Here is a 72089-nt window from a genome sequence, read left to right as displayed (position 1 = left end):
TAACACCTATATCAAAGTGGGCCATACCACACACAAGTTGAGAGGGTTACCCTCCCTTAAATATTCATAATTATTTGTTGGTGGTTCATAAATCCAGCCCATCACTATGTGTGTCCCACTTGGTTGAGGGGTCAGACCAAGTTTCAGATACATCCAAATTTTAGGTAGACCTAACACATGATTTTACATGCTCGAGCTTCGAGTTGTACGAATGGTTCAAGGAGATCAAAGTTACATGGGTCCTACAGTGATGTATTTATTATACCTACACCGTTCATCTATTTTTAGAGATCATTTTAGAAAATTATCCAAAAATGAATCATAACCAAAGATTATCTAGACCTTACCTCAATTAGCGGTGAGGATAATGATTTCACTGTTAAACCATTCATAGGGCCCACCATAATGTTTATTTTCCATTCAATTTGTTCATAAGGTCACAAAGACCTGAATTAAGGGGAAATACAAATTTCATATTGGTCCAAAACTTCTGACCCAAAAAGGGTTCCAATGGTAGATGTTTAATCCTTGCTGTTTTTGTAGTGTGGCCCACTTGATAATTAGATCTATCTTATTTTTCTTCTCAAACCTTAAGACAAGCTCACTAAATGGATGGATGGTTTAGATACAACATATGCCGCATGATCAGACCCATAAAAATTACTGATTTATTTAGCTTCATAAATTTTATATTATATTTTATTTTTTTGATGGTGTGGGCCACTTGAGTTCTGTGTATGGCTGAAATTTGGGGGTGGCCCATTTTTAAACGGGACCCATCAAATGCATAGGACTGATGTTCGGCACACATCATGGTGGGGCCCACCTCTTTCCACCGTCAGCAGAGACGCTGGCAGCAGTGCTGTTTTGTTTTTTTTTTATTTTTTTTCTTTGTTTTTCATATATGGGGCCCACAACAGGACGATCCAGCCCATCTGTTGTGTGTGTCCCACGTGGTGGAGCGTTCAATCTAAATTTCAAGTGCATAAAAATTTCAATTGGGCCCCAGCAAGTACTTTTATATGTTTTAGCATGTCTTCACATGATTTTTGATGGTGTGGCCTACCAGAGAACTGGATTGGCTTCATTTTTTGGCTCAACGCCTAAAATGATCTGAAAAATTGAATGGACGACGTGGATTTAATACATACATTATGGGTGGGGCCCATTATGGACCCACACCTCTTCCTTTCTTTTTCTTTCAAACGGCGGCAGGCGTCTGGACGCCTGCCTTCTTTTTTTCTTTTTTTTTTCCTGTGGTGTGTATGCACGTGTGCATGTGTGAGTGTATGGCTAACCAAATTGCCATACTTGAACAGTTTGGATGGCTACAAAATTCTGGTGGGGCTCACTATCAATGGGTCCCACATAAAGCCTATAATAAGTTATTATTATTTATTATTATTATTATTTTCATGCATCCATGCCATTAATCACATCATTATCATCATATCATCACAAGTATTAATTATTTTTTTAATATGTACTCTCTTATGTATCCATACCATTGATCACATCATTATTCTCAAATCATTTCCACTAATAATCATACAAATAATTAAAAAAAACAAACAAACCAAGAGTGGAGTGGGTGTACTCACCTTGATGAATTAGATGGATGGTTGAGATAGAATTGATGGTTGAGATAGATGGAAGGGATGGGATTGATGGAGTTGGTGGTCCACCAAGATCACTCCTCTCTCTCTCTCTCTTATGGAAAATGGTGAAATGCTAAGGGATGGAGGGGTATTTATAAAGAAATGGATAAAATTTTAGTTAAGCTAATGTGATTAATATTAGCTTAGGCTAGGATTATGGTACTTAATTCATGCTTTGTAATTAATGTTGGATTAAAGGAGTATGGGATGGCATGGTGTGATGATGTCATGCATGAGGTGTGGCATGGAAGAGAGTTGACTTTTCATGCACATGAGAGATGAGAGGTATGGGTGTGTGACATCACACACATGGGTAGAGATTCTCTCACCCATGTGTGGCATGTACATGTATGTATCACATGTGTTGTGCACATGTGTGGAATGAAATACACGGTGCCATGCGCACATGATACACTTATTATTCTTCACGACGTATCTAACTAACGGAGTATCATACCGACGCATGGGTGGTACCTCCATGATCCCGGCGATGGGGCGGTCGAAATGAGATTGGTTTCGGGGTCTTGGGGTTCCTGTTAGTTGAGTATGTACTATGAACGATCAATCCAAGTCTAGCTAAGGGCATCGATCATCATGCACATATGCATGGAAAACGGTATGGAATGGATGTAGTTTTTACAATAAATGGATATGCAATTCCTGCTCAATAAGTCCACATATCAGTACGGTTGCTCTCTGGAAAAATCACTGGGGTCTATTTCACTCCACACTGACTGCCTCCTCCCTAGCTGCACAGCCCAGTGAGTGAAAGAGACCTCACTATCCGCCTAGCTAGCAGTCTGCCAATACTTACTTAGCTCGTCGATAGTAGACTATTTACGAGCTGGTCATACTCAGCCTAGCTTATAGCCCCCCTCACTCGGGTGGATAAGGCTACACCCCCTTCCAACCGACCATGACACAGTGAGAGACATGACCTCATGGTATAGGCACCGACGCTCATATTTCACTCGATCTAGACGTTGGAGCATCTCTTGGTACCAAGGAAGTTTTAGGATTTTCACCCAAGGACATCCTACGTGCCCTCAGTGCTAGAACCAAGCATTTTCAGTGTCCCATCTGGCCATCCACGATGTGTCTGTGGAGGCCACGGTCCTGATGTCGCTAGGGTGTACAATATCAAGTCACATATATGCGAGATGCATGAGTCACACTATCCGGTCATGCAGCAATTCTGCGCGTACGGCGCGATAATGTGGCACTCCATCTCATAAGGAGTCTCGTAAATAGCCTTCCCAATAGCGTATGCTATGATCAAACATTCCTCATATCAAGCATACATATGATGCGTATGGGCATGAATCATGGAGCTATACTAAGCATGTTTATGGTGATGAACTATCCTTCCAACGAGGATGGGCCTAAACGACCAACACATAACAAGTATGGGCCTATCAATGGGCCCTAGGGAGAGTTATAATGCGGACATTTAACCAACATTAATCTTACAATGTGGACGTCAAACCAACATTGCTCCCAAGGCATGGCCTGCCATAAAACATCATTGTATATACCACGGTAAAATTACACATAGCAATGGTCCTATATACATCTCATTGGGCCTCGACCCATGGGCCTCAGATACATCAAATGGGCCACATCAATGGGCCTTATGTATATTACAATGGGCCATATCCCATGGGTCTTTGAATACATCACAATGGGCCTTAACCCACAGACCCTAATACATCACAATGAGCCTCAACCCATGGGCCCTAAATACACTACATCGGGCCTCATCAAATGGGTCGTATCAACGGGCCAAATTAAATGGGCTGAAACAAATGGGCTTCATGTATATCAATCAGGCCCACCCTTATGTATTTTTGAGATCCAACCTATTTATAAGTTAACATAGAGGTAGATGAAGTAAGAGCAAAAACATCAACTTGATCGGAACTACCGTGGCCCTTGAGAAGTTTTGAACGGGCGATATCACTGTCCCTACTATTTTCAATGGTGGGGTATGCTTGAACTATAGATCTAACTCATCATTTTACCCATGCCGTAAAATAACATTTCAAAATGGTTGGATGGTTTGGATACAACATATGCATCATGGTGGGTCCCATAGGGATGGACAACATGGATAAATCACATGCCTCATGGTGGGGTCCCCTGGTTGTCCAGCAGTCCAGCTAAAGTGGCTGGACGACATGGATAAAATACATAGGCAAGGTGGGGTTCCACCGTCCAGGGGTGGACGGTGTAAATAAAACACATACATCAATGTAGGCTCCACCGTCCACAGCCGTGGATGGTGTGAATAAAACACATAATTCATGGTGGGTTCCACGTGGGGCCCACCACAATGTTTATTTACAATCCAACCCATTAATAGGGTCACACGGGCCTGGATGAAAAGGAGAAACAAATTTCATATTAATCCAAGACTTCTATAGTACCCAAACAGGGTTTCAATGGCCGATGTTCAATCTCTCTATTTCCTATGATGTGGGCCACCTGAGCCACGTATATGGTTGATTTTTGGTGGGGGCCACTGCCCCGAGGGGGCCCACAAAATGGATGGTGTGGCTGTTCAACACACATCACGGTGGGGCCCACGTATTGGACCCATCTAGCTACTGTCCACGTGCAGCAGGCGCTGCCTGCGCACCTCTGGCGGCAGCAGCGACTTGTTGCATATTAAATTTTTTTTAAAAGACCTGTTTTTCTGAGGTTTTTCTTAGGTGGGGCCCATATCAACAAAATCCACCCCACCCATTGGTTTTTACAGTTCAATACAGAACAAACGAGCCCAATATTGGGCATGTTTCGGGGTACAGAAACGGCAGGGTGGTTTTCAGCTGTAAAGAAACTATTTTCTACTATGGCCCACTAAAAAATCGGATTAGTCCCATTTGTCGGTTCAATGCCTAAAATGATTCACTGAATGGGATGGACGACATGGATTTAATACATATATCAAGGTGGGGCTTGCATGAGCGGCCCACCTAAAACCTTTTTTTTCCTTTTACTGTTGCCGTTAGTACGCCCACTATCAGCTCACAATTCACTTGTTCCCAACGTCTAGCATCCCAGGACGCTGGACGTTTGCATATAACACATATGTTTAAGGTGGGCCCCACCCACATACATGCTATCAGGGTGGGCCACCAAATGGTTGGATGGTGTACATGAGACCCACATCAAGGTGAGGTCCCATTGATGAATGGTTTGGACGTCTCACAACACATTAAGTGGGCCACACAATCATATCATCACACACAAAACAAATAAAAAAGAGAGGGAGAGAGAGAGAGACACACACACGTGTGATGGAGGGACCCGACATTATGGGCTCTCCCTTGCATTTAATCATACATCCAGTGGGTCCCAATACATGTGGGCCCACCAAATCAAAGATCAACAGTGGAGATTCCTTCTCCACCAAAATGGAAGGTCTAGATGACCTCTATCCATACAAAGAAAATAAACATCATGATGGGGACCATAGAGAATGGCCTTATCATGGAATGATTATGAGAATCAAGGTGGGCCATCGGCCACACCTAGGGTCTAAAGTGAGATCCATACCATCAATCGACAGGCCTCACTTGGCCCATCATCAAAACATGAAAAATCTAGCCTATAAAGCACCCACCGTTCGATCTTTTTGGTCCGATGGAAAGCCGAGCTCCTTGTGCTTCACTTTAACGGAAGATGATGAGGTTGAATGGCTAGGATGAAGGATTTGGAATGGAAAAGTGGGCCACACACATGCACTTTCTCTCCTTGAAAAAGTTGGACGTGAGCTCATCTGGGTGCTTGGAAAATGTGAAGAGAAAGAGAGGGAGAGAGGGTGGTTGTAAGAGAAGTGATGGGTGATGGAGTGATGGATGTAAGGTGATAGTGTACTTGACATGTATGGGTGTGTAAGAGAGAAGTTGAGAAAGAGTTGACTTTGAGGTTGCTTGACTTGAGGAGAAAGAAAGCTTTGATTGATTGATTGAGTGATTGATTGATGGGAAATGTTATAGAGATTTTCTTGGGATTGCAACATGTGGTATTTTCTTTGAAATAAATGCCGGCCCACATCTCCCTGCTAGGGTATCAGATCAGTATGCAAGATGCAGCATTGGAACCACGACGACGATGCTGTCGCAATGATACAAGTCTTGGATTAAACTGACTCAGATTTATGAGTTACGACTTAGGGTCGCGTGCAAACATCGATTATACGTTGCAAGTTACAGGAATTTGACGGGAAGGATTGCGGGAGTTGACGGAACAGTACAGACTAGGATACGGGTCTTACAATAACCGCATGCAATGGACTCGGCAGCATCATTTCAACAAAGTGATGTTAAGAACTCTGTAGGTTCATTGCAGAGAAATTAATGACGATCTCCAAGAGACCAAGCGAATCTACCCTAGAAGGTGCTCAAATTACTATTAGACTCTTCTGAACTTCATCAATTTTCAGACTATTTCTTCTCAAGCTCGATCGCGTGAGAGAAATGAACAAAAGAGAGGCTGATCACAAAGTCAATGTCATCGGTTGTTGTATCGACCAAGTCTTGCACTTTCTCTATCGAGTTCTGTAAAGCGGAGAGTCTTAGAAGGTTCAAAGGCAAACAGTTGAACTCATTAGAGAACATGATGCCAAGGAATTCGATGAGATGAAGGTTGCTTATACCCAAGTCATATTCTGGTCGAGCCCTTACTTTTCTCTTTTGGTTCTCTTTTTCTTTTACATAAATAAAGATATAATTAGCCTGTCAACTATATTTTTCTAGTCTTGGCCTTATAATATAATATTTATATTTCTATTTACTTCCATCTTTTGACCGATTTCGATCTTTGCTCATTATTTATGATTATTGTAACCATTTCTTGGACTGATCTTTCCATATCTCCCATAGACTAAGATGATATACTTTTACAAATCGACTATTTATTAAATTTTTTGTTATCTTTCCATTTAAATCCCAAAAGATATAAGATCCTCTATTAACAACCTTTACTACTGTAAATAGTTCATCTCATATAGGCAACCATTTACGAAATCCAACATTTTTAGTTCTGAGTGGCAATATCACATTCCAAACTATATTGCCTTCACTAAAAACCTTCTTTTTCACCTTTTTAATGTACACTCAAGTGACTCTGATTGTATTTTTCATAATGGAATATAAGGCCCCTAGTCGAATTTCATTTAAGTCCTCAAGTTCAACCATCATAGCCTCTATGAACTCAGTCGGGGTCAAGTTAGCCTGATAAGCTACCCATGATGATGACACAGTAACCTCCAATGATAACACATCATCATGTCCATGTACCAGTTTGAATGGACTGGCTCTTGTGCTTATTCAAAACAAGTTGTTGAAATTGCAGTATTGATCGCTTTAGTTGAAGTGGGAATATGCCAAGATGTCCTAGAGGGGGGTGAATAGGACTTTTAGGTATTTTATGATAATTTAAAACCTATCAACCCCATCCTGAATAAATATGCAAGTATCAGGATTTCTTCAAAATAACTCTAATGGCTTCCAAGCCAAATAGAGGATCCAATCACAAAACTTATTCAAAAGATGCACAATATAGTTTATGATAGATGTGACTGTATGTGAGATGTGATTCTACTCAGTTCCAAATAATCATGTATGTAAGAGATATGAGAACATTCAGAGAAATCACATTAGCAGTAGAGGTAAATGGCAATCTCAAACATAATTATTTTCATAGTGGTTCGACTACTTGTCTACTCCACTTCCGGTGGACGCACTCAACCCTTGAGTGTACCGGATCTCACTAACAGAGGTTTCAAATCAGGTTCACCTCAAACCAGTACAACTTACTCTAGGCTGACTCTAACATGTCTCTATGATATAAGTTTATGCCCCACACAAGAGCGAGGGTCAACACACTACACCCAACTTTTAGGCCACACAGGCTAAGGATCCACTCAAGGAACCTACTAGTTTATACTCCCATGAGCAAGGGTCAACACACAGCACCCAGGTTTTAGACCATATAGGTTAAGGACTTACATAAGGACCTAAGTTTATGCTCTCCACAGAGCAAGGGTCAACACAAAGCACTCCCACGTACACTCCAGTCGGAGGCCTCCTATGAGGGCTTGAAAGGGGTGAGACGTACCTTTGACCCAATCCTACAAAAGAAATGATCACAAGGGTTCTCTTGGACTCTAATGACTTATAGATAAGTAGATGAGCCCCATTGTAGCACATTGATGAAGATCTCCTCCTTTGATGATGAAGAATCTTTAGCTCCCTTGAACCGCAACTCAGATGATGTACCAATGAAAGGCTTCGGGTTGGGTCAAGGTTATGATGGAATCCTACTCTATTAGATGTTTTCTTATAAAGGAGATAGAGTGATTCCAATCATCTATGTATTCAAGGTATCACAGCTTAATGATTTGCCATTAAGACGGTAGTTGTAGGATCTTTGAATGTGGAAGTTCATTCCCCAATCCACTCTATTGAATATCAATAATGAGGGTGGATTGGAGGATGAACTTCCATGAGAGAAAAGGCTTAGGGTATATAATTTGGGTTAAAATACTTAAAAACACTCTCTATTTTCTTTACTAACAACCAAGGACAAGCTCTCATTAAATAGGCAAAAGGTTCCAATGGATATAAAATGGTCATATTTTTTACAGAGTTCGATATCATCGAGAAGGTTCGATATCATCGAGCGTATACTCTCGATAGCATCAACTGACCACTCGATGATACGAACTCAAACTGTTAAACGCTTTTGAAACTTTTTGCCAACTGGTCAAGGAGATCGAACATGCTTCGATGTCATTGGATTTCGAACTCCAATTTCATCGACATGAGGTTCGATTCCTCGACATTTGAAAATGAGAAAGTAGACGCCTTTGAAACTTATCAGGTATGAGATATGATCAAGCATCACTCGATATCATCAGAATTTGAATATCGATGATACCGATGACAGTGTCGATTCATCGATAATTCCAAGGAATTTTCCTATATGCTTGCTAGACAGTTTATGTCCTATTTCGATGAATCGACCATGCCTCGATATGATCGATATTTGAATATCGATTTTATCGAGTGACCCTTGATACATTACAATTTTAACCTGAAAGCTTGCTGGATAGATTTGTGTCCCAATCCGATATCATGGAAGATCTATCGATATCATCGAGATTTGAATTTCGAGGATTTTGAGGATCTCTTCGATATATTGAGCATTACCTGATTTTCCTTAGTAGTATTTTGGACACAACAGACCAGATGTCGATTTTATCGAGTCGACTCGATGGACTCGAATTTAAAATTCAATGATATCGAATAGTCCACCGATTCATCGATAATTCACTTCAGAGATCTTTGTAGTTGCTGGACATCTGAAGTCCTCATTTCGATAATATCGAGTGAGATTCGAGGACATCGATAACAGGGTTCGATTCCATCGAACCACTTGTCGATAAATCGACAAAGGTAGAAAACTTAAGAATTTTTTAGATTTTGTAAATTAGTTTTCTCACCTAAAACCCTAGGATGTTCTATTCAATTTTAAGGGTTTTATATACCTGGTGTTTTAGGACATGGGATGTGAGGCTAAGGTTTACCTTTAGCAAGTTCGGGCATATATCCTGTTGAGGTAGACACTTAGACATTCTTCCTTTGCGGTTCCTTTGTCTTGCTGACTCAACACTCATGCTAATTGACAAACTAGGGCACTTCTAGTTGTGATAAGCCTAAAGACCTTTTGATAACTTAACATGCCATTGTTTAGGATTCTCATAAATAATTTTTCATAAAATATTCTTATACAATTAAACAAACCAATTAATTAGTTTATTACTAATAAGGAATCCCTCATAATTAATACCTATTTTACCCTTAAATTAATCAACATCTCTAAACCGATTATCAAAGCTTTGCATTCAGCTTGATTATTGGTACAATCGAACTCAAGCTGAAATTCAAATTCTTGTTTTCTACCAACTGGATTAATCTGAACAATCCCTGCTCCTGATCTTTTGTTGGACCTCAAACGATTAAATGTCAATCTCCAGGGCAAACGATAGACCACATATAAATCTAAGGTTTCCAATGGTAATTGACTTTCTATATTTGAGGGATGATCATCTATAAAATCCTTAATGGCCTATCGTTTTACAACCCTTTGTGACACAAAATAAATCAAACTTAGATAATGTGAGAATTCATTTTGTAATTTACTCATTCAGAATCGATTAATTTAACATATATTTTATTAAATCATTTACTATAATTACATTGACTATTTCGGCCAACGAATAATGTCAAAATTTTACAGCCGCAAAATATAATGATAAACATAACTTTTTAATGAAAGAATATTATCTCTCAGTATCTAAAAATGTTTGTTAAGATAATAGACTGTGTGCTACTTTTTGTCATCGTTATCTTGTACTAATAAGTTTCTAATTGATTCTGCAAAAGACACGTTATACAACTTGAGCAGTCAACTTCTACTGGTGGCATTAACACTGGTGGGTTGGACAAATAATATTTATTGTCATCAAAAGCCAATCGATGCTCTGCTTACCACTTGAACTCGTTTCCTTATTTCAGCTTCAACAAAGGAGAAACTACGTTAGTTTTTCTAATGCAATTGGAAATAAATCGTCACATAAAGTTAACATTGCCAAGAAACTTTTGTAACTTAGTTTTGGTTATCGGCAGTTGAGCTTCTATTAGTGCTCACTTTATACAGATCGATTTTAATTCCTCCTTGATGTATCATGATTTTTTTTAAAAAAAAATTGACCAATATACCAAAAACACAGTTAAGAGGGTTCGTATTTTATTTATGAATCCTCATTCTATCAAATGATTTTCGTAAGTGGTCAAAATGTTTGGTCAAATTGGCTGATTTGGCCACCACAACTTCGATATAGATTTTCATGAATCGACTAATTATATTATGGAAAATGGAATTTAAACCTCTTTGATAATTACTTCTTACATTTTTTAAATCCAAATGGCATTATGACTCAACAAAACATACCTAAAGGACCAAGATATATGAATGTTATCTTTGGGTCATTTTCCATTGCAATGTTTATTTGATTATATCCTTTATGGCCATCCATAAAGGATACCATTTGATGTCCAACAATTCAATCGATCAGTTCATTGGCCATAGGTATAGGATATTGATCATTTGGTGAGGCTCGATTTAAATTTCAAAAGTCAATGCATACTCCAAGCTTACTATTCTTCTTAATAACAGGCACTATGTTCGAAATCCATTCTACATATTTGATGGGTTTAATGAAACCCCATTCAAAGGCCACTCGATTTCTTCCTTTATCTTTTACTTCACTTCAACTATCATCCACCTAGGTGGCTGTTTATGTGACCGATAACCTTCTTTTATGGGTAACTTGTGTTCAACCAAATTTTGATCTACTCCAGGAAACTCCTGATCATCCAAAGAAAAGTAATTAGTGAACTTTTTAAGTTAATAAGTTCATCCTATAATTGGGAATCCAATAATCCACTAATAAAATAGGCTTGGGATGTTATTCAGTCCCTGAATTTGCCTCCATTAGAGGATCTTGAACATGAGATTGAGAATCCTCCAATTTATCTAGGGTTGGTTTTGAATCCTTCCTTTCAATACCATTTTCAATTATCTGATCGGTCGATACTGCTATCTCGGTCATACAAACCAAACATCCATTATCATAATTTCACAAACTTTCTTCCACTTGTCATACTCTACTTGTGAAGTCGGCCTTGACCAAAGATTGGTCCATCATGAGATTTCCTCTATCGTGAAGCTTGTAGTTTCACTAAAGGGAATTATAGTATTCAACAACTCTTTATTTAATCAAATCATGGTAGCAATATCACGTATGACATTATTAGGATTGAATCTGACATCAATTCTAGTTGGTTTTCCATTCTTGTCCCGTCCTATAAATTGTATTGATTTGATCTTATTTTAATAGAAACAAGCCTTTGCTGCATGAGACATGGCTAAGAGTGGTTTGTTATCAGCCAAAATCAATTCGACTCTGTCTTCATTCTAAAAGATCATGAATTGATGTAGTGATTATGGAATACACAAGAACGAATGAATCTAATCTTGTCCATGTAAAAGCATCATATCTCCTTCAATCCTATTTGGTTGAGATGGTTCAACCTAAAAACTCAATGGCAATGTCAGCACCATATTGCAATCAAATGTAATCAATGGAAATAAGTCAAACTATATGATCGAATTCATACATTGCCCCCCTAGGTGTCTCCGAATTCAATAGCTTATCCACTTCATGTGCAGCTTCATTCTTGATTCCTTCATTTGATTTAGAAGAGGTAGATTATAATGTTCTTACATTAACAATCAATTCTTCAATCATAAGATCATCCAAGAACTCTTCATTGCTTTGTTCGGTCAATCCTTGGATATCCATTCTTGCCTTATCGTCGTTCTGATTTTCGACCGCGTCAAGCCCCACATAAAGTTTAGCCATATTAACTGATATTTGTTCTTCTCCTTCTGCCTTTGGTATTGCCATGTTCAATCGGTTTGGTGGGCACTTTATCTGAGATTCATCCCATACAATTGCTACTTGTCTTCTCTTTGCTACTTGCTACCTTTTCCATCGTTGTTTCTAAGTCATCCCTTCTGGTACTACTGGGAATTTCGAATGATTGGGCCTTTTCCATAATTCTTCTCGAGCAAGCTGATGTTTAATCATCCTTTGCCTTGTGTTAGGCGTAAGATGATCGATGACATGCTTAACCTTTTATAGGTAAAAGGAGTTTCTTTCTGCATAGTTTCTATTAACTGATTGTCTTACTTGATATTTTGGTCAATAAAATCTCCCATTTGATTGAGTCGGCCTCGTACATTTCTCATAAAGGTGCTGATAATTTGACATTATTGCCTTCGGATGTGCTTCAGTCTGGTTAACCATAGGCTTAGGTTTCATACCTCTCTTGTCATCCTTTTATTCTTCAGCTTGACTCATGTGAGTTCTGAGATCAATCTTTTGTCGTGGTAAAACTAGCATTTGGGGATTAATGGTGGTCATATTAATCTCCATATTGGATGGAAATAGATCAGTATTGATCAACATTTCTTCTTTTTCTTTTTCAGAGAACTTCGGCAACCCTTTATTAATGTTGTCTTGAATAACATTTTTGAAAACAGCACATTAGTTAGTGGAATGTAATCAGGTTCCATGCCAGTTCTTTGGCTATTAGAATCTTATGGTTAACAAGAATTTTAAAAATTTTGTTGGTTAACATAATATCAAAGATTTTGTTAATGCCAGAAATATCAAAGGTGTACGTTCTTTGAACTTTCTGATTAGAAGATGTCATTGCATCTGCTTTAATTAAGGTTGACCATGTGAATGGTTGTTTAGCCATTATTATAGCCACTGCAACATCATAATTAATGTCATATTAATATGTTCTTGCTAATGAATTCTTTTGTCACATTGATGTTCACAACCCTAAGTGTAGGGTTGCAATGTAGTAATAATCTTACTAAGACTGAGGTTGAATCCACAGGGATTGATCTTGTGCATTTTTGAAATTAACTAGAAGTAGAACTAGAAGAAGATGTAAAACTGATTCTGAAGTAATTGAGAGAGTAATTGTGAATTAAGTAATTAAAACTAAGAATTTAAAGGTGGGAACTAGGGTGCCAAAGATCCACTTGTAGTGATCAGGGAGCCCTCTTGCTTGATTCAAGTAACACAATTAGAATTGGAGTCCTATCCTATCCAATTAGAAAATACATCAATAAAATCAAATCTGAACTTCCATTGACCTAATTCTTAATGAATGAGAACTATAATAATTGGCAGGGATTCCATCACCAAACCATGCCCATGAGAAAATGACAAATAACAGGATTTACCAATCTCATAATCTTAAAGCAGGAGAATTGTGAAGATTAGGAAGGATTCCATCACCCTACCATACCTAAGGGATAATGGTGAACAACAGGACTTACTAATTTCACAATCTCAAATTAGGAATAAAAGATATTTAAAGTTATTGCAGATCTACTGTAATTTGAGTCACAATAAACCATTAAAAACTGAAAGTATTCCTCAAGTACCAAATTAGAATTCATGGAGTTCAACATAAACATGAATTAAAGCAAAAGAAACATCCCATCAGGCTACAAGCTTCACCTCTTAGCCCTAGCTAAGAGGTTTAGCCAACCATAGACATGATTGGACCAAAGTCTCTTAAGAAAAACATAAAAACAACTAAGAAAGAAGAAGAAAAACTCTTGGCGACGGCTTCTCCACCCTTTTACTCCACTCCTTAAACCCTAGAAAGATCCCCGAGAACATCTTAAGGAGTCCTATTTATAGTTGTGAAACTCCAACTTTTGTACCTAATTGGAAAACTCTAGATATCGCCTCAAATTTACATAGTTTGCTAAAATAGACTTCACTCTACGCAGTTTTCTAAAATAGACTTCACTATGCGCAATTTCATAAAATGACCCAAAATTTCAGAATATACTTTTTCAAGACGATTTTAAGATTCCTTTTCTTCACTTCAAATCTTTGATTCTCTTCATTCCTCACTTGATTTTCTTGGATCTTCAGTATGTGAATTCTTCAATCTTAGTTTCTTAAGATCCATCCCTTGCCTTAGTGATTCTTGAGCATCAAATCCATTTTTTTAGCACTCTTTTCAATCCAAGCTCTTAAATTCACCTTGCAACATAAACATGATTAAAATAAAATATTAAGCATTATCATGTTCATAAAATCAAGTAATAAATAGGAGATAATATGCAATATTTGACCCTCAACAATTGACTCTTAAAGTAAGGCCTCATACTGAGACACATTTCTGGTTAATTCATAAAGATCTGTGAATTTTGTCCCAATAAACTTGTTTTAAAGCTTGAATTCTAGCCCATCATGAGTTAACTGTACAAATTCTATTTCGATTGTAATTACCTTGCATCGACTTTTTACTCTTTTAAACAGATCAATAAATTTTTGATCAATTCTCTTAACAATTATAAAAAATAAGCAAGATCAACCATGAAAATTTCTTTATACTTATAGAAGAACTAAGCATGAAATTTTCCTTTCATCTCTTGCCAATTTTATATGAAATTTGGTAAGAAATTAGAATACTAGGTAAAATCTATCTAAGTGAGTGAATGACCAAATAGTTGTAATTTATAATACTTATTATTGGTCAACTCTCCCTTTGTATGGTAAATCAACTTATGTATTTTACGGTCGATTGACCTATATCACTTATAAATAATGTAAAGGCAGGTCGAAATTTCCTCGACAATGGATATTGCAAGTCGATTTAGTCAGGATATAGCTTATGATAAACTGGAGTAGTAATTTGACCAAAAACATGGCATGCTACTTCCAGAACAATTTGATCACACTCCAATATTGTTGTGTAGTAACTGGAAGTACTTCTGGATCAACTTGATATTGCTTTTTATTATACGGTTGATTTCTAGGTAAATGTTGTCCTCTAAGTATCCCTCGATTCCTGTCTTCAATGATTAAGTTCATATTCTTACATTCAAGATGTATAAAAATCTACTGGTGGTAGTGAATTTCACACATCCTGGATAGGATTACGTTGAGGACATTTGAAATTTATCGGTATCTACCGGTAGATTTTACACATCATGAATTAGACCAAGGATAGGAGCAGGTGGTGTATTTCTCACTAAAGGAAGTGTCTGTGACACTGGCTGGGCTGGTGGTACAGTTGCGAGATTCCCAACAAAACTAGTATCAGGTGCTCTTTCAATAAATAAAGCCACCAACCAATTCATAATCTCAGTATGACCTACCATCCACCTATTAAAGGTCTCAGATTGAGCTCGTGAGTGTTTATCCTGAACTCGCGCTAATTCTACGATATGCTGAATCCCCACTTGCATATCAAGTATCTTGGCTGGCATAATCTCAAGAGGTTCAACTCTGGATGTCAATAGTCTATTTTGATTCGATGAAACAAGCGCTGGACTATGTGGTGGATTTTCTTTCTTAGGCACATGTTGAACTTGCAACTCCTTGTGACTAGGAGGTTCATTGGTAACAACAACATTACTAGCAACTATTGTAGCATTACAACTACCACTTTTACTCATGATTCCAAGAAATTACTACACCGATATAAATACTTGTGTGCCAAAATTGTTTTTTTTTTTTGCATAGTTAGTGCAAAATGAAAATTAATGACATCTAAGTAGTTTTTCAAGTCCACCAAGCATGCCAAATATGTTGGCACTCTAATTTGTTTCCTGTCACATGTAATGTGTAAGGGCGTACCATAATCAATAAAGTGACTCAATCCAAACTGATCAACTTTGACCCCAAGTGCTGAAATAAGCAAATACGTCCAATATGAACATATATGACCAGATTTTGAGAAGATCAGTCCCTTACTCAATCACTTATAGAATTTTATAATGATCTGGCGATAATCAAAATGTGGGATTCTTCCTCCAAAGATTGGTTGCTTTATGCCTTCCACTAGAAAGGACTTTTTATAATACCAATGCAATCAAACAAAAGGAAATACTCACAATCAATCATTGGGAGTGACTGCAAGAATGCATCTCTTGAAAGAACTACATGATATTAGATAGAGAATAAATCCAACATATGAGCATAGATTTGGATTACGACTAAAGATTATAGGTAAGAATTACTTGAATATCACTACTCCTAGGATAAGCTGAGGTAAAGTAAATTGATAGATTTGTTTGATTTGATTTGTAGATGATTGGTTGTTTGTTATTGTTTTTTGTTGGATTCCTTTGCTATTTATAGAGCTCTGTTATGTCATTTGTTCTTTCATTATGCAAGGTTATAGTAGCTAAAAAGCCTTTCTTTATATCCTTCTTTTGTTACATTTCCCTTTTATGATTGTTCCTCTTTTGTTAGCCTAACTTTATCTCTTGGTCGCCTTTTATACCACGAACTGCTCAACTGCATCTCTCTTCGCGCTTTGGACTTATCGATAACTTAACCACATCACTTCATCGGCCATCTATTAACATGTAAAATTGGATTTATGTGAGCTATAATTCTATAAAAAAAGCCCTCTAAGTAGTTTATAGATCCTTTCATCTATTTTCTATTTCTCATGCAATGCAATATGTTACTTTCCTATTGGCTTTCCTCAGAATGGTCAGAAATAGGATACATCAAGTATAACGATATTATACTGGTGGAATCAGAGAAAAGAAGTTTCATCTAATAGGATACACTATAGATGGACCAGGATCTTAATATCTCCCAGATAAGATCCTAGCAATCCAATAATTTTTCTCTTAATCTATGTATATTAACTACTGATGATGTTTTTGACTCACCCCTTTTTGGCCCTTGGACCTATACAAGAAGAACGAAAAAGGTGACCCTAGCTTACCAGGGGACCCTCCAATGCTTAAGTTAAAATCTAGGTCTTTAGAATAAGGGTTTCATGGAGAGAGTTTTTGCATACCTTTCACCATAGAGGTGTTCTTATTTATAATGGTGTCGTACCCCATAGGGCTTTCGCAATTAGAGTAGATCTCAATCTCTTGGGATCCGTAATCCTTAATGTTCCTGGATTTTCGGGGATCTTAATTTATCTCCCGAAAATCTCACATAGAGATCCGAAGTTTTACTAGGTAACTTCCGAATATGGAGCAATATAGCTCGGCCGACTCTTATCTCTTCAACACAGTCATGCCGAGATAGGTTTTATGACTAATCTCCGCCCACTCTATTGGCCGACTCAATTTATGAGTCGGACTAAAGCTCGGGCGGCTCTAGGGCTGATTGATCATAGGCCGGTTTGGGCTTTCCTCGAGAGGCTTTTGATTGAGCCTTGAGGTGCACTTCCTCCCTTAGAGGTTTCGCTTTATGACTCGAGACATTCAGGCTGTGGTCGGGCTAGGTGCCTCATGATCTGAGCTACGTCTCTCCATTCAACATTTAGGGGCTTTGGGCTTTATCTGGACTCAGCGCCCAACGAGTCCGAGCCATTGATTCACTGACTCTTTTTACCCTTAAGCCGACTCAAGGACGTGTCATATTTTTCCCCCAACAGTGAGCCCCCCTACTCTGTGCATCGCCTTAAGGTGGTCGAGGAGTATTTCAGAATGGAGTCGGGTTGTATTGGAGTCGAGTTTATGATGAAGCATTTATTGACTGCAGAGCGGTTCGAACGACTTCTGAGACATATCACCTCGCTTAACCATGTGTCGGTTCGGTTATCGAGGCTGCACTATAACGTCTCAAAAAAATCCGTACAAAGAACCGAGTATCACCTCAGGTAGAAATAGCTAAGGACCATACCCTGTCGTAATTTAGATGGAAATTAATTAAGTACTAAATTAAATTAATCAGTGGATTTAATTTAAACCACCATTTCCATAAATGGCGAGAACTAAAACCAGCAATACCGCTAACTCAACACTACTTAAAAACCCAGGAGAAATCCCATGAGCCTGTCGCTCTCGGGAGTACATTGAAACTCTGTATCGGACCTGGACCGCAAGTCAAGAATCTGATGACCGCAAAACTATAGGGTTATGTCTACCTTGCTAGGCTTGACAACCATCGCAGGAATCGAGCCCAAATGGTGTCCAGAAACGGTCAATTTGAATGCTAAGTGAAGTGTGTGAGAAACGCGAATATCCTTAGAAAAGGTATTGAAACTTAAGTGAATTGGGCCATTCGCTCACATGCAAAATTGAGGATTTTGAACCGTCAGTTTCTGACCAAACTTCACCCATGGGAAAGGAAATTTTCCTGCACATATCCGTATACTTGTGGCCCTGATCGTGTAAGTACGACCGTTGATCTGATATGGGTCCTCCACGGTCGATCAACCTATCCAATCGCGTCGAAATCACATCCTGGCATAGATCCATTGTCAGGGAACTTACCCTATGACGTAAGTGAGTAGTGGGCCTCCCTGTAAGCCCGTTTGACAGAAATAATTGCTCTTTGGATATAAACTAAGTATACCATGGCCCTGGGGCCATTTACATCACTTCTGGGCCTATATATAGCCCTTATACCACCTCATCTCTCTCATACGAATTTCTCTAAAACTTAGGAGAGAGAAGAGAGAAAGGAAGAGAAAAGAGTAAGGAGAGAAGAGAAACCTTGGAAGATTGTTGCAGTGTTTCTCTCCCACAACTCCATGCACTGAATCACCTCCCCATTTCACAACACAACCTATTTCGGTTATGATTTGGATAAGAAATCCTAACCCTAATACTGTAGTTGAGATCTAGAATGGTTGTTTGTCAACCTAGCTAACCAATTTCACTATTTAGGTACCCAATGTTCTGTTTTCGGGAATGTAGAATTCGAACCTAGTCCGAATCGAGTATTTCGATGAAATGTGTGGACTATAAATGTTTAGGTTATGGTTTTTAATGCTTTCAATGTCAGTTAATGATTTATGACTGACTTGATTGCTACTATATCGTCCTAGACACGCTGATTTCGATATAATATACATGTATGTATTATGTTGAATAAAGATGCATCTCATGTGTTTGTTGAAATGTTTGAATGAACATGTGAACCTGATTTGTGCATGCCATGACTACTAATCTAGGATTCATGGTTGTCATATGCATGATGACCTCTTTGTGTAAGGAATTGTCATAATATATGTCGTAACTAACCTAATCTATGTATTTTGGTGAAGTGTAACTTATGTATTTGATAAATTGTCTGAATGAGAAATTGCTGATAATTTGTATTTATTAAGGGTATTGAGATAGGATTCTCAATTACCTTATTCATATGTATAGTTTCCTCTATGAAATCTTACTTGCGTCTACGCGATTTATGGATAAAATGCAAGTGTTTGGTAACATGTTCAATGTGTTTAATAAAATGCTCAAATGAGGAATTCACTTGAATTGTTCGTCGAATGTTGAAGTAATTATTACATGTGTTTACTTACTACATCTGAGTAAGATTGGAGCTATGACGTAGCCCAGGCAATCGGTAACAGTCCCCGTTTAGGTGGCCGAATTAGTGTTACCACATTTGGTATATTCAACAAATCTGGGTCGCACGATGATTGTTGATAGTGGTTAGGCCACAAGGAGTGCTTATGCGCTCCATGTCGATTAAGTCATAGTGTGCTCGTACTAATCGAACTTGCCTAATAAACCGATTGGCCTATTGCATGTTTACCGTATATGGATGTTACTGCTTGAATCTAAGGTGCCCCCTACCAATGTAAAGACCCACTTTAACCATGGTACCACGATCTGCTAACACTCATGAGTCAGGCATGGTGGTATAGGACACCGTTTTTGAGTTGTCAGCCTACGCTAAGGTGATGAGCCTCCTCGTAGTGACCAGTGAGCAAACCCAAACTCGTGAGCCGGGTATGGTGGTATGAGATACCATATTCGAGCTATCGGCCTACGCTGAGGTGATTAGCCACCTCGTAGTAACCGCGAGTATAAACTCTGAACTTGCCTATCGACTGCTATTCATTAGGGGTGATGCCCTACAACTTGCCTATCGTATGTGCTTGACTAGGAGTGACGAACCTATATGGATCCTTCAATTTGGGTCAATGATATAAAGGGAGGTACCTTAGCTTCCCAAACCTGCTATATGAATAAGTTTAATTAAGCATTCGGCTAACACGGTCATGCATCGCATTGCATTAGCTAGGATGTGCTTTTAGCAAGGAAGGTGCACTTTAGGGAGTGTTGACATATGTGAAATTGGTTGTCGGAGTTGCTTTTGAGGGAGCTTTGTGCAAGGGCATGCATCATTATTTGCACTCCATTCCTATATTAACAAGAGTAATTAGGAAGTGATTGTTGTATTGCTTTATCATTACTGCTTGAAAGACTTAATTACATGTTAACCTTTGCCTTATAGTACCACTAAGTTGATCACTCACTCCCACCCTAGGACGGTGTTTTAAAACACCAACCAGACTCTGGTTAAGATGCAGGTGATGACGAAATCTATGCGACGGAGCAGGACTTCATAGATGATGAGGAAGAGTTCTCCTACATTTAACTCTTGGGCGGGTCTATGTAGATCCCGTACCGATGCACAGGACTACTGGGATACTTGTTTTAGTTGGACACCTTATATTTCCTCGTTTTGTATATTTTGAAATAATACATGTATATATTCAGCCCGGTTACGTACTCATACTCTGGAATTTGTGAAACGCTTTCATATTTAAATACATATGCTTCAGATTTTCGCTTGCTTGATTTAATTGTATCTAGAGTATGTATGCTGTTTTGGTATAATCCCACTCATGTTTAACTTATTAATATGGACAAAATCTGAACATCTTATCCATATTACATAAGTGATGTGTTGGATATCGGGAGTTCAGTTTTGCTCAACTCTCGAAATTCAGGGCGTTATAAGTTGGTATCAAAGCATGATTTGGATTAAACTAGACCTGGGTTATAGGTAACACGACATATTCTGACGCACTCTGACTTAGGAAGGGGGCGATGGAATTTAGAAACAATCTTAGGATCCCAAAGTTTTGCCGACGGGCGAGATTGATTACTGTAGTGTAGCCCATACGCGTCTTAGATCATGTGAATTGGTCTCAGTCACCTTTAGGCCATCAATCGATGGGTTTGAACCGTTAGTCGACAAATTTAAAACCTGAAACGGGCCAAAAGGCGTGAATATGTGCATCTTGAATCATGAAATTGGAGCATGCAAGCCAAAATCCCCAAAGCACAAAATTCAATGGGGACCAGGGGGCCCCACGCATCAAAACAGCACCCCAGGAGGGGGTGGCCACCACCCCAGGGCAGAGCCATCTCCGGACACCCCAGGGGGGCACGGCGGCACCGCCGAGACAGCGGCGCACCACCCGCCTCCACAGCGGGGCGCGGCAACACTGTGGCAGTGGTGGTGCACTGCCGACCGGCTGCCCATGTGGGGCTACTCCCACGTGTGAGACCTCCCACTTAACCCTTTTCTTGCCCCCTTTACTCATTTCACCCTATTTCCTACCCCAAAAACACCCCCAAACCCACAAACAATTCCCTCTCTCTCTCTCTCTCAAATCCTCTTCCCTATACATTCACATCTCCCATTTCCTTCATATCCTACACTCATCCACCACCATTTCCCTAAAACAATCTCTTATAACTCTCCTTCTTCCTTATTTGCACTCATTTGAGCACAAAACCCATCTTTTTGTCTCTCATAACTTCCATATCCTCAAATCCACTTCATTCTCAAGCTTTTTCACTTCAATGGCTCTCTTTGAGCTTGTCACTGCCATTTTCTCCATCTCAATGCTCCTTTCTATTATAGGAAAGAAGAGAGTGGCCCCGAATGAGGCTGGGCCTAGCCGTCCAAGCTGCTCTATGAAGAAGACGAGTGCCAAGACGAGGGCAAGCACTAAGCGAAGGTCGAAATGGGACCTCGACCCTTGAATCCTGATAGAAAGATCTCTACCGGCGGGCACAGAACTTGGTAAGTTTCATGATCTCAAGGTTGTGTTTGAAGCTCATGTTGATGAGAAATTATTTGGGTTGTATCCAGTAATCGACCTTCTTCTGGAGACCGGGTAGGGTCCCATATTCGAAGGAAAGGTTCATGCAAGTGAAGGCACCGTACAAGCCTTTTATGCTCATATACGGAACCCAACTCTAGAGCCCCTCCAATTTACTATTCCGTTGGGAAGATAGGAAGCCAGAGTCGATGTGGATGTCATGGCCCATATCATGGGAATAGAGTATGGTGTTGTACATGTTAGTGAAGTTAGTCTCACCAGTGAGCGAGACAGAAATCACCGCACATGTTTCCTTTATGGCCAACTTGAGGAGTGGAGGTAAGGGAATAGCCTTGTATCGACTAGTATGACATCGGATTTCCACCTGCTCCACCACATATGCATGTACAATGTGTATCCCAGGTGGAGTAACCGCACAGAATGCACCCGATTTATGGTGGACTTCTTGTACAGAGTTAGACAAGAGAAAAGGTGTGCCTGCCTACTCTTGCCATGTCTCAAATAATTAAGACTGCACGATCTACTAGGGGGACTCATCCCTCCCATTTGGCCGACTCATCTGCAAGATCGTCCGCAATTTCGGTTTCAAGCTTCATATGGATAATCTTGCACCTATCCACTTCATCAATGAGATTACACTCAACAATATGGGAATTGGCCCTATGCAACGCCAAGCCCGAATCGATGAGTATGGGGATGAGATAGAAGAAGAGATTGAAGAGGAAGAAGGCAGTGAAGAAGAGGAAGGAAATGGAGAGGAGGAAGACAATGAGGAAGAAGAGCAGGAAGAAGAAGAGGAGACCCAAGACTCAGATGGGGGACCACCTATTACACTTAAAGACTGCCATGATCGGGCCGCCCTAGAAGCTCGCATGGCCAAGATTGAGGAAAATCAAGCCCATCTGAAGCAGAAGTTTAAAGAGAACCAGGCCTATTTGAAGTAAAAGTTTAAGAGAATGTCTCGCACCCTAAAGGCCCTAATGTGCTATATACAGGATAAGGGTGTACCTCCACCTTCGCCAGAATTAGAGGACTAGTTGTGTATTTATAGTTGTTTCCTTGTTTTTTTATAATAGCCTTGGTTAAGCTTAGATGGATGTTAGGTTAATAAGTGTTAAAATCTTTTGTTAAATTAGCTCACATGCATTCTCTGTCATAATTCAAGTAATGCTACATCATGTGTACTGTGAAAAATTTTGGTTAAATGAAATGCATGAAGCTTCTTTTATTTAGAAATGTGTAGCATGTTTGGAAAAAGTGGATGATGTATCCTAATCCTGTAAACGTTACACCCTATGTTATATATAGGGAATGCCTCCAAAAACCACTCAGAATATGGCATGTCTCCCACTTGGTGGATCGATTGATGGGGCACCTCCCCTGAGCAATAACCACATGGACCCCAGTTTGGGCTTGGGTATTGAGACAATGCCGGATTCACAGCCGGCCACTGGCCCCACGAATGGGCCAACACCTAGTGCACCACCGGTTCTAGATTAGAACCGTGTGTCTACATCAATGCCACAAGTGCCTTAGGCAGCCTCTCCCCCTGATAGGTTAGAGTAGATGATCCTACTAATGTAGTAACAACAACAAGTTTTGGCTACTATTGCGGGGGCCATTGTCCAAAACATGAATGTGGTCCCGCCTATGCCACCCGTGCAGCCTGTTGGAACTATGAATACAAGTGGCCTATTTGAGCGCTTTCAGCGCTTTCGCCCTCCTACTTTCGAGGGTACTCACCAACCCGAGGAGGCTAAGTATTGGTTAAATTGTATATCCAAGATGTTGAAGCCATTGCACTGTACTGAGGTAGAGCAAGTTGAGCTTATTACCTATCTGTTTGAAAAGGAAGCTAGTCTTTAGTGGGATAGCATCCTATGAACCATTCCCACAGGATTCGTGTAGACGTGGGACAAGTTCGAAACCCATTTTCATGGGAAGTACTTCCCCTCACTGTAATGAAAAGGAGGGTGAATTTCTCCACCTTCGACAAGGAGGAATGACTGTGGCAGAATACAAGAACCATTTTTCAGAGCTAGCCAGATATGCTCCATTGATCCTAGCAAATGAACCGATGAGAATGTATCGGTTTTCAGAGGGTTTGCGGCCTCATATTCGTATGAAGATGTGTTGCGCTAGCATTCCCAACTACGCTGAGCTAGTGAACATGTCCCTGCGAGCCGAATAGGATGGTGAAAGAGTGTCTCGGACACATATGCCAATGTGACCGAGGCCTCGGCCTGAATTACAGAACAAGTCATTTCTCGACAAGAGGCTGCGTGTGAACTTGTCTCCCAAGCAGCTGGCTCTACCGGCCCAGTAGAAGCAATTTGATCTTTGGTGCGTCTATGATAACAAGACGGGTCATACATAACCCTTTTATTTTACCAAGATGAAGGACAACGGCTTTACGCCACCGTAGAAGGCCAACCACCAGCCACCACATGTCATTTCAGCTCCACCTCTACGATCTACACCCCTAGCACAACCATTTAACCGACCTTTTACATCTCGAAATAGGCCACCTCAACGACCTATGGTAGTGCAACCCAATTGTCCACAATAAGCTTGAGTACATGCGCTCGCCGCTAAAGTGTCTGAATTTGCGATTGTTGTACCGATAGCTTTCGAAGTCACTACCCACATCCAAGGTACAACTATATTTCTGTTGGTGGACACTGGGTCTACTATTTCTATAAGATCGTGCTCTACAGTCAAGCGCTTAGGGTTGGACACTACCCCATGGTTGGGGTGAGAGTCATTGCCGTAGTAGGAACTTTCGCAGATGCCACTAAGCTTTGTAAGGATTGCCTGGTAGACTTAGGGAGCCGAGTGGTATGCATTGACCTGATTGTCACCATGATATATCATTACGACGTTATCCTTGGCATGGATTGACTTATCGAAATGAAGGCAGAGATTGACTATGAAACCAGATTGGTGACAGCTCGTGGGCCTAAGGGCACGACCTTCACCTTCCCAGTTCAGGTCAGTTGACCCTATCACATTCATTGTTATACCTCCCTGTTGAAATGTTGTGATGGTCCATCACTTGGGAACACACCAATAGTCCAAGATTTCATGGACATGTTTAAAGCGATCCCTGGAATACCCCCTTAGCGCGAGATCGACTTTACTATCGACCTGGTACCAGATACGACGCCTATTTTCTTACTGACATACCACATGCCTCCATGTGAAATGGAAGAATTAAGGAAGCAGATTAATGATCCGTTAGATTCAGATTTCATATGGCCAAGTGTATCTCCTTGAGGAGCTCCTGTGTTGTTCGTGAAAAAGAAGGATGGATCGCTACGGTTGTGTATAGATTATCGTAGGTTAAACCACATCACAGTGAAGAATAAGTATCCTCTGTCCAGGATAGATGACCTGTTTGACCAGTTGAAGGGGGCGCAGTGTTTCTCTAAAATAAACTTACATCCAGGTATCATTAGTTATGCGTCAGGAATGAAGACGTGTAGAAAACAGCTTTCAAGACCAGTTTTGGGCACTACGAATTCCTCGTGATGCTGTTTAGACTTACAAATGCATCGGCCCTATTCAGGGATCTAATGAACCAGGTATTTTGGCCGTATCTATACTGATTTGTCATCATATTTATTGATGACATTTTGATATATTCAAAGAGTTGAAAGGATCACGAAGAGCACTTGCAAGCAGTCCTTGATACTCTCAGGCAGAATCAGTTATTTGCACAGTACCGGAAATGCGACTTCTGGAAAGAAGAAGTCAAGTTCCTGGGACACATGGTTTCCAAGGAAGGAATTGCCGTGGACCTTACCAAGGTAACTGCAGTACAAGACTGGGAGTAGCCCGATTCAATTACTGAAGTGAGGAGTTTCCTTGGACTTGTCAGCTATTAAAGCCGATTCATTAAGGATTTCTACAAGATAGCCCGACCGTTGTCGCAACTCACTCAGAAAGATCTTAAGTTTGCTTGGAACAAGAAAGTAGAAGCAACCTTGTAGGAATTAAAGGACAAGCTGACGTTCGCACCTGTGCTAGTACTGCCAGAGCAAGGGGTCAGATATACTATTTACACCGATGCCTCTTGAGTCAGTTTAGGTTGTGTACTTATGTATAAAGATAGGGTGATCGCCTATGCCTCACGATAGTTGAGGAAACATGAAGAAAACTACCCCACTCACGACTTGGAATTGGCGGCAGTCATCTTCACATTAAAGCTCTGGAGACATTACATCTATGGAGAGGAGTTCGAGCTCTTTTGTGACCACAAGAGCCTCAAGTACATTTTTACGTAGAGGGACTTGAAAATGAGGCAACAACATTAAATGTAGACCTTGAAAGACTTCAAGTTTGAGGTCTCCTTCCATCCTAGCAAGGCCAACCTTGTGGCCGATGCGTTGAGCAGCAAGAAAATGATAGAATTTATAGCCCCACTGATGATAGAAGAGTGGAACATGGTGGAATTCGTGCGATATTTTGAACAGAAGCTGACACTAGAGGAGCCATTCGAGAGCGTCACGCACTTCCACGTGCAGCCACTTATTGATGACCGAATCATTGTGGCTCAGAAGGAAGATGAGCTACTGGTGGAAATGAGAGAGCGTGTAGGTGTCAGTGAATAATCTGAATGGAGAATTAGCTTAGATGAAGGTTTGTGGTATTGTGGCCGCTTATGCGTCCCAACCGTCACGACTTAAGGAGAGAAGTTCTAAAGGCTGCCCACAATTCAAAGTTGACAACGCATCCAGGTAGTACAAAGATGTATCGAGATGTGAAGCATTCGTACTAGTGGGACAACATGAAGGCCCAGATAGTAGACTTTGTGTCCCGATGTCTCACGTATCAGCAAGTCAAGGCCGAGCATCGCCGACCCCCTGGTTTACTTCAGCCCATGCCTATAGCTGAATGGAAGTGGGATTTCATATCTATGGATTTCATTTTCGAGTTACCAAAGACGAGAAGGGGGCATGACTCCATTTGGGTGATTGTGGACCGGTTGACGAAATCAGGCCATTTCCTCCCAATCAGAGTTTCTAATTCGGCTAATGATCTAGCTAAGCTATATATCAAGGACATAGTACGACTTCATGAGGTTCCTATAGAGATTGTGTCGAACCGAGACACGCGATTCACGTCTATTTTTTAGACTCAAATCCAAGAAGCAATGGGAATGAAACTGAAGTTCAATACCGCGTTCCACCCACAAACTAATGGGTAGACGGAACGGGTAAATCAAATACTTGAAGACATGTTACGAGCGTACGTACTTGACTTCAAGGATAGCTAGGATGACTATCTCCCTTATGCCGAGTTTGCTTATAACAACAGCTTCCAAGCAAGCATTGGTATGGCTCCTTACGAAGCCTTTTATGAACGCCCATGTCGAGCTCCACATTGTTGGGCAAAAGTTGGTGAGAAGAGTTTGGTTGGCCTAAATTTGGTTTACGCGACCTCAGAAAAGATTGATATTATCAAGCATCAACTCCTTACAAGGCGGAGACAGTTGGAATTTAAAGTTGGGGACCACGTATTCCTTAAAGTTTCCCCAATGAAAGGGGTACTTCATTTTGGCAAGAAAGGGAAGCTCACGCTAATATTCATTGGGCCATTCCAGATTTTAGACTGAGTGGGTGTGGTGGCATACCATCTTGCCTTGACCACACCACTCGCAGGCATGCATAACGTATTTCACGTATCAATGTTGAGGAAATATGTTCCTGACCCTACCCATATTATCAAATAGGAGCAAGTACAGCTAAGTGAAGATGCTACCTATGTACTGCGACCAACGTATGTTTTAAATTGGAAAGAACAAGTGCTACGCAGCAAAGTGATCCCGCTCGTGAAAGTGTTATGGACGCACCACACTGAAGAAGTGGCTACTTGGGAAACGGAAGCCGAAGTTCGTAAAAACTACCCTCAGATCCTCAAGGAGTACGAAAAGGTACTAATTTCTGGGAGAAAATTTTTCTTTAAGGGGGGTAAATTGTAACGTCTCGAAAAAATCCATATAAAGAACCGAGTATCACCTCAGGCAGAAATACCTAAGGACCATACCCTGTCATAATTTAGACGAAAATTAATTAAGTACTAAACTAAATTAATTGGTGAATTTAGCTCGAACCACTATTTCCACAAATGGCGAGACCTAAAACCAACAATACCGCTAACTCAACACTATTTAAAAACCTAGGAGAAATCCTATGAGCTTGTCGCTCTTGGGAGTACATTTGGACCGCACGTCAAGAATCCGATGACTGCAAAACTATAGGATTATATCCGCCTTGCTGGGCTTGACAACCATTATGGGAATCAAGCCCAGATGGTGTCCAAAAACATTCAGTTTGAATGCTGAGTGAAGTGTGTGAGAAATGCGAATATCCTTAGAAAAGGTATTGAAACTTCAGCGAATTGGGCTATTCACTCACATGCGAAATTGAAGATTTCAGATCGTCCATTTCTGACCAAACTTCACCCATGGGAAAAGAAAATTTTCCTGCACATATCTATATACTTGTGACCCCGATCGTGCAAGTACAACTATTAATCTGACACGGGTCCTCCACGGTCGATCAACTTATCCAATCGTGACGAAATCACATCCTGGTATAGATCCATTGTCAGGGTACTTACCCTATGATGTAAGTGAGTAGTGGGCCTCCCTGTGAGCGCCGTTTGTCAGAAACAGTCGCCCTTTGGATATAAACTAAGTATAACATGGCCCTGGGGCCATTTGCATCACTTCTGGGCCTATATATAGCCCTTATACCACCCCATCTCTCTCTCATACGAATTTCTCTAAACCCTAGGAGTGAGAAGAGAGAAAGACAGAGAAAAGAGTAAGGAGAGAAAAGAAACAATGGGAGTTGCAATGTTTCTCTCCCACAACTCCACGCAGTGAATCACCTCCCCATTTCGCTACACGACCTATTTTGGTTGCGATTTGGGGAAGAAATCCTAACCCTAATACCATAGTTGAGATCTAAAATGGTTGTTTGTCAACCTAGCTAACTAATTTCACCATTTAGGTATCCGACGTTCTATTTTTTGGGAACATAGAATTCGAACCTAGTCCGAATCGAGTATTCTGACGAAAGGTGCGGACTATAAACGTTTAGGTTATGGTTTTCAATGCTTTCAATGTCAGCTAATGATTTATGTCTGACTTGATTGCTACTATATCGTCCTAGACACACTGATTTCGATGTAATATACGTGTATGTATTATGTTGAATAAAAGATGCATCTCATGCGTTTATTGAAATGTTTGAATGAACATGTGAACCTGATTTGTGCATGCCATGACTACTAATCTAGGATTCATGGTTGTCATATGCATGATGACCTCTTTGTGTAAGGAATTGTCATAATATATGTCGTAACTAACCTAATCTATGTATTTTGGTGAAGTGTAACTTATGTATTTGATAAATTGTCTGAATGAGAAATTGCTGATAATTTGTATTTATTAAGGGTATTGAGATAGGATTCTCAATTACCTTATTCATATGTATAGTTTCCTCTATGAAATCTTACTTGCGTCTACGCGATTTATGGATAAAATGCAAGTGTTTGGTAACATGTTCAATGTATTTGATAAAATGCTCAAATGAGGAATTCACTTGAATTGTCCGTCGAATGCTGAAGTAATTATCACATGTGTTTACTTACTGCATTTGAGTAAGATTGGGGCTACGACGTAGCCCAGGCAATCGGTAATAGTCCCTGTTTAGGTAGCCGAATTAGTCTCACCACATTTGATATATTCAACGAATCCGGGTCACACGACGATTGTCGACAGTGGTTAGGCCACAAGGAGTACTTATACGGTCCATGTCGATTAAGTCACCGTGTGATCGTACTAATCAAACTTGCCTAATAAATTGATTGGCCTATTATGTGTTTACCATGTATGAATGCTACTGTTTGAATCTAAGGTACCCCCTACCAATGTAAAGACCTACTTTAACCATGGTACCACGATCCGCTAAGACTCATGAGCCAGGCATGGTGGTATGGGACACCGTGTTCAAGCTGTCAACCTACGCTGGGGTGGCGAGCCTCCCCGTAGTGACCAGTGAGCAAACCCAAACTCGTGAGCCGGGCATGGTGGTATGGGACACTGTGTTCTAGTTGTCGACCTACGTCAACGTGATTAGTTACCCCGTAGTGACCGTGAGTATAAACTCTGAACTTGTCTATCGACTGCTTTTCATTAGGGGTGATGCCCTACAACTTGCCTATCGTATGTGCTTGACTAGGAGTGACGAAACTAGATGGATCCTTTAGTTCTGGTCAATGATATAAAGGGAGGTACCTTAGCTTCCCAAACCTGCTGTATGAATAAGTTTAATTGAGTACTCGGCTAACATGGTCATGCATCGCATTGCATTAGCTAGGATGTGCTTTTAGCGAGGAAGGTACACTTTAGGGAGTGTTGACATATGCGAAATTGGTTGTCGGAGTTGCTTTTGAGGGAGATTTGTGTGAGGGCATGCATCATTATTTGCACTCCATTCCTACATTAACAAGAGTACTTAGGAAGTGATTATTGTATTGCTTTATCATTACTGCTTGATTGACTTGATTACATGTTAACCTTTACCTTATAGTACCACTGAGTTGATCACTCACTCCCACCCTAGGATGGTGTTTTAAAACACCAACTAGACTCTGGTTTAGATTCAGGTGATGACGAAGTCTATGTGACGGAGCATGACTTCATTGATGAGGAGGAAGAGTTCTCTTACATTTAACTCTCGGGCGGATCTATGTAGATCCCGTACCGATATGTAGGGACTACTGGGATACTTGTTTTAGTTGGACACCTTACATTTCCTCGTTTTGTATATTTTGAAGCAATACATGTATATATTCAACCCAGTTACATACTCATACTCCGGAGTTTGTGAAACACTTTTATTTTTAAATACATATGCTTTAGACTTTCGCTTGCTTGATTTAATTATATCTAGAGTATGATATGCTGTTTTGGTATAATCTCACTCATGTTTAACTCATTAATATGGACAAAATATGAACATCATTATCCATGTTGCATAAGTAATGTGTTGGATCTCGGGAGTTGAGCTTTGCTCGACCCTCAAAATTCTGGGCATTACACGCACGAGTGGGGCGGCCGTCGTTTTGGCAACGGGACGTATGAGGATCGGACACGTGGTGGAGTACTTGATGGCAGCACATGGGGTGCCGCCACGTGTGAAGCTGGGGCACCCGAGGGAACGTCGCTTCGGTTCCTCATTTAATGTTGGAGACATGTGGTGGTTCTATAAAAAAGGTCGCCCTAAGCACGCTTTCGCCATTTTCATGCCTCTTTCGATTTTCTCTTCATCTCCTCGCTTCCTCTCACGGACTCAAGCATAGGAACCCTTTGCTTCGGTGTTTTCAGCACTCTTGGACTTCTTCCGGTGAGCTCCTCCTTCCTCCCTTTCTTTCCTTTCAACAATGTTAGGCCCACAAGCCCTAGGGAGGGAGAATACAACGGTGAGGGTGAAGCAAGCAACTTTTGGGTGGCTTCGGAATCACCCTCATTATTGATGGAGGTTGTTGGAGAGGCAGACGTCCTGTTCCGCCATTCACAGAGAATAATAGACCCTTCAACAGAGAGGCTGGTGGCGTTAGTGGGGGCGTCGAACTCACCTCCTAAACATGTGGTCGTCGAAGGGTCCTCCAGTCATTCTGATCTTGAGGAGGGCTGTGAGGGGGAAGTTAGGGCTGAGGGAAGGGTCAAAGGGCCTGTTGTAACACCCCGTACTTTTCAGTACTCGGGTGTTACCAGGAAGACCAAATGGTTCATTTTAAATATGATATGATAGTACATATATTATATAATACAAAATAATTTTGTAATTATCTGTAATAATACACATGTTGCTTAAATTATTCAAATTATGTACATTATTTATTTTATATTATTTTGTAAAAGGCCAAGCTATATGTCCTAGAGGGGGGTGAATAGGACTGTGCCAAATTAAAACTTTAACAGCATAATATAAATAAATAAAGGAAAGATAGCATAATAAATAAATCACAGTACTGAAATGAAAAGCAACCTCAAAATTCTAGTCTTGAGAGGTTGATATAAATGTTGTTCTAAGGACAGCCTTACACCAAAAACTAAGGTTTATGGTAGGACAACCTTATTTCTAGAAAGGCCTTTATATCAAAAACTCAAAATGAAGATGAATAAAAAGAAATAGCAAGAAAGAAAGTCTAAACTATTACAACATTCCCCACAATACTTGAAATGTAAATATTACAACATTCACATCCACACATACATCCCACAAATTTAAATGATAAAAGAAATAGAAATTACACAAACATTCAAATCACAAGACACAGAGAATTATAGTGGTTCGCCTATGTGTACACCAACTATTAAACAATAGCCACCAGCTTGCTACTCCACTCTTAATATCCTCACACAGGGGATATTAGTGTTCACTAAGAAAAATAGGTTTTTCTCAGGTTCACCCAAAACCTTCACAATTGTGTCTTTCAAATGGGCTTACATAATTCAAAAACCCCAACCTCTGAGTTTTCTGGCTCTCCTCAGATAACTAACAAAATGAGATTTTTCTGGCTTAATCTCAAAAGAAATCAAAATAAGAAAATGTACAATAATGTAAAATACCTAGATTTCTCCTTTTGTAGTAGCCCAGAAGAACCAATCGGAGTAGAAGTTCAAATGTAGAAGTTCAATGTCCAATACTCACTTTGAAATGGTTCTAGGTTCTAGATTGATTTTAAATTAAATCGGTTGGGCTAGCTCTATTTGATTTTGATTCCAAGAAGAAGGAATACAACAATTCCTCTTTTAAATCAGATTGAAATATAGAAACAAAATCAAATTGACAAAGTTAACAAAAGAGAATATTAAATATGCACAGCTTAAAATGAACATAAACTTATCTCAGAGTGATACCTTGATTTTTCTTGAATTGGATTATGAAACTCTGAAATTCGTGCTCTATTTATAGCTACAGAAATTGCATCTTCGACTAGTCTTGAGGACACTACGACTGGTCATAGGTCGAACAGATTTTTGAATTTTTTAGCGCGATCGGATGAAACCGCTCCACGACTGGTCGTAGGCTGTTCACGACTGATCATGAACCCTCTACGACTGGTCGTGACCAACCCACGACTGGTCATGAGACAACAGGTTTCGTTGCTGTAGTTTGAGTCGATGCTGCAGGACTGGTCGTGAACAAATCGTACACTGTTTACACAACCGGTTGAGCAAAGTCGAGGACTGGTCGTGGGTGAACAAAAAATTTTGAAAAATTGCAACAAACTTAGGATTGGTCCTGAAATTTCTTAGGCTGGTTGAGGCAGTGCTAGGACTAGTCGAACAAGGTTAAGGACTAGTCTTAGAACAGTCCAAATTCATATAAAATGATTCAATTTGAATTATGTATACAAAATGACCTACCTTAAGGTCAATCTAAGGTCTTTCATACCTGGGATATGAAGTATGAACATTGAAACTTCATTTCTTCAAATGATGGTTGACCTTTGAAGATTATGAAGCTTAAGATCTCTACATGATGTAGCTTAAACTTAAGATCTTCTAAAGCTTGGATTTGACGATCGTGAGTTGTTCTTCATCTTGAGTTGAACATTATCTTGAATCTTAAACAAGCACTCATCTTTTCGATTTAGCTTCAAAAACTCTGAACATTGAAGCTTACAAAAGTGGACAGAGTACTTGACCTTACATTTCTTGATGTAGATCACCATTCTTAACTTGAAGCATTGTGATGCAGTGTCTTGATCATATAAATCAACATGCTACACAAGACACAGATTGTGTTTTTAGCACTGCAAAATTTGACAACCAAAGGAGTAGGAAACCATAGCACTTACAATCTCCCCCTTTGTCAAATTATGACAAAACACACTCCAATAAAAAATAAGAGAAGCACAACTTGCTCAATAAAGAATCATGCACCAGTTATAGAAGGAAACTAGTTTGGTTAAAGAATTATGCAACAATTAGGCAAAATAAGTCAAAACCTTACTTATTTACTCCCCCTGAGTAGTGCGCGCGCGCGCACACACACACACATATATATAAATTAATGCTACAACCCATAATCCATATCCATTCTAGTCAATCCAAAAAAACATGAAATCTTCTCCCCCTTTTTGTCACAATATGACAAAGGAAGCAAATAAGATATGGAAGAGGAAAACGAACAAGAGAACAATAAAGGAATTCACTAGGCAAGATATGAGAAAAATATAAGCAAATTCAAAGTTCACCTCTCATTACCCAACATAAACCAAAGTCAGTTAACCAAACTATAGTAAAACAAAGTCCACTCACAAACCAAAGCAAAGTAGTAGAAAAGTTATTACAAAATAAAGGATAAACCACCTAATCAGATCCAGAAGGAGCAAGTATGGTAGGACCAAGTTGATGAAGGCCCTTGTTTAAGCGCCTAAAATACTTGCGCATATATTTAAATTGTAAATCATGGGCAACATTCATGTTCTCTACCTTCTCCTCAAGATAAGCAAATGGAATATCACTATGACCTAGATGGAGATGAAACTGAATGATGGAATGACATATTAACGAAGGAAGACAAACTTTAGTACCAGAGATGACAAAATGCAAGACCCGAACCATAAAGGAAGTCAGTTCTATTTTATTACAAGAACGCGGATACAGATTTGAAATAAAAATTTTGTGGAGAACCTTGTATCTGGGTAATAAGTACTTTGAGGGGAGCGCATTCCCTTTATGAGTCCATTGCACATTCATATTGCATAAATCTCTTGTGAGCATGCATTTTTCTAATTCTGAGGGTTTCTCAACTAGAGTATGAATAGGAATACCCTCATCATTAATAGGTATGTCCATTAGCCCTGAAATCAGATGGTGATCAATTTTAAATGGACCTTCTCTAGCATCAATTTTAAATGTCAAATTCTCAGTCGAAAAATCAGAAATGCATGCAAACATGGGCTGAGCAATAGACTGGTAAGTAGGCCCACCCTAATGTAATATGTTAACCCATCCTACAGCTTGAAGAAGTGGAAGGATACCAAAAGGAGTAATGTGTTCAAGATCAACAGATCGCTCAACAATAACATTAGCAAATGCAAATCTCGCACATATAAGGGATCATGTTCGGGTGACTGAAGGTGGCGCTGTGCTCTTGGAGTAGATCTAAAAGAAGATGGACCATGGGAAGTTTTCTTTTTCCCTCTAACATCCATTTGCAAGAAGAAACTCAAGGAATCAAGATATCACAAAGGATGTAGAGTGGGGTTTGGCTAGGACAGATTTTTTAAAAGAAAACCCCAAAACCTCAATGAATCACAAAATAAATTACTCTAAGAGTGAAAATGAAGTAATATAGACTAGAATCTACAAGAAAAATGTAAATGATGCACTAACCTTGAAGATCTAGGACGGTGGGTACAACTAGTCGTGCCACGGCTTGTTGGAGAGGAAAGTTGAAATGAAGAAGTTTTTCTCAAATTTTAAAAGGTCCAGTACGTTACACGACTGGTCGTGGGATGTCCTCGACCGGTCGTGCCACGACTAGTCGAGTACATCCTCGACTGGTCGTGTATCGACTAAAATATGCATTTTCCATAAAAATTTGAAATTTAAACTAATAAATTATCAAATATATATATACACTATGATACAAGCATGCATGAATATTTAATTTAGATTGCACATACCAAGATCAAATTTCAATTTATTAAACCTGCTTTTGTTGAGTGGTTTAGTAAAAATATCGGCAAGTTGAATCTTGGTAGGAATATATTCCAAAGATATTATTTTTTCTTCTACTAATTCATGAATGTAATGATACTTAATGTCAATGTGCTTGGTACGTGAATGCTGGATTGGATTTTTAGATATATTTATTCCACTGAAATTATCACAATATAAAACCATTAAATCCTGTGCAATTCCGTAATCGCTTAACATTCTATTCATCCATACAAGGCTGAGTACATGCATTTCCAGCTGCGATGTATTCAGCCTCAGCAGTTGAGAGTGATACAGAACTTTGTTTCTTGCTAAACCAAGAAACTAAATAGTTTCTGATATAGAAACAACCACCACTGGTTGATTTCCGATCATCGATATTTCCAACCCAATCAGCATCAGTGTACCTAGCTAATTGAACACTAGTATCATATGGATACCAAAGACCTAGATTTACAGTACCTGCGACATATCGAATAATCCGCTTAACAACAATTAGATGTGACTCTTTAGGGTTAGATTGATATCTAGCACAAATACTAACACTAAAAGCAATATCAGGTCTACTTGCAGTTAAATAAAGTAAACTGCCAATCATATTACGATATAATTTAAGATTCACACATTTACTTGTAGAGTCCTTTGAGAGTCTTAAAGTTGTACTCATAGGAGTATCAAAATTTTTCCTATTCTCAAATCTAAAATTTTTAATCAAGTTCAAAGCATATTTGGTTTGAGAAATAAAAATACCATCAGGTTGTTGTTTTACTTGCAGCCCTAGGAAATAATTTAATTCCCCAACCATGCTCATTTCGAACTCAGATTTCATTAAATCCGAAAACTCAACAGTCATGTTAGTATAGGTAGATCCATAAATAATATCATCAACATAGATTTGTACCATTAAGATATCATCGTTATGTTTTTTTTAACAAAAAGAGTCTTATCAACACTTCCCATTTGAAAATTATGACTTTGTAAAAACTTAGTCAACTTTTCATACCATGCCCTGGGAGCTTGTTTCAAACCGTAGAGACCCTTTTTAAGATAATAGACGTGATCAGTGCTCTTAGGATCTTCAAAACCCATTGGTTGTTCAACATACACTTCTTCATGTAGATCACCATTTAAGAAGGCACTTTTTACATCCATTTGATAAATTTTGAATTTTCTAAAGCAAGCAATGGATATAAATAGTCTGATTGATTCAAGACGAGCTACTTGGGCAAATGTTTTATTATAATCGATTCCTTCAATTTGAGTGTACCCTTGTACAACCAGTCTAACCTTGTTTCAAATTATATTACCAAGTTCATAAGACTTATTTTTGAAAATCCACTTAGTTCCAATAATATGTTTATCTTCAGGTCTAGGAATAAGATACCAAACATCATTTCTCACAAATTGGTTAAGCTCTTCTTACATTGCAACTATCCAGTTTTCGTCAGTAAGAGCTTCTTTTACGTTTGCCGGTTCTATCTGGGATGTAAAACACACGTAATTACATATATCTTCTAGTTGACTACGAGTGTGCACACCAGTGAGGGGGTTTTCAAGAATTTGAGTAGTTGGATGATCTTTAACAGTGCTCAGTTCAGAATTAGTTTGATTTGATGAAGTATCTGGTTTGTTAATTAAAAAAACTTCATCATTATCTAAACTTAATGTAGGTGTATTCAAGTGATCATCGATGACCATATTAATGGACTCTTGAATAACACTGGTCCTGTTATTCAGTACTCGATATGCTCGACTATTCAAGGAATATCATAAAAAGATCCCTTCATCACTTTTGGTGTCAAACTTACCTAGATTTTCACGGTCACGTAAAATATAGCACTTGCTGCCAAAAACTCAAAAATATTTGACAGTAGGCTTCTTGTTGAACCATATTTCATAAGCCATCTTACAGTTTGATTTTCTTGTATAGACCCGGTTGATTATATAGCATGTAGTATTTACGGCTTCAGCCCAAAGATTTTTAAGGAGCTTCATACTATTCAACATTACATTAGCCATTTCTTGAAGCACTTTATTTTTTCTTTCAACAATTCCATTTTGTTGTGGTGTTTTAGGTGTAGAGAATTCATGCGTTATTCCCTGATCGCAACAGAATTTCTCAAAACTGCTATTCTCAAATTCTGATCCATGATCACTACGGATCTTACAGACTTAAGAACCTTTTTCAATTTGAATTCGTTTGAGAACTCTTTTTACTTCATCAAGGGTTTCTGATATATCCCTTAAAAAGGCTACCCAAGTGAATCTGGTATAATCATTCATAATCACCAGTATGTATTTTTTACCACTTCGACTCTCCATCCTGGTTAGTCCTATAAGATCCATGTGGAGAAGTTCGAGAGGTTTAGATGCGGCATTGGAGTCCACCTTTTTGTGAGCACTCCTAGTTTGTTTGTCAATCTGGCATTTACCACATATTTTATCTACTTTCTGTAATTTAGGTAGACCTCTTATTAGTTCTCTTTCGCTCAATCTATATAGATTACGGTAGTGTACATGTCCAAGGCGTTTATGTCATAATTCAGTCTCATTGGTATGGACCATGTAACACGTTTGAATAGATGAGCTAGAATCACTAATAATATAGCAGTTTTCAGATGTTCTACGACCAGTTTATATTACTGAACCATTTTTGTTTAAAATCTTACACCTTAGGTTAGAAAATTTAACACTATGATTTTTATCGCATATTTGAGATATGCTTAACAGATTATGTTTTAACCCTTCAACATATAAAACATTCTCAAATAAAGGGAGGTTAGAAAGTTGAACCGTACCTTGGCCAATAATCCTGCAGTTGCTACCATCACCAAATGTGACTGATCCATCAGTCATGTCTTTAAGAGTCATGAATAGACCTTTATCACCAGTCATATGCTTTGAGCATCCACTGCCTAAGTACCACTTTGAATGACTTGAAGCTTTGAAAGCCGTGTGGCCAACCAAGCAAGTAACCTTAGGAACCCATTTCATAACTATTTTGGGTTTAGGAGTATAATTGGTCTTCTTATATTTGTAATTGTTATAAGAATGACCCACTGAGTTAGATTTTAAGAGCTCCTTAAGTAGATCAACTATTTTCCAGCTAAAGGGTTTCGGTTCTAATTTTTATAGTTGATATAATTACTTTTAGGTTCGAAAGATTGAAAAGTTTTATCATTTTTAAAAAACTTTTGATTTGAACTATTCCCTTTTGAGTTTGAAGACTCTTCTTTCACAAACTTAGGAGTATTCTTCTGTTTAGGAGGAACATTTTTATCGTAGCCCAAACCAGATCGGTCGCCACATTTTCTTGATCCAGACAAAAGTTTTTCTAACTTTGGATCACCTTGGGCATACCTCCATGTATCCTTTAAACTCAAAAGAGAAGAGACTTCAAGTTTAATTTTTTCATTTTCAGATTTTAGATTTTCAATCAGGGAAGTTTTGAAATCTAAATCGCATTTTGATTTTTCAAAACAATCTAAAATGTAGGATTTTTCTAAAACAAGGGAATCAAAATTTTCTTTATGTTTTAAAAACTTTTCTTTTTAAAATTTTAGTTTTACGACAACTTTACAACTTTCCTTGTATAGGGCATTGTAAGCATCTTAAAGATCTTCTTCATTTTCATGATCACTATTCTGATTTTCTTCACTAGTTAAATCATTGTGATCTGAAAAAGTGAACTTGGCTAGAGTCATAAGGGCTTTAACTTCATTGCTCGACTTAGTTTCAGAATCTTCTGATTCAGAAGAGGCTTCAGTGCCAGAAGATTCATCCCAAGTAGCTAACACTCCTTTCTTTTTAGGTTTGTCCTTTTTAGGACACTAGTTTGCTAAATGCCCATATTCTTGGTAGTTGTAACATTAACTATCTTTTAAAGATTTTTAAGTTTTAGATTTAGATTTAGATCTTTTCTTATCATTTGATTTTTGAAAGTCAACCCTATTTTTACTTTTGAAAATCTTATAAAACTTTTTTACTAAAAGAGCCATATCATCTTCAGAATTTTCTAAATTAGAATTTTCTTGAGAAATACATTTAGAAGATTTAAGAGCGATAGATTTACCTTTAGGAGCTTTAAAATTTAACTCATAGGTTTGTAATGACCCAACTAATTCTTTTACCCTTATATTGTCTGTATCACGAAGTTCCTAGATCGCGGTTACCTTAGAATTGAACCATTCAAGAATTGAGCGTAGTATCTTTACACACACTTTACTTTCTGGGATTTTATTACCAAGACCCCACATAGAGTTCACAATGTCGTTTAATCTTATATTATAAAAGTCCACGAACATTTCATTTTCCTCCATATGTATTTCCTCAAATTTGGTTGTGAGGAGTTGGACTTTAGATTTCTTGACAATTGATGTACCCTCGTGTGTCATTTCTAAAATATCCCAAGCTTGCTTTGCAGTATCACAGGATATAATTCTTTTGAATTCATCCAGTGATAGTGCGCAAGTGATTACATTCAGTGCTTTTTCATTGACACTGCTCTCATTTTTCTGAAGAGTGGTCCAAGAGAAATAAGGTGTTACTCTCATTGATTTTGAGCCATCAATACCAATCACTTCAGTGGTAGGAGAGTTTCATTCAGTCACTGTGGCTTGCCACACACTCTCATCCATGGATTTAAGGAAAATCCTCATCCTGGCTTTCCAATATGCATAGTTGGAGCCATCAAATGGTGGAGGCCTAGTGACTGAAAGGCTATCAAAATTTGACATCTTATAAATAGCTTAGATCGGTTAGCTTAGGAAATAAATCCAAAAAGTATAACAACAAAAACGAGCTATTAGGCTCTGATACCACTTGTGAAAGGCTAAGCTATATGTCCTAGAGGGGGAGGGGGGTGAATAGGACTATGCTAAATTAAAACTTTAACAACAGAATATAAATGAATAAAGGAAAGATAACATAACAAATAAATAATAGTACTGAAATGAAAAGCAACCTCAAAATTCTAGTCTTGAGAGGTTAATACAAATGTTGTTCTAAGGACAACCTTACACCAAAAACCAAGGTTTATGGTAGGACAACCTTATTTCTAGAAAGGCCTTTGTATCAAAAACTCAAACTGAAGACGAATAAAAAGAAATAGCAAGAAAGAAAGTCTAAACTATTACAATATTCCCCACAATGCTTGAAATGTAAATATTACAAAATTCACATCCACACATATATCCCACAAATTTAAATGATAAAAGAAATAGAAATTACACAAACATTCAAATCACAAGACACAAAGAATTATAGTGGTTCGCCTATGTGTACACCAACTGTTAAACAACAGCCACACAGCTTGCTACTCCACTCCTAATATCCTCACACAGGGGATATTAGCATTCACTAAGAAAATTAGGTTTTTCTTAGGTTCAGCCAAAACCTTCACAATTGTGTCTTTCAAATGGGCTTACACAATTCAAAAACCCCAACCTCTGAGTTTTCTAGCTCTCCTCAGATAACCAACAAAATGAGATTTTTTTGGCTTAATCTCAAAAGAAACCAAAATAAGGAAATTTATAATAATGTAAAATACCTAAATTTCTCCTTTTGTAGCAGCTTGGAAGAACCAATCAGAGTAGAAGTTTAAATGTAGAAGTTCAATGTCCAATACTCACTTTGAAATGGTTCTAGGTTATAGATTAATTTTAAATTAAACTAGTTGGGCTAGCTCCATTTGATTTTGATTCCAAGAAGAAGGAATACAGTAATTCCTCTTTCAAATCAGATTAGAATATACAAACAAAATCAAATTGACAAAGCTAACAAAAGAGAATATTAAATATGCATAACTTAAAATGAACACAAATTTATCTCAGAGTGATGCCTTGATTTTTCTTGAATTGGATTATAAAACTCTGAAATTCGTGCTCTATTTATAGTACAAAAATCACATCTTCGACTGGTCTTGAGGACACTACAACTGGTCATAGGTCGAACAGATTTTTTAATTTTTTAGCGCGATCAGATAAAATCGTTCCATGACTGGTCATAGGCTGTTCACGACTAGTCATGAGTCCTCCACGACTGGTCATGACCAACCCACGACTAGTCGTGAGACAGCAGGTTTCGTTGATGTAGTTTGAGTCGAAGCTGCTAGACTGGTCGTGAACGAATCGTGCACTGTTCACACGACCGGTCAAGCAGAGTCTAGGATTGGTCGTGGGTGAACAAAAAATTTTAAAAAATTACAACAAACTTAGGACTGGTCCTGAAATTTCTTGGACTAGTCGAGACAGTGCTAGGACTAGTCGAACAGGGTTAAGGACTAGTCTTAGAACAATCCAAATTTATACAAAGTGATTCAATTTGAATTATGTATACAAAATGACCTACCCTAAGGTCAATCTAAGGTCTTTCATACCTAGGACATGAAGTATGAACATTGAAACTTCATTTCTTCAGATGATGGTTGACCTTTGAAGATTATGAAGCTTGAGATCTCTACATGATGTAGCTTGAACTTAAGATCTTCTAAAGCTTGGATTTGTCATTCTTGAGTTGTTCTTCATCTTAAGTTGAATATTATCTTGAATCTTGAACAAGCACTCGTCTTTTCGATGTAACTTCAAAAACTTTGAACATTGAAGTTTACAGAAGTGGATAAAGTACTTGACCTTACATTTCTTGATGTAGATCACCGTTCTTAACTTGAAGCATTGTGATGCAGTGTCTTGATCATATAAATCAACATGCTACACAAGACAGATTGTGTTTTTGGCACCACAAAATTTGACAACCAAAGGAGTAGGAAACCATAGCACTTACATATTTAAACCATTTATAAAATAAATTGTATACCAACTAATTAAAATATAATTGATGCATATTAATTAACGCTTGCATTTTATAATTTTAACTATATATTGTCGTATTATACTACACATGAAATACGTATCACTTAATATTAATCTTACTATACTATATATGCATGAATAATCATAAAAATGCATTATAAATATTAATAAATACTTATCCATAACTATAATTTATTATACTAAGCAAATATGTATGTATATTTTTATTATATAATCTAAAATAGATAGTGGCCCTGATAGGCTCGCCAATTAGATGAACGACCATGATTGTGAGTGTGGATCCTGGATATCCATCGAATCGATGATAATGGACTTTAAATGACCATATTTCAGTTGATACGACCCACCTAAGCCATGGATCTACCCCATTCTTTGGGCCAGGCCCTAGTTTAACCCGACAAAATGAATGAGTGGAGTGGATTGGATCAAACACAATTGTGGCCCCACTCTATGCTGAATGTGCACAGCCGATGTAGGAACCTGCACTGTACAGGACTGGTCAAACCTGGTCTGACCGTGAAATTAGAAAGAGGAAAGATTTCCCTCTTTTCCCTCTTTTTAAATTTCTGTCAGACGGACAGACTGAGCCTGTTCTCGACCTGTCGTGGCCCACCATGATCGCTCATGTGGGTGATTTGATCCACCATCTGGTGCGCAGCGGGGGTCTGACCAAAACCATGTTTGGTTCACCCCATGGATCGTACTCATGTGACCATAAACGTCAGCGCACGAAGGCAAGTTGTGTTTCTTCTCTTTCCACATGCCAGCTCGACGATCCAAGTGAGGAGAATCCCTCTTATCTCGAACGTCCATTTGATGAAATCCCAGCCGTCCTGTCTTAGCAAAACAAAACCACAGTCGGTTTTGCAAATTCGGCGGTAATAGAACGTGGTTTCTACCAGACCGCATCCTGACCATTTGGTTTCAATCCAACGATTCTGGGAGTTAAGTTAAACGGATAAAAGGTGAGGAGGTCGTGTGCCATGGGTCTCACTCCCGTGTCTTGCGGCAGCTCAAAAAAATAGCCGTCTTCTTCTTCGTTTGAACCCACCATCGAAACTGACTTGGAGCCTCGAAATATCCCTCCTACTAGCCTCCTTGGACTATTCTTTGATGTCCACATGCCTCAAATTGAAGGAAGGGTGGTCGGATAGAATTTTGCCATTAAAGGAGCTCATCTTCCTCGCCAAGAAAAAAACTGCCCGCCGCATGACCAGTTACAAATGTTGATTAGTGATTCATTCACCCACCAGGTAGGCATGGTCTATTGTCAATGACAGCCTTGAAACAATCTTTTTATTATTATTATTATAATCTAAATCTGTAGGGGAAACAGAGTGGCAAGTGAAGCTACTGATGAGTTGAGGTTGGGTGAACTCGTCGACACTCAGCTGCTATCACTTTGATGGATCGCTGATTGTCATGAGTTAGTCTATTGGGTTAGTGGGTTAGAGAGGTGTAAGTGCTATGGTCGAAAGCCCCTTTATGTTGTCAACTTTGTGGTGCCAAAAACACTGCTTGTACTTTGTGAAATTACATAAATGTAAATATTCGAGACACGGTATGGATGAAGCATGTATGGATGAAGCGAGTATCAGTGTATGGATGTTGACTATATTAGTGAAGCACAATGCTTAACTCAAGATATGTCAAGCCACGACATTGTCTCGCAAGATCGACTTCGAAAGACAAGACATGTTTATAAGTCAAGACTCGAGAATGTTCAACTGAATTTACAAGTTGCAAGTCAAGATGCAAGATTGTGTAATTGAAGCTTTTAAGGAAAAGCTACATTAAGATTTCAAGCTTCACTTTCTTTAAAGGTTACATATCTTAAGGGTTCAATGTCCTTACTTCACTATTAAGGTATGTTTGACCTTAGGTTGACCTTTAGAGTAGGTCATTTTGGATACATAATGCAAATGTTTTATATTTGGAAATCTGGTCTGCTCTAAGACTAGTCTTGGATCTTTCTCGACTAGTCCTAGCACTGCTTTGACTTGTCTAAGATTTTCCTGGACCAGTCGTAAGTTTGTTGCAAAAATTTGAAATTTTTTGTTAACCTTCGACCAGTCCTGGGGTTTGTTCGACCAGTTGTATGAACAGTGTCAACTGTTCCTTCGACCAGTCGTGAACCTACAACTTAAACTACAGCGATGTATTTTGCTTCGCTTCGACTAGTCATGATCAACCTAAGACCAGTCGAAGGTGTCCTTTGACCAGTTGTAAACTACCTACGACCAGTCCTGAAACTGCCTTATCTTATCGTGCTCAAATTTTCAAATATTCGTTGGTTCTAAGACTAGTCGTAGCAATATCTGGACCAGTCGAAGATCCGATTTGCTCACCTATAAATAGAGCATGAATCTCTGAATATTGAGGATATCTGAAGTAATTGTAATCCAGCCTTCTGAGAAATAAGTTTGTGCTCCATTTTAAGCTAAGTGTGCATATTTAATATTCTCTTTCTTTAGCTTTTTAAATTGATTTTGTTTCTTGTATTCCAATCTGATCTGAAAAGAGGAAGTGTTATTTTCCTTTTTCTAGAATCAAAATCAATTAAAGTTAGCCCATTTTGGTTTAATTTAAAATCTATTAGAACCTAGAACCATTATTAAGTGAGTATTGGACATTGAACTTTAACATTCGAACCTTTAGTCCGACTTGGTTCTTCCGGGCTGCTACAAAGGAGAAATCCAGGTATTTTACATTCTATTTTTGGTTTCTTTTGAGATAAAGCCAGAAAAATCTCATTGTGTTTGGTTATCTGAGGAGAGCTAGAAAACTCAGAAAGTGTGGGTTTTTGGATTGTGTAAGCCCAAGTTACAAAGACACAACTGTGAAGGTTTTAGGTGAACCTGTGAAACCTATTTTGATAGTGAATGCTAATATCCCGTGTGAGGATATTAGGAGTGGAGTAGCATTCTGTGTGGCTATTGTTTAATAGTTGGTGAACACACAGGCGAACCACTATAACTCCTTGTGTATTGTAGTTTGAATGTTTGCTTAATTTCCTATCTTTTATCATTCAAGTTGTGGAATGTATGTGTGGATGTGAATGTTGTAATATTTACATTTCAAGAACAGTGGGGAATGTTGTAATAATTTAAATTTAAATTCTTACAAATTTTCAATTCTTTACTATTTATTTATTCCTCTTTAGTTTGAGTTTTTGATACATAGAACGTTCTAGAAATAAGGTTGTCCTGCCATAAACCCTTGGTTTTTAAGGTGTAAGTTTGTCTTTAGAACTGCATTTGTTTTAATCTCTCAATACTTGATTATTGAGGCTGCTTTTCATTTTAAGCATTGTGAATTGATTTATTTTATTTGGTTATCATTTTTCCACTATTATAGTCTAAATTTGGCATAGTCCTATTCACCCCCCCACCCCCCCCCCCCCCCTCTAGGACATATAGCTTAGCCTTTTCAAGAGGATTAACCAAAAAACAGAGAGAAATAATAGAAGGAGGAAGTAGAAGAAAGGAAGGAGAAAGGAAGTTCGGGCGTGGTTGCTGCTCCCACCCAACTCAGTGAGTTAGCATGACTTAGGCACTGGTCGGGTCCAGGTTGCTGAACGGTAAAAAGAGAAAAAAAAAGAAGGGAATAAAAAGAAGACAGAGAAAGAGAGGGAGAGAGAGAGAGAGAGAAAGAGTTGGTAGCTGAGTCAACTCACTCCCGAGTTGAGTCCAAATTGACTCGGTCCAGGTTACTGTTGAACATTCCAGCAATAGGGAGAGAGTGAGTGAGAGAAAGAAGAAAAAAAAGAAGAGGAGAGAAGATAGGGAGAGGAAGGTTGGGTGACTGTTGCACTAGCCGAGTTAACTCGGTTGAGTTGTTGGCCCAGTTTGGCCTTGGGCTTGAGTTTGGGCCTTGTGAGAATCTAGAAAGAGTTGAGGGAAAGAGTGAGAGAAAATAAGGGGGGGAGAGAGAGAGTGATGGAGCTATTGAGTCATAGTTGAGTCGACTCAGCCACTTACCGGGTTTCGTCACTGAGTTAAGTGCTTTAACTCGCTAAAACCGAGCTCAAGCTGCATCAAATAGACTGCACCTCAAGGTGAGTTTAAGGCCTTATAACTTTAGCCTTCCAATAGAATCTTAGTTATTAAGCTTTTATTTATGATGATTATTTATTTCTCTCATTGTCCTCATCTAGTTTCTCGACCATGATAGATCCATATTAGAGAAGGTGATCCGAGTTGAAACCATTTCAATCAAAAGTTAAGGTGAGGATTCACCCTTTGAGCTTCCCACTTAAATTCACTAACCTGGACATAAATGGTACTTTAATTCTATGTAGTTAGTAACTCTAAATTATTTATTTTTCCTATTTCATTTCATGAATATGCTAATATAGTGCATGATTGGCTCATGTAATGTATGAATGTTGTGTCTCTTTGATGCTAGTAATATGAATGATTCGGTTGCCACATGTTGTAGAGTTTGTTAATTAGCCAAATGTGTTTATTTGTGATTATCTTATGGATTGAATATAACATGTTAAAGACTTACCATCTTGTAGGCCCTAGTTGACTTATTTGGGTTTTATCACACACCTGCCTTATATAGCTTGGACCACACTTTGTCTTACATGGATTGGACTACATAATTACTCCATGCGGCTTGGACTGATAATTTGTCTTGGTGGCTTTGATGGAACATTAGTGCCCTTTGTGGCTAGTTGGTTCTCTCTTCATTTCGTAGTGTTCAATCGTATGGTGATTTCTAGGTGAAGCGGGTGTTCGCTTAGCGATTTCCTAGCCATCTTATGGTGTTCACATATGATATGATTTTCGGGTGAAGTAGAGTTTTGCATGTTGTATTGCTAGCCATCTTACGGTGTTCAGTCATACTATGATTTTCGGGTGGAGCAGGTGCTCGCTTAGCGATTTCGTAGCCATCTTGTGGTGTTCACGTACGATATGATTTTCGGGTGGTCTAGAGTTTGTATGTTGTTTGTCCCTTCATCTTGTGGTGTTCAGTCGTACCATGATTTTTGGGTGGAGCGAGTGTTCACTTATCGATTTCCTAGCCATCTTGCGGTATTCACGTACGATACGATTGTCGGGTGAAGCAAACGGTTGAAGCTTGTTTCCTAGTCATTTTATGAAGGTCGTAAGATTGACTGCTTGACTATCTGGATACGTCCCTTTACATTTCAGTTTTCATTACATTCCCTTAATGTTAAAATTGCGTTAACTAGCTTAATTTTGAATGCATGATCTTGATTCTTGAACTGCATTATTTAAAATGCCCCTTCTCACATATTGCAATTTAAGTTGGATTATGAATGATAAGTGCGAAATCTTAGAGGGTGCTCCTCACTGCGATAGCTATTGACCTATCAAATCGTAATAGTTGATGCAGGTATAAGGTGAGCCGATGTTGTTCACTAGGTTGCTGGAGCAGATTGAGTAGCTAGGGAGTTAGGCGGGGTCCTTGTGGCTCTCATTAATCTCCACTACTAGTTGATAGACTCATGTTTTTCCTTACCTGAACTTTGTTATTTGAGATTGTATAAGTCCTATATGGGCGCTACATTTGAAATTTTGTAATGGTCAGAATGTTTTTATTTAATGCATGTTTATTCTAGCTTTGTTGCTCTTAACTCTAATTAATGACAAACGGTTCAAATTTACACTGGATTTTATAGGCTAATAATTAGGTTTTTGGGAAATGAGTTATATACTCGGGTCTTGAAAACATGGGGCATTACACTTGTGCCTTCTGTAATAACAGTAGAGGAGCTGTCTAAAATTTGGGTCGGATATCATATTCTTGACTCAGTCATTTTGACTCTTCTTCGGCTAGGAGAGCTACCTGACCAGCCTCCTCCCGAGGCAGGTACAATTTTTCATGTTGCGCTGCAATGCGGTCTCCAATTACTGCTTTAGAAGAATGCTTGAGACTTGCTGGGCAGTCTTGGCATAGCTCCGGGATGGGTTGTACCGAACGGGTGTAGAGACTTGTTCAATTGCGCAATGCTCTAGGCCGAGATGCAACAGCCTAAGCTAAGTGTGAATGAGTTTCTTCACTTTACCAAGTGCGGGTACAAACTTGGCATCTCGGCTGGTTCTTTTTCTGCTCTTAGTGGAATACCGGCTGGCCTTTAATAACCAACCCTCCTTCATCGAACAAGCATTGGAGGAACAGGTGGTTTTAGGCCCTCGGTCGATGGGAGTCGGTAGAAACAGAGCTTATTCGCCCCTTCGTCCCTCGAACTTTCTACGTGGTAGGTAGTGCTGACGTTGACCTTATTACATTTACTCAACCAAATTTTCATCGAATTATGGATGCATCCTGTCCCTTCCTTTCAATGATACCCAAGAATCCTCCGGAGCTTGACTCGGGCTCTCTGACTCGGATTCAGAATTTTCGAGCCTTGAGTCCGGAAAGGAGATCATGTAAGAGGCTTCTCCAACCGGAGCTTCTTTTTGAGTGGGGCCTTAACTCTGCTGTGTTCGGTGAGAGACTTACATTTTTTTTATTGTGCATCTGACTGTACTAACACTTGTCTTTTGATCGCAGACATGTCTGAGGCTCGGTCCACTCTTCATCCCCCGTCTCAGGTTCGACCCCTACCCCGCTCAGGCTCCCGGGCCTGGAAGAGGCATAAGATAGTCTTGAAAGGCCCGGTAAGGACAGCCCCTCCTGCTCCCCCAGCTATTATTGAGGCCGAGGAAGGTACAAAGGTGGCAGAGGCGACGGAAGAGGCATCAATGGAGGCGGCAGCAACGGCCTCTGAACATCTTCGAGAGGCTCCCGAGCCAGAGCCTGCCGAGGTACCTGTGTCCCAAGGGTAGAGGAGAGGCGACCACTCAAGGAGGGAGCAGCTGAGGAAGAGAGGATAGCCTTCCGCCAGAAGGTTGAAGATATCCTTCTATAAGCAAGCCAACAGGTATTCACTAGAGAGTTCTTTGACCTTCTCGGGTCGCCTTCCGTGGAAGACATGCTCGGTAAGATCGGGATGCTATTGCTCGAGGTAACAACACGATTTCCTTCAATTGTCTTGCTTTAGACTTCCCTATTTTATTTTTTTTGAAAAAAAAAAACTTTCGTTCCTGTGCAGTTCGCCCCTTGCATGATGAAGGCCTGTGCCGAGGTATCTTCCGTGATCAAGCGTGCTGGAGAGGCGGAAGCTTGGCTGTCGAATGCCGAGGCTTGGCGGTCGGAAGTAAAGGCTCGATAATCGTTTACTGAGTCTTGAGCTGTCTTTATAGTGGGCTAGCGCGAGAAGGCAAAGGTTTCTCTTGAGAAGGTCAAGATGGAAAGGGACCGCGTGGCATCGCAATTGGAAAAGGCCAGGGTGGCCTTCGAGTAGGCCGCCTGTAATGTCTTGAAAAAATCCATACAAAGACCCGAGCACCACCTCAGGCAGAAATCCCTAAAGACTGTATACTATGGAAATTAGGTGAAATTTAATTTAAGTACTAAACAACTTAATCAGTGGATTAGCTTGAACCATTATCTATATGAACTGCAAGACCCAAAACCCTTGAAATCGCTAGCTCAACATTACTTAAGAATATAGGGGAAATCCCAAAACCCAGTTGCTCTTGGGAGCACATTGAAACTCCGTATCAAACCTGTACCATGCGTCAAAAGTCCGATGACTGCGAAACTATAAGGTTATGACCGCCTTATTGGGCTTGACAACCATTGCGGGAATCGAGCCCAAATATTATCTAGAAACGCATAACTTGAGCCTGGAGCAAAGTGTGTGAGAAACACGAATATATTTTAGAAAATGAACCAAAACTTAAGTGAATCGAGTCGTTCGCTTGCAGGCGAAATTGAAGACTTTAGACCGTCAGTTTCTGACCAAACTTTACTCGTGGATCAGAGAAATTTTCCTGCACATATCGGTATACTTGTGGCCCTGATCGAGTGACAATGACCGTTGAGCTGATACAGGTCCTCCACAATCAATCCACTAATTCGACCAGGCCGAAACCATAACCTGGCATAGATCCACTGTCAGGGAACTTGCTCTATGACATAGATAGGTAATGGACCTCCAGATGAGCTCCGTTTACCCGAAACGGACGCCTTTTGGCTATAACCTAAGTATACCATGGCCCTGGGGCCATTGACATCACTTCTGAGCCTATATAAGGCCCTTAAACCACCTTACCCCTCTCTCATACGAATTTTCTCAAACCCTAGGTGAGAGAAGAGAGAAAAGAGGAGAAAAGTGTGAGGAGAAGAGTGAGAGTCTGGGAGATCGAGGCGGCGTTCCTCTCTTACGACTACACGCACTAGATCGCCTCTACATCTAGCTACACGGGTCATTCCAACTCTGATTTGGGTAAGAAATCCTAACCCTAATTTCATTTTAGGAATCTAAATAGAGGAATCAATGAAATAACTAACCTATTTCGTGATTTAGGTAGCCGTTGTGCTGTAGACGGGAACGTAGTGTACGAACCGATTTTGTAACGAGCAAGCCGACAAAAGGTGCGAACTATAAACATTTGTGTTATGGTTTTCAAGGCTTTCAATGTCAGTTAATGATTTATGACTAAATTGATTACTGCCATATGCACTTAGGTACGACGTTTTCCATATATTACACATGTATGAAATATGTTGAATAAATATGCATTCCATGTGTTTATTAAAATGTTTGAATGAAATTGCAATTATGATTTATGCTTGTCATAACTATTAATCTAGAATACATATTTGTTGTATGTATGACAACTCCTTTGTGAAAGGATTTGCCATAATCTATGCTATAACTAATTTAGTTCATGTATGTAAAAATGTATAGTCTAAGTGTTTGATAAAATGTCTGAATGAGAAAGTGCTTGATGAATGGTATTTAATGAGGGTGTTGAGATAGGATTCTCAATTACCTTATCGATATTTATAGTTCCCTTCATGTAATCTAAATTACTACTACGTGATTTATAGATGAAATGCATATGTATAATAACATGTTCAATGTGTTTGTTAAAATGCTCAAATGAGATTCGCGTCTGAATTGTTTGTTAAATGCTATTATGATTATCACATGTGACTATCTATTACCTTTGAGTGTGATTGGGACTATGACATAATCCAGGCAATCAGTAATGGTTTCCGATAGAGTGGCTGAACTAATCCCGCCATAATGGATACGTTCAATGAATCTGAACTGTACGGTAATTGTCAATAGTGGTCAGGACACGAGGGGTGCTCATGCGCTCCATGTCGATTAATTCAGCGTGCACTCGTACCAACCGAACTTGTCAAATAACCCGATTGGCCTATTGTGTGTTTACCATGTATGAATAATACTGCTTGAATCTAAGGTACTGCCTACCGATGTAACAGCCCATTTCAACCATGGTACCACGATCTGCTAAGACTCATGAGCTGAGTATGGTGGTGTTTGGGACACCGTGGTCGAGCTATCGGCTTACGCTGGGGTGACGAGACTCCCCATAGTGACCAATGAGCAACCCAAACTCGTGAGCTGAATATGGTGGTGTATGGGACACTGTATTTGAGTTGTCAGCCTACGTTCAGGTGATGAGCCTCCTGTAGTGACCTCGAGTGTAATTAATTGAACTTACTTGTCCACTGCTTTCGTTAGGGGTGACGCCCTACAACTTACCTATCGTATGTGATTAACTGGGATTAACGACCCTATATGGATCTCTATTTGGGTAAATGATATAAAGGGAGGTACCTTAGCTTCCCAAATCTGCTGTATGAATAAGACTAATTAAGTATTGGCTAACACGATCATACACCACATTGTATATGCTTTGGCGAGGAAGCGCACGTTTAGGGAGTTTGCCATGCGCGATCGTAAGAAGAAGTCACTGAGGGAATGTAGGCGAGGGCATGCATCATTACAGCATACCATTCCTGCATTAACAAGAGTACTTAGGATATGATTATTGTATTGCTTTATCATTACTGCTTGATTGAATTGATAACATGTTAACCTTTGCCTTATAGTACCACTGAGTTGATCACTCACTCCCACTCTAGGACGGTGTTTTAAAACACCAACCAGACTCTGATTTAGATGCAGGTTGCAATGAGGCTTACGTGGTGGAGCCAGACTTCTTTGACGAGGAGGAGGATTTCTCCTACGTTTAGCTCTTAAGCGAGTCTTTGTAAACCTAAAGTTGCGTCGTCGGGATTACAGGGATATGAGATTAGCGGAACATTCACATTTTGCCATTTTGTATAACTTGAAACAAATTATGTATATATATTCAGCCTGGTAGCACGTTCATACTTTGGAGATTACGAAACATGTATATACTTTATATATTTAGTTCAGTCTTCCTCTTGCTTAATTACATTAACTCTAAAGTATGATATGTTGATTTAGTGTAATCCCACTCATGTTTAATGCACTAATATGGACAGCATTTAAACATTATTATCTATGTTGTATAAGTGATGCATTGGAACTCGGGAGTTGAGCTTTGCTCGACCCTCGATTTTTGGGGCGTTACAAGTTGGTATCAGAGCATGATTTGAATTAAACTGGACCTGGGTTATGGTAACACGACACACTTTGACACATTTTGACTTAGGTGGGGGCGAAAAACGTAGAAATGATCATAGGATTCCAAGTTTCACCGACTTGCAAGAAGCTTCAGGAGCTTGCGACGGGGACCAAGGCTGCTCTCGCGATTACGAAGGTTGATGTAGTGGAACATATCTCTCATCTTCAGCTTATGAGGAGGAGCGAGTCCTTGTCTATCAAGAAGGCTACGCAGAGTGCGTCAAGCTGATGAAAGAATCTTTCCCCCATTTAGATCTGTCCGGCTTCGATGAGGGTGAGTCAAGGTCCGATGGCGCTGCTGGGGTAGATCCCGAGGCATACACTTATGACGCCTCTGCTACTGCTCCTGATGCGGCTCCATCAACATCTTCTGGGTTAGCTCCTGGTGCGACGGATGAGGCTGAGCCCTGAAGTTAGTTTGGTGGGGCAAAATTCCTTTTTACTCCCCACATCTGCTTTAGGCACTTTAAGCACACCAAGCTTCGGGGCTGAGCGTGTCGACAACGGTGAGTGTCATCCTTTACCGATGTCCGAGAGTTGAGCATTTATTATTTTGTCAATATGATATAATTGTAAACACTGAACCGACAACACAACACTTTTACTGATTAATAAATATATATTTTTTACTATTCATTTGTGCATTCTACATTCTTTCCATGATTCTTCTAAGTGTTTAAAAGAAAATGAACCGAGTGTTGATTGCTCTTTGACCGAGCTAGGGATAGTATATTTTGAGATGCTCGGCATTCCAAGGATGAGGTAGGAGTTGTCCTGTTAGGTCTTCTAGTCGGTAGGTTCTTGGACGAACTGTATTTGTGATTACGTGTGGGCCCCCCAATTGGGTCTCAGTGTTTCCGTGCCACTTTCCTTGGTATTTTGAAAAGTTTTTCGGAGGACTAAGTCCCTTGCTCAGAATCGCCTAACTTTGACTCGGGAGTTGCAGGATCGGGACACCAACCATTGATAGGCGGTTGTTCGAAGTCGACCCAACTCTCTAATTTCATCCAGGAGGTCAAGGTTAAGGGTCAGCAACTCCTCGTTGTCTTGCTCGTTAAACGAACTTACTCAAGCGGTAGGTAGGCCGATCTCCACGGGGATAATTGCTTCCGAGCCATATACTAGAGAGAATGGAGTTTCTCCTGTTGCGGTTCGAGCCGTAGCTCGGTAGGCCCAAAAAACTTTAGAAAGCTCTTTAGCTCATGCCCCTTTGGCTCAGTCTAGCTTAGTCCAAAGGTACTGCTTTATAACCTTGTTAATGGCTTCAACCTGTCCGTTCGCCTGTGGATGACACGGGGACCAGTAAATGTTCCTGATTCCGAGGTTCTGACACATTTCTCTGTACTAGTTGTTGCCAAACTGTCTCTCGTTGTTGGAAACATTGATCCGAGGTATGCCAAACCGACAGACGATGTTTTTCCAAACGAAGTCTGTGATCTTTGAAAGTGCCATAGTTTGTCAATTAGCGTGAGTATTGAGTCGGCTAGACAGAGAAGCTCCATAAGAAGTTCAATCAACCGTCTGCCTTAACCGGATGTGGGCCCGAACTCACCATAAGTAAATCTAAGCCTTACATCCCATGTCCCAAAACACCAGGTAATTAAAACCCTTAAAACTGATTAGAATATCATAGGGTTTTTAAGTTAGAAAACTTTTTTCAAAATTCAGAAAAATCTCTAAGTTTTCTACCTCTATCAATTTATCGATAATATGATCGATAAAATCGAAAAATGTTGTCGATGTCCTCGGAACTCACTCGATATTATCAAATGAAGACATATGTTGTCCAGCAACCGCATGTACTTCTGGATGGAATTATCGATGTATCGATATCAGTATCGATATCACCGATTCTTGAATCTCGAGCCTATTAAAGATGACTCTATAAAATCGACAGCAGAGATTTTGTGTCCCCGTTTTTCTATGAAAAATCATAAAGACCTTCGATATATCGAAGTATCCCTCGATATCCTCAGAATTTAACTTTCGATGATATCGGAAGGCCTTCGATGCTATCGATCTTGGACATAGTTTACCAGCAATATTTTCAGGTGGTTTCTTATCTTGGATCAAGGGTCACTCGATAGAATCGATATTCAAGTATCGATGGTATCGAGGCTGGGTTGATTGCATCAAGAATGGACATAAACTGTCCAGCAAGCTTAACTAGAAAATCCTTTAGATTTATCGATGCATCGACCTTATTACCGATATCATCAACATTCAAATTCCGATGATATCGAGTGTACCTCGATCATATCCTTGACCTGAAATATTCCTAAGGCAAGTCTCTCTCATTTTCAAATGTTAAGGAATCAATCCTCGTATCGATGAAATCGGAGTTCAAAATTCGATGACATCGACATGTGTCTCGATTCCCTCGACCAGCTAGCAAAATGTTTCAAAAGCGTATGACATTTGAGTTTGTGTCATCGAGCGGCTAGTCGATGCAATCGAGAGTATACGCTCGATGATATTAACCCTGCTCGATGATATCAAACTCTATCATAAATGTGATCGTTTTATATCCGTTGGATCCTTTTGCCTATTTATAAAGAGCTTGACCTTAGGTGCTGGTAGAGAAAGAAGAGAGTGCTTTTGAGTGTCTAACCTTAGATCATATATCCAAAGCCCTTTCTCTCATAGAAGTTCATCCTCCAATCAACCCTCATCATTGACATTCAATAAAGTGGATTAGGGAATGAACTTCCACATTTAAGGATCCTCCAGCTACCATCTTAATGGTAAATCATTGAGCTGGGATGCCTTGAATGTATGAATGATTGGAATCGCTCTATTTCCCTAATAGGAAAACCTTCAACAAAGTAGGATTCCATTACAACCAACCCATCGCCATGCATTGGTACATCTTCTGAGTTATGGTTCAAGGAAGAAGAAGATTCTTTGTTAACAAAGGAGGAAGATCTTCAACAACGTGCTGAATGGAGCTCATCTACTTATCTGTAAGTCAATATAGTCCAAAGGACCCTTGTGATCATTCCTTTGTAGGATTGGGTCTAAGGTATTTCTCACCCCTTGCAAGTCCTCTAGGAGGCTCCGACAGGAGTGTACGTAGTGGGTGCTTTGTGTTGACCCTTGCTCTGTGGAGAGCATAAACAGTTAGGGTCTTATAGTAGATCCTTGGCTAGTGTGCCTAAAAGTGGGTGCCTTGTGTTGACTCTTGCTCATGAGAGCATAAACGTGAGAGGTTCCTTGTGTGGATCCTTGGTCAGTGTGCTTAAAATCGGGTGCTATGTGTTGACCCTTGCTCATAGGAGCATAAACTGTTAGCCTGGGTGTAGGTTGTACTGGTTAATGGTGAACCTGATTTAAAACCTTGGGTTTGAGGTGAACCGTGTGAAACCTCTTTAGTGAAATATGGTACACTCAAGGGTTGAGTGCGGTTGCCAGGAGTGGAGTAGACAGGTAGTCGAACCACTACAAAAATGACTGTGTTTGAGATTGCTATTTTCTTCCATTACTTATGTGATTTCCTTAAGTACTTTTATATTTGATTATTTAAGATCACACCTCACACATACACACAGTCATATCCAACATAAACTAATTTGCACATTGTTCATTTCTCTAATAATTTATGATTGGATCCTCTATCAGGCTTGGAAGCTAATAGAGTTACCCTTGAGTAATCCTAATATATGCTTGCTGTTAGGATTAGAGTAATAGGATTTTAAATTGTTATAAAACTTTATAAACGTCCTATTCACCCCCCTTTAGAAATATTGACATATTCCTACTTCAACTAAAGCGATTATTACTGCAATTTCAATCTTCTACTCGGTTATCTTGGCCAGGGGCTCGGCTTCAGCCCACTTGGTGAAATGATCTATAGTGACGACAACGAACTTAGTCTGACCCTTCCCTAAAGGGAATGATCCAATAATGTTGATTCCCCATTGGGCAAAAGGCAAAGGACCGATCATTGGCGTCAGTTCTTTAGGTGGTTGTCGGGGATTAGTGGCAAACCTCTGACATTTATCACAACTCTAAACTAGCTTCCGAGCATCCTTTTGAATGGTCGGCCAGTAATAGCCTTACTGAATAACCTTATGAGTTAGGGATCGGCCTCTTGAGTGATTACCGCAAATGCCTTCATGAATTTCACGCAGGGCATAGTCAGCTTCACTCGGCCTTAGGCACCTCAGGAGCGGTGCATAGTATCCTTTCTTGTATAGCACTTCGTTGAGCATAGTGTAGCGGGTTGCACGGTTCTTCAGTCGTCGAGCCTCAGCGTGATCTTCGGGGAGTACGTTGGTCTCAAGATATCTGAAGATCAGATCGACCGAAGATGGCTCGGAATTGATGGGGAGCAGGGTCGAGGGATTGGCTCCCTCGACGCTTAGCTCGGTCACGAATTCAATGGGAACAGACCTGGGGATGTCATCTTTGTTAGCTGAGGTGAAATTCGCTAGGAGGTCGGCTTTGGTGTTCTCGGCCTTCGAGATTCGGGTAACAGAACATTGGCGGAATTTGGCGATCAACTTTGTTGCTTTCATAAGATAGGCTTTTAACCTCTCCTTCCTAGCCTGATATATATCGGCTATTTAGTTGACGACTAGTTGGGAGTCGCTGTACACGTTTAGATGAGTGACTCCTAAACTGGCTGCTAGCCGGAGTCCTAGGAGCAGAGCTTCGTATTCTGCTGTATTATTGGAGGCTTGAAATTCGAGTCTCAAGGCATATTGTATAATCATGTGATCAGGAGTCTCCAGAACTACCCCTACCCCGCTTGCCTTATAATTGGATGAGTCATCCACGTAGAGAGACCATACGGGGTGGGTGGGTCAGGATTGATCGGAAGATACCCCTGGGTCAGTAAAAGAGATTTATGTTTGCACTTTGACTTCGACGATGAAGTCTGCCATGGCTTGTCCCTTAATTGCTATCCCGGGCTTATAATAGATGTTGAATTCACTAAGTTCGATCACCCATTTTGTGAGTCGTCCTAAAGCCTCCGGTTTCTGTAGTACTTAGCAGAGAGGCTAGTCGGTCATGACAATGATCGAATGAGCCTAAAAGTATGGCCGTAGGCATTGGGATGATACGACTAGTGCCAAGGCCACTTTTTCTAGGGTCGGATACCTTGTCTCTGCTGGGACAAGGGCCTTGCTAATGTAGTATACAGGGAATTGTTTGCCTTCATGTTCATGGATCAGGGCCGTGCTTACGACTGCGTTGGATACTGCTAGGTAAATCAACAGTGGCTTACCCAACTCGGGCTTAGAAAGCAGTGGTGGCGATCCTAAATATTCCTTGAGTTGCTGAAGGGCGATTTCTCATTCCTCTACCCAATTGACAATTTGCTGGCCCTTTAATTGTTTGAAGAAGGGGAGACATATGTCGGTAGCTCGAGACACAAAGCGATTTAGGGCCGTTATCCTTCCTATCAACCGTTGGATATCTTTGATCATCTTCGGGGATTCCATATTGAGTAAAGCCTTGATTTTCTCCAAATTACCTTCGATTCCTCATTGGCTGACCAAGAACCTGAGGAATTTGCCCGAGTCCACACCAAACTAGTATTTGCTCGAGTTGAACTTCATCTCATATTTTTGGAGGATGAGGAACATTTCCTCTAGGTTGGCTATATAGTCGGTCGCCTTGATGTTTTTGACGAGCATGTCATCGATATAGACCTCCATTGTCCGTCCTATCTGTCGGGTGAACATATTGTTGACCAACCTTTGATAGGTCACTCCAGTGTTTTTCAATCCAAATGACATCACTCGGTAACAATAAAAGCCTTTGTCGGTGACAAAGGTGGTTTTTGATTTGTCAGACTAATGCATTACAATTCGATTATAACTAGAGTAAGTGTCCATAAAGCTAACTCATGTCTCGCGGTACTATAAACCAGCTGATCGATCTGAGGAAGGGAAAAGCTATCTTTAGGGCAGGCTTTGTTTAAGTCGGTATAGTCTATACAGACTCGCTACTTCCCATTAGCCTTCTTGACCAACACAACGTTGGCCACCCACTCGGGGTAGTATATTTCTTCAATGAAATTGGCTTTAAGGAGTTTTCTGACCTCTTCCTCCATTACGGCGTACCTCTCAGGGCCGGGTGCACGCCGTTTTTGATGAATCGGCTTGTAAGTTGGGTCAATATTAAGGCAGTGAGTCATGACCGAAGGGTCAATGCCCGGCATGTCTTCATGAGTGCATGCAAAGACATCGGCGTATCGGCGGAGCAAAGCTACTAGCTTCTCCTTTAATGGCATTGCCAAGGACGAGCCAACCTAGACAATCTTCAAGACGTCCGACTCATTTAATGGCACCTGGATAAGGTCCTCTACGGGCTGGCCGCGTCCGGGAGATTTGTCGCGCGAATCCAGGGTCTCGATCATTGAAATTTCTGCGGATGCTCACAGAGCAGTAGCGTAGCATCGCCGAGCGTCGTGCTGATCCCCTTTTATGATCCCGACACCACTTTCGGTCGAAAACTTCATAGAAAGGTGATAGGTTGAGATGATGGCTCGGAGGAGGCAGAGGGAAGGTCGACCGAGGATCGCATTATAAACCGAAGACTGATCGACTACCAGAAAGTCAACTGTAATAGTAGCTTGATTTAGCGCATCCCCAGTAGTGACCGGGAACTAAATTTCTCCTTCAAGAAGAATCTGTCCACTTAATCCGATCAACGGAGTCCTTACGGGCCTCAAAGCCGAACGCTCAGCACCCATCTTGTCGAACGTCTATGTAAACAACATGTCTGCAGATGAGCCTGTGTCGACGGGGACCCTGAAGACTCGGCGGTTGGCAATGGTGACAATGATGACCAGAGTGTCGTCATGTGGGTGATGAATGCCCCTCGCGTCTGCTTCGGTGAATGCTACACTATATTTTTCAAGCTCTCTCCTTTGGAGGCTGAGCTAGAACCATAATTTCGGACTCAGGTCGACCAACATCCCTCTCATGATTATTACGGGCGTTATTCAAGTTGCCTCCACCTAGATGGCCATCGATAATAGTTTGGATATCCTCAGTAGGTAGGTTATCGGACGTTCTTCCGTGGTTCTAGCTCCTAGGTTGACATGTACGCTGAGGTGGCCCTCTCGGATAAGCCTCTCAATTTCTTACTTTAGATTATAGCAATCACTTGTATTATGTCCATGGTCATAATGGAAATGACAGTACTTACTCTTACTTCGTCGGTGCAGATTACTCCAGAGTTTGTCTTGCCATTTAACGAATCCTTCGCCCTTAATCTCCATCAGGACCTGCTCTTTGCGGCTTGTTAAGCAGAGTGTATGTCGAAAACTTGTGGTCGGGTCGCTTGCCTGAGTTACATCAGCCAACGTGAGAGAGAAGGCCCGGCACATCATAGCATCCGAGGCATCGTGCAGCTCCATATAAGTCCGAAAGGACTCAATGTGCTCCGTTGGATCGGTTTTGCTAGTGTAGGGTGTGATTTGAGGAAGGCGGAATCATTCCGATAATCGAGCTTGCATAATCTCATCTATGAATGGGAACGCTTTCACTTCGAGCCCTGCTTGACTAGCACGACGATTTTGCTTCATATCTGCGATTTCCTCTCGCATTTCCTTCCTCAGGTCCTGGAGTTTAGCATTCTGGGGTTCGTCGCTGTCAGCTGTACCCTCAACCGGGGACCTGTTGCACCTTCTCCGATTTATTTCGTGTCGTAGATCAGTGGCAGGCAGCGGGGCGGTCCCGAAGATATGGGAGGGTGCAGGCTCGGCTGACCTGATGTTGACTTTGTTGAGGAACAATTCGCAGGGCAACAGGTTGAGGGTTGACAAATTGTCGTGGGACATTTGTTCGACCATCGTCCTGTTGAGGCAGTTAGACCCGCTGGTGAATCTGTTCCAGCATCTACTTCATGTAGTTCATGTCGGTCCTGAGTTCCTAGACCTCCTTATCCAATCGTTCGTTCCCTCGAATCCGTTGAGTGTGCCTGGTCGAAACGGAGGTTCCCCGATGGGCTATGGAGCCTTGTCGATTATCTGGTTGGTTCTAGGTCCCTTGGGCTTCATTCGTATTAGGCGGGCCCTTTGTTGCCAATGGTCCAGTGATAAGGACCTCGTTGGGTTCGTTCTGGACGGTTCTTCTTGTTCTCGCCATTGAAGATTACTCAGTGCTTAGAGAAACGACTTTTTGTATCGTTTCCCACAAATAACGCCAAACTGTTGATGCTGTTTTCAGCTCGCCCCTTTTTGGCCCTTGGACCTGCACAAGAAGAAGGAAAAATGTGACCCTGGCTTTACCAGGGGACCCTCCGATGCTTAAGTAAGAATCTGGGTCTTTAGAATAAGGATTTCATGACGAGAGTTTTTGCATACCTTTCACCACGTAGGTGTTCTTATTTATAATGGTGTCGTACCCCGTAGGCTTCTGCAATTAGAGTAAATCTCAATCTCATGGGATCCGTAATCCCTGATGTTCCTGGATTTTCGGGGTTCTTAATTTATCTCTCGAAAATCTCGAGTGAAGATTCAGAGTTTTACTAGGTAACTTCCGAATATGCAGCAATATAGCTCGGCCGACTCTTATCTCTTCAACACGGTCATGTCGAGATAGGTTTTACGGCCAATCTCCGCCCACTCTATTAGCCGACTCAATCTATGAGTCGGACTAAAGCTTGGGCAGCTCTAGGGTTGACTGATCATAGGCCGGTTTGGGTTTTCCTCTGAGAGGCTTTTAATTGAGCCTTAAGGTGCACTTCCTCCTTTAGAGGTTTCGCTTTATAGATCAGGACATTCAAGCTACGGTTTGGCTAGGCACCTCATAATCTGAACTACGTCTCTCCATTCACCGTTTAGGGGCTTTGGGCTTTATCCGGACTCGGCGCCCAACGAGTCCGAGCCATTGATTCACTGACTCTTCTGATCCTCAAGCCAACTCAAGGACTTGTCATATTTTTCTCCCAACATTAACCATTAATTTTCCTCTCTTCACTGATGGATAATAACCATTGTATTCTTTTTCTTAGCCATTTCTTTATAAAATAAAATAAAATTTATAGCTACTGAATATGACCCTGGTCCGTAGCATTAAATAGTATGGAATTGATGGGATTAACATCATTATTATATGTCCAGAAATACCATAGTATTTTGGCCATCCAATGCCCATGAGGATAAAATTCTTTCTATCAGCGAAACAAAGATAAAATATACTTTTTGATGGATTAAGATATTGTTGTCAACCAACAAAATTCACAATGGATGTTGGTTACCTGTACACTCATATAACTAGAATATCATGTATAAAGAACTTACTGGATGGATAGCACTGATAAAACAAATGTATCAATATGGGGCCACATGTATAGTTGATATCAAATTTTCCCTAAAATGTCACGTGAGACCAATTGTAATCCCATCCCACCTAATTCCAACCATTCCCGTCCTCCCCGATAGCCCGATAGAATTTGCTGAGTACCATCCCACCTAATTTCATCTAAGCCATCTTACCAAACAGGATAGATTCCCACGGTGCAGATAATGGACGCGGATTGCATGCTGGGCCTTCCAATAGCTAAGTATACTGCCCGGTGCTGTGGGCCCCACCATGATGTATTATATCTTATCCACAAATACTGGTCGGTGCTATGAGACGCCACCATAATGTATTATATCTTATCCACGCCGTCCATTCATTTTCCAGCTCATTTTATAGGATAATCCTGATGATGAGGCAGATCGAGAACTCAGGTGACCACACCACAGGGAAACAGTGGTGATTGAACTTCTACCGTTAAGAACTTGCTAGGGTCCATTGTAATATTTATTTTCCATACAGCCTGTTAACCTTGATGAAGGGAAGGCTTCAGGAAGTTTTTAAGGGTGGGCATTCAATGTCCACTGTTTTCTGTCGTGTGGTCCACGTGAGATTTGGATATGCCTATTTTCCTAAAATGAGCTGAAAAAATGGAAGGACGGTACAGATAAAACACTTACATCATGGTGGAGTTATCGTAGCCTTTCCAGCACCGACCAGTAGGGATGTGGCTACTGGCAGTCAGCCTGCAATCCGCGTCCGCAGATGACTGATAACTACCTTTCGTCCACGTAGGATCTCATTAGATGAATGGTCTGGATCACCCAACCGTGGGCTCCACTTGTAAAACTCATCGAAGTAGGAAACTTCATTAAATTCTTCCAACAAAGGGCCTTCGAGAGAAGCAAAGGGGACGGTGAAGATCACATGATCAATTTTCTGCAGCGACCAATGAAACTCAGGTTCCGATCAATAAGACGGGCTTTGGAGCAGCGGACGCGGATTGGGTACTGTCCCGCAGGTCCCTAGCTAGGAACGGACAGGGGCTTTAAGGGGCCACAGTAATGTATGGGTTTTATCCACACCGTTCATTCATTTTTCATATTAGACTAGAAACCTAAAAATAACTAGATCCAAAGCTCAAGTGGACCACACCACAGAAGGAAGCGGTGACAATGATATCCACCGTTGAAACCTTCAAAGTTCCCACTGTGACCTTCAATTTCCATCCAACCTGTTCGCAAGTTCGCATGGACCTGGATGAAGGCAAAACACATATCAGCTTGATCCAAAACTTCTGTGGTGCCCAAAAAGTTTTCAACCGTAGGTGTTTAATCTCTACTGTGTGGTTTGCTCGAACATTTTGACTGTCTTATTTTCGGTTTTATTGTCATAAAATGATATGGAAAAATGAATGGACGGTGTGGATTAATACATCACGGTGGCCCCCATCCGTTCATAGCGAGTGACCGGCGGAGTCGTACCCTATCCGCGTCGTGGAGCAGCAAACTACAGTCATGGGTAGTCCCTCGGAATACTAAACCAGTTCACTAAATACGAGACTATAATTTAATGCTTAGCCAAAAACGTTGATACTCTGGCCTCTGGGCGAGTGCAACAACCATACACACGCAAAACAGCCCCATTGCAAATTACATAAATTCACTTCATCCAAACGGTTCAAATTGTGGATCTCAAATTAGATGCGCTTTGGCTCCAAAATCATATTAGGAAAATCATCTTTACTTTGTCTAAATTGAACCACAACCCCATTTCATCTTAACCACTCATTTGATGGCCCCACATTAGACAAGTTGTCTACATTGAACCATAACCTAATTTCATCCTAACTGCCCATTGGATGGCCCCAAATTAGACAAGAAACATCATCTATTTTGTGAAATTTGTTTAATATTCTCATCAGAAAAATAGGACAATAATTTGGACGGTTTACATTATTCTGCATACATAAGGAAACGGTTCACATTATTCCACGTACAAGAGGACTGTGTGGACGATTACGGATAGTGAAACTCGACTAGCGTATACAAATAACACTTCATGATAATCAGTGCATTGAGAAATAATCAAGTGGAATGAGGTTGCTATAGTAGTTCCACTGGTTGTAGTGGGACTGCGGCGGTCCAAACGATTGATCTAGGACATGAATTGGATAGAGCAAAGGTTTTATGGGTAAGCGCATTGCATGTGGCGTCTGCCAAAGGGCTATCTCTATGGCACGACGTGGCTCAAGTTGTATGGCCCCACGTGATGTATCTGTTTTATCGGGCTGTCCATCCGTTTTGCAAGCTCTTTCTACGGCATGAGCCGAAGCCAGATCTAAAGCTCGAGTGAACCTCACCAAAGAAAACAATATGGATTGAGCACTTTTTATTGAAAACTTCTTTGGGGGCCACTGTCATGCTCTATTTGCCATCCAACCTATTTAATAAGGTCACCTAAACTCGCATGAATGGATATTCTGGTATAAGGGCGGTTTGGGAGCGTGGATTTGGAACCCTTCGGATTCAAAACGCCTTCAATTTGAAATCCTGGTGTTGTGTTTGACATTTGAATTGAGAATCAACTTTAATCCAAAAGTAACTATGTATGATATATTTATAAGGGTTTAAATTTAATTACTAAATTAACTTTAATATATCTAATTAGCTAATGTAAAAAATGTTTGACACAATTATTACAACAAGCTCACTGAAATATAAGCCTTGCTTGAAAACGATGAAATTTTAAGTATCAAATGGGTCACAAGCATAAAATCATGTCTGGGTGACTAACCAATGACTTTTAACCATTGATTTGCATGGACAATGTTTGGACGGTGTTGATCGTCATATTAAAGTAATTATAGTTATGTAATTGATAATCTAATTGTTTTAGGACATCATTAGCATGTCATGTGCCTAATAAAATGATTGTCCGGTGACATATATGTTACACGTGTAACTCTTAGGAGAATTTTAGATGTAAATCAAGTTCCTACTGGAATTTCAAATCCCTCCTTGGAGGGGATTTGAAACCCCATGTATTTGAAACCCCGTGTTACTTTATGTTGCCAAACCATAGGGAATATAAAATCCCCTCTAATCCCTCCGTATCAATGGTGCCAAATGCCTCCTAAGTTTAATTTAAAACTTATGTGTAGAGGTGGGCATCGAGCCGAGTCGAGTCGAGGTGGGCCAAGCTTGGCTTGGCTTGTCCATGATGTACTCGAGTTCGAGCTCGAGCTCGAGCTTGGCCTCGAGCTCAACATTGAAGCTTGGCTTGTTTGCCAAAGCTGTCGAGTCGAGTTCGAGTCGAGCTAGTGGTTCGAGTCGAGTCGAGTTTACCTCGAGTCAAGCTCGAGCTTTTTGGGTGAGAGAGCAATGGATTCTATTCTTAATCCTCCTCCATTGATGAAAAATTCAAAAATCTTAAGAGAATCAAAACAAAACCAGATGAAAAAACCAAACAAAGCTTCGAATCGGATGAGGAAACCTGTAAGAACCGATCTGTTCTTGATCTTCTTCCACCAGCAAAAATTCAAGTACTAGAAAAGAAATAGAGCAGAACACAGATCAGAAATCCAAGTAAAGAGCTCTAGCCAATCAGATCATTAGATTTCCTTGAAGCTCTAACAAATCTGAGAAAAACCCATCTCGGATTTCTTGGGTTTCTCACCTAAGAAGTAGATCTCAAGAGATTGAAATCATATTATTGTGGAGCTGAAATGAAAACTGGTGGTGGTGGTTCGGGTGGGCGTGCGGCTGGCAGTGGGCAGAGAAAGAGAAGAAAGGGAAAGGGAAGGGAGTGCATGCGGTTGGGTAGAAACTCTAGGGTTTGTTTTTTTATTTTTTTATTTTTAAGTTTAAACTTAAAACTTATATATATATATATATATATATAATATTTTTATTAATCGAGCCGAGTCGAGCTCGAGTTCGAGCTTCGAGTCGAGTCGAGTTCGAGTTCGAGTCGAGTTGAAATGCCCCCTGGTCGAACTTGGCTTGAACTCAACTCGAGCTTAAAATAATTAGCTTGGCTTGGCTTGAATCGGTCATTCAAGCCGAGTCAATCCGAGCTGACTCGAGCCGAGTCGAGCGAGCTTTTCGAGCTAGCTTGACTCGTGAACAGCCCTACTTATGTGGCTCCTGAGAAGATTTTAAAAGTCACGTTTGATCCGTACTATTTTCTATCATATAGTCTACTTATGCTTTGGATGTATCTCACTTTCTGATTCACAGCCTTAAAATGAGCAAAATAAAAATAAAAATGAACAACGCGAATAAAACACTTATATTACGGTGGGCCCCATTTGGGCCACGTCCCATATTATATCCCCGTAAAAGGTGCCACAGGCAATCCGCTTCCGTTTCATGGGCTACCATTAAAAATAAAGCGACTGCATAGATACTTAAGTACGTCCTTAAGATGGCACTCCTGTTCATAGCCATCCTTTCGCCCATGGATGACTCGGCTAGGATGACATGATAAAAATGATGGCTTGAAGCATAAACGACGGACGGTGGGCTCTAACTAATAAATGCATTTGATGGGAAATATCTTTAACATAGAAAAGAAAAATATTTATTCCTTTCATTTTAGCGTGAAAGAAAAAAAATCTGAGCCATCCATTTAACATAAAAATGATCTCAACCGTCCATCGGTGTGAATTTCACGTAGTAAGCAACGAGATTGTGCTGGACCTAGTTGGAAAGTCCGGCTCAGTTGTTCTGATTGTTCAACGGTCTCAATGGAAATAGGAACTCCGTAACCAATATTGCTCGTAGAGCACGGGACCATTACTCAGTTCGTTCTTTTATATAACATATGAAAAAGGGTGCCCTACACGAGGGAGACCAGGGGACCCAATCCGTCAACGTCGGTTGGGGTGCTGGGTCCGTCTGCCACTGAAATCTACGGTAGATGGGGCACTAACGGCGTCCGTAAAGTAACGGTGCTAGGGTGTGGGGCCCACCATGGGCGCCTGCACTGCGTTAATATCGTCCCCATCCGAACGTGACTGACGTCCGCACAATTGCCTTCTTTCCCAACGTGAAACAAGCAACGCTGGCACTGGCACTTCTGGGCCATTTGCATGTGATGCAGACACGTGGCGAGATTCGCTAGGTGCGTGGTCCCCACACCGTTTGGAGGCCGTTGCAGAAGGTTTTGCTTTTTTTAATGAGTCCGCCGGAGAGTCTGGGTTTCGTTGCGGCGGACTCGCCTGGATGGACCCGTTTCCTGTCTTTTGAAACGGTTGAGACGCGGGTGAAGCGTAATATCGTACAGCCGTTTATGTACACTACACATGGCTAGGTTATACATCGATCTGGTCCATTCAATATGCTGGGACTTTGTATGGATGGCTTATTTATTATAACTAAAATGAAATATGAGCAATGTTCCTCTGCTCAGTTGCATAATAAATGAAGGTAGAAAATGAAAACAGGTGACCGCCAACTATTCAGTGGGGTAGTTTGAAGAAAGATGAGATTTCATTTGGACACATCACCTATTCATGCTTCGACCCAGGAACCGGATGGACCTGATCGGTACATCACCTTGGCACGTGAACCGTGATAGTGGAGAGATGGCTCTACCATATGCTGGTTATTCAACTCCACCCTGTCATCTCTCCGTGGAGGCCAGATCTACTGCAAAGATTTGTAATCTACAACGCGATGTGTGGGCCGAAATTGATGTGTCCATAGAATCTAATCGGCCTATCGTATTCATGCACTCATGTTCTTCTCTCCTCCTGAAAATAGGGATGATCCAAAACTTCAGTGGGCCACACTATACTGAACGGATCGGATGGGGAGGCCACCATTAAAAGAATTTTTGTATTATGTGAGGTGAATCATATCTACTATAGGCCATCGCATCCATTTAGAAGATTATATCCAACACGATAAATAGTCACCCCAAAAATCACACCATTCGAAAATTTACATGCACCACACCACCTGATTTTCAAGATTTTAAGCGTGATTTTACTTGATGCTTGCAGATGAGTTTGGATGCGCCTATACTTTTTTTGTACCTGGGAGAACATTGAGGAGCCCACATGATGGAAGGATCTGATGCATTGAAAACATAAATATGGGCCCCAAACATCGCATTGTAAGGTTGTGCTTTGGTGATTTGCTGTGATCTGGATTCCTGTATATCTGACACCTCAGCGTTGGTCATTTTCATTTATTTATGAGAAATTATTATTGTAGACGCCACCTTTTACCTGGCATCTTTTTACGGCACTCCCAAACTTTACTTTCCCAAAGTAGGCTGTTATGTACGAACACACTATTTGCAGACGAAAATATCTTTGTATTTTTGGTCGCCAAATACCTATAGCTACGGTTATAATCCGTAGCCATAGGCAGTATATGCAAGGGTATTTCCATCCGCAAATAGTGTGTCCGTACAGAATAACTTACTTTGGAAAAGTAAAGTTTGGGAGTGCTTCGAAAAGACGCTGGGTAAAAGGTGGCGTCTACGGTGGTCAATTTCTCTTTATTTTTCCTCTGTTTCTTTAACAGAAAATTCTAGGCAGGCGGAAGATGCTTATGCCGCTTGTGCCCCACCACGTGATCATTCAGACCACTCATTGATGAGGGGTCCTGTTCAGATGTGCTTCAGCATGAAAATCTCACTCATCAAGGCTCACATTTTCATACGTATCGACAGAAGTGGGCTCTAATCAGTGGGATACTTTTCATGTGGCCATTGTACAGCGTCACCATCTGGATAAGCGGTCAGGATTATCACGTGGTGGGCATAAAAGGACATTCTAGTTACTTACTAAGACTGGTTTGTACAGTGGCACCTTCTGGATAAACGGTCAGGATCATCACGTGGTGGGGTAGAAGAGGGCACGTTACTTACTAAGACTGGTTTGCTGGCCATGGGAACTCTGACATTATACTTCTCATTGCCAGCGGAAACGCGACACTAAGCGGATTGGCTGGTGTACCACACACCACCGATGAAGCTGGTTACGTCAGCAAGTTTTGTGGGTCGCATCATGAGGTACGAGTTATATCCAAACCGTCCGTCCACTTGGTGAGCTGGTTGTAATACTTAGGCCGAAAAATAAGATAGATCCAGAAATTAAGTGGACCACACTGTAAAAAGCAGCGGGGGATTTAACGCCTGCCATTGAAACCCTTTTGGGGTCACGGCAAGTTTGGATCAATATGATATTTATTTTTTCTCTTGGTCCAGCTCTCTGTGACCCCATGAACAAATTCGATGGAAATTAAACATTACAGAGGGCACTAAGAATGTTTTAACGGTGAGAATCATCGTCCCCACTACATTTTATGGCGTGGCCCACTTGAGCCTAGGAAATTATTCAATTTTGGAATTAAGATCTAAAATGATCTCCCCAAATGGATGAACGGTGTAGATGTTATAAGTACATTATTGTGGGGCCATGTAATGTAACTTTGATCTCCTTTTAACCATTCGTAGAACTCGAGGCTTGAGGAGTGCGTAACACCTCGAAAATCAGCAATTGAGTACGTAGACTCCAATTCTGAGTTTTTAGGTGTTAACTTAATTAAATGCATGTATGTCCTCGTTCAGATCCACATTCATTTTGCACATAAATAATCAGAGTAACGCATTTTAACTTGGTGGAACCAAAGTTAGTTAGAGATGACAAGATCTAAAAAAATATGGGGCTAATACCCAGAAGTTATAGTTCCAAAAGTGGTGACCACCCATGTGAGAATTATACAAATCACAATAATTATAATAGGAATAGAAGAACAACTACCAATCAGTAGGGGTGTACACGAACCGAGCTAACTCGACTCGACTCGAAAAAACTCGATTTGACTCGGTTCGAAGCTGAGTTCGAGCCAAGTCGAGCTGATTTTTTGAGCTCGAAAATGAGTTTGAGCCAAGTTCAAGCAAGCCCCAGCTCGACTCGACTCTGATCGAATCCAGCTCGAATCGAACTCGAATCAAACCAGTTCGATGACTCGGTTACTTTGCCATTGATGTTGCTCACCAAGTGTTTGATAAAATGAGTCAACGAAGTATGGTCGGTGGCAAGGAAGGTATGTATATGAAACAAATACCATTTTTTTTTCTTGGTTTTTCTTGATTTTTATGTTGCTTAGAAGGTGTTTGATAAAATACCTGTAAAACCATTGCTTCTGTTTCACATACAGAGGGATTTTGAAAGTGCAGTCCAGGTGTTTGTGGAAATGCCTCAATGGCGAACTCAGCTCGATCTTGGCTTGAACTTGGCTCGAGCTGGCCCGAGTGGCTGATTGAACCGAGCCGAGTTGACTCGATGTACACCCCTACCAATCAAGAAGAAGCTATAGATCTACTGGGCATCCTAAGTGCACCACCGATTGGTTCCATTCATGAATTATCTGCATCTATTAAATATGAGGCATCAAATACTAACATAGTGAAGAAATACCCCCAAGATTGTTACTTGGGATATTTTAGTGAATAACAGGTTCACAATAAATACATATTTATACATATAATACACTTAAGCATGTTACATTTAACGTACAAATACAAAGTAGTTATACATGTTATCAACACAACCAAGCGCAAATAATGATGGTATAGAAAACAAACAGTTTCCTAATCTAGTTGGTAAGTATACTAATGTTATGATGAAATGATACATGCTCCTTACAATCCAACATTCTCTTATAAGTGATTTCAACGGCTATTTTGCAAATGTCAACACTCCCTCACAAGCGGCTCTAATACCAAATTGCAACCTATTCTAGAATATGCATGATTAGCCGAGTGATTATTATTTGTGCTAAATTGTTTAAGCAAACTTTAGTTGTCAAATTTTGTATAGCCAAAACAATTTAACAATAGCTCAATCAAGAGAAGATCAAGCTCAAGATCAAGAGAATCAAGAAACAATCAAGCTTAAGATCAAGAGAAGATCAAGCGCAAGTTTAAAAAAAGATCAAGCTCAAAGTCAAGATAAAATCCATGACTTCATTCTAGTCAAAGAAGTATCGATATTTGATATATGTCAGGTGATATAAAACCTTAAGAAGACCTTAGGACTATGTGCTTTAAAAATATTTTAAATTAGGTTTTTACACATATTTTGCTTGGAATTCGGCTAGCCTAACTTTTAGTTTGGCTAGCCTAAGGTTTCTAGGCCAGCCCAAGTTCAAGCCCGAAGCAAAACTAATTTATGTTGCAAATTCGGCTAGCCCGAGTTTTGGTTCAGCTAGCCAGAGCTTAAAATTTGTCTAGCCCAAGAATCTTCAAGTCAAATTCCAATAACCTCTTTCTCTGGAATTTGAACGAATTCGGCTAACCGAAGGTCAAATTCATCTAGCCGTACTGGGGTGTTCGGCCAGCTGAAGGTGACCTCGGGCCAGCCGAAATTTGGATAAATCTTATCCCGCATGATCTGAAGTCTTTTGAACTGAATCTGGTCCGCTCGGGCTAGCCGAAGATTCAAATATTTTGCCTATAAATTGAGTTCCTCTCTCATTCCGAATTACACAAGTTAATTATCAAAATCCTTCTGTAAGAGAGAGAG

The sequence above is a fragment of the Magnolia sinica genome, chromosome 15 (assembly GCF_029962835.1).
Source record: "Magnolia sinica isolate HGM2019 chromosome 15, MsV1, whole genome shotgun sequence".
NCBI classification, from domain to species: domain Eukaryota; kingdom Viridiplantae; phylum Streptophyta; class Magnoliopsida; order Magnoliales; family Magnoliaceae; genus Magnolia; species Magnolia sinica.
The sequence above is the reverse complement of the archived record's forward strand: the minus strand, read 5'-3'. Positions refer to the sequence as shown.